Raw genomic sequence first — 72,089 nt, 5'->3', positions numbered from 1 at the left:
TTCTTATCTATGTAATAAGAAGACTGGATTTGATGATGTCCTTAATTCCTTTTAGTTATATCTGTCTGATTCTGGGATTATAATGTCCTAATGGCATTAAGATGGGAATGAGTTTAAGAGCTCCATAGGCCCTGAAGAGTGGATCTAATTTCTGGCAGAAATGTCTTCAATGGAATAACTAGTGACAAAATAATTGATCAAATCCCTTTCATTTTACCCACAGACATGTATGAATGGTAGGTTGGACAATGGAGAATCAAATTGAAATGGCAAGTGCCAATTCAAATAAATACATAAAGTAGTTTGTGTTTTTTTAAATTTATTTTTGGACAGCAGTCACTTCATTTATCAAAGTAGGCCTTGCAGAAATTTTAATGTCCATGAATGCAGATATTCATTGCAATAGGGATACAAACCAAATATCACCATAATATGCTTGTTGTTCATGCTGTTCCTATTCCAAATTTACTATAAAATAAATATTTGGAGAATGCTAATTTTTAGGTCCTTTAAAATATTATTTTATTCAAATTATATAAAAGGACAGGTTTTAGCTATCATCTTTTTAAAGTTTGGAGTTCCAAATTCTCTTCCTCCTTTTCTCTCATCTCTTCCCTGAAATAAGCAATTGCACATAAATTATAAATGTGTAGTAATGCAAAATATATTTCCATATCAGCCATGTTGAAAAATAAAACACACCTCCCCCCCAAAAATAAAGCCAAACAAAAACAAGAAAAAAGAATACAAAAGTATAATTTGCTTTGCATTCAGACATCTTGAGGTAGATAGCATTTTTTTATCATAAGTCCTTCAGAATTATTTAGAATCTTTGCCTTGCTGATAATAGTTTATCACTCACAGTTGATAATTGTACAATATTACCATTACTGTGTACAAATGTTCTATCTCTGCTCATTTAACTTTGAATCAGTTAATGTCTTCCAAGGTTTTCTTTGAAGGTATTGTGTTTCGTATTTCTTATTGCATGATGATATTCCTTCCCACTTATATAGCACAATTTTTTTAATCATTGACAAACTGATGGACAACTTCTCAGCTTCTAGTCCTTTGCCATCACAAAAAAAGAGCTTTAATAAATATTTTTGTATATATAGATCCTTTCCCTTTTTCCTTCATCTTTGGAATACAGACATAATAGTAATATTGTTGCATATGTACAGCATGTGAAACCTTCCACTGGTGGAATGGGCAGAGGAGCACAATTTGTTCCCACAGCCATGAATTCAGCTGAAGCAAAGGTCATCCCTTGCATCTAAAGTCATCAGCATTTGTGTTGTTTTTCTATGCTGAATCCCAATGACTTTGGATGAGAGAGTGAGGCAGCTGATTTCATTTGTGCACACAACAAAAGACATAACTCATTACCATTCCTTAAAGTCCTTTGGCAACAGGCAAGTGATGAAGCAGTAGATATGGATATACTTGGAGCTGTAGTCACAACCCTGCACACAGTTGGTCCAGGGTCATTTCTCAACTGAAAGTAGCAATGGGATTTGGCAGTCCCCTGGATGACTTAGTAGCCCCTTTAAGGATCACATTGCTCACCTTATGATGAGGAGAAGGGGGATAGAACAGATGCCCTAAAAATTGTCTGCTTACTCCATCCTGGCCTGATTACCTGTGAAGTCAGGGAATCCTACAATCTAGTTGAAACACAAAAAATTCTACAAAAGCTTTTTCAAAGAAGATTCCACTAACCATCATTGCATGGAATGCATGTACACTCATAGATAACACAAGATCCAATAGACCTGAAAGATGAAGAGCTCTTATATTAAGAGAATTCAGCAGTTATGGTATTCAAAAAGCAGCCCTATGTAACATAAGGCTGGCAAATGAAGGCCAACTTAATGAAGTCAGAACTGGATACATGATTTTCTGAAATGGTGGTGATAATAAAAGGGAATACCATGAAGCTGGGTAGATTTTGCAATCAAAACTAATCTACTCAACATTCTTGAATGCCTACCAAAAGGAGTGAATGGCAAGCTCATGATAATGAGATTACTACATCCAGGAAAATGACATGCCACCATCATCAGAGCCTATGCTTCCACTATGACAAATACTAATGAAGTTTTAAATTTTATGAAGATCTACGGATGCTTATCATCAATGTATGGAAAGAGGACAATCTTATAATTCTGGGTGATTTTAATGCTATAGTAGGCTCAGATTACCAGACATGACAGGGAATCCTTGGGAGGAATGGAGTTGGATACAGCAATGGCAATGGTTACCTTCTACTGAAGACTTGTACATCTCATGACCTTTTCACAAACACTGTCTTCCATTTATCTAAATGCAATAAAACATCCTGGATGCACCCTCTTTGTGAACATTGGCATCTATTAGACTATGTGATTGTAGGGAGAAGAGACCGATCCTCTCTAAGCTAAATATTCTTATTCAATCAAAGTGGTGATCATAAGTCAAAATGAATACTAGAAGAATCAATGTCAAGAGATTAGAGTGACAGCTTGTCACTAACTTGGAGGAAAACTGAGCCAACACACAGTTGACAATAGTGGAGCAGAAAAGGATTGGATAGCTATCAGAGATCTGGGTATAGCACTGCATTTGCTCATTTGGGCCAGAAAACTTTCAAACACCAAGGCTTGTTTGAAGACAATGATGAGGAAATACAGAAGCTGCAAAGTGAAAAACAAGAACTTTACAGGGTTTGCCAGAAGGATAGTTCATCCATTTCTAAGAAGGCAACATTTAGTTCCATTGAAAGTAAAGTCCAAGCAAACCTTAGAGAGATGCAGGACTCTTGGCTCAGTAAAAAGGCAGAGGGAATTCAATTTTTTTGCAGACAGTAACAAACCAAAATGCTTTTATTATGCCCTGAAGCCTAGTTATGGGATAAAAACATATGTGCTTATGCATTCACATTGATTAAAGATAGGGACTTGATCCTAGAGAGAGTGTTCTTAACATACCATCATCAATCAATGCAGAAGCTCAAGTTGAAGTCAATCAGTCCCTAGCTGAAGTTCCAGCTGAAGAAGAGATTTTGAATGTCATTAGACTCCTTTCAAGTGGCAAATAATCTGGTGCTGATTCTATTCCAGCTGAGATCTACAAGATGAGGGGTCCATTGCTCATCAAAAAACTGACTGAAACTACACAGATAACCAAGAGGTTATCCCCCAAGAATTCAAGCATGCCTCCTTGTTCATCTCTATGAAAGTAAAGAAAATTGATTGTCTTGTGATAATCGCAGTGGTACTTCTCTTTTGGTCATCGTTTGAAAGATTCTTGCCAGAGTCCTTTTCAGTAGGCTAATCCTTTCACCTGGAAGTTGGTCACCTTCCTGAGGGCCAGTGCGGCTTCAGAAAGGGTAGAGGAACAGTTGATATGGTGTTTGCTGCTCCACAACTCTAGTAAAAATGCCAGGAACAAAACAGAGGTCTGTATACATTTGTAGATCTGACCAAGGCCTTTGATCCTGTCAGTCAGGAGGGTTTAAGAAAAATTATGTCAAATTTTTTTTGCCCGGAGAAGTTCATCTGTATGGTATACCAGTTCCATGAAGTCATGTATGCCTGGGTTCTGAATAGTGGATGATGCTCTTGAGATTTCCCAGTCACAAATGGAGTAAAAAGAGCATGTGTCCTTGCTCTCATTCTGTTTAGCGTGACATTTTCAGCAATGTTATCAAACACCTTCAATGAGGACGAATATGTTCTTAAGATGAGCTAACACACCGATGGCAAATCCTTTAACTTGAAAAGGCTACAAGCCAAGACCAAAGTGGAGGGAGTGTTGGTTCATGATCATCTGTTTTCAAATGACTGTGCACTCAATGCAGCCACTGAAGTTGAGATGCATCAAGGTATAGAGTGATTCTCTGCTGCTTGTATTAATTTTGGTCTAACAAGTAACACCAAGAAAACACAGGTGATCCATCAGCACCACACCATCCCTATGTGGAACCATTGACTATAGCAAATGGAGAAGTTGTGAGTACTATGGGCAAGTTAATTTACCTTGGCAATATCCTTTACAAGGAGTTACACATTGACAATAAAGTTGACCACTCACTTTGCCAGAGCTAGCTCACTATTTTGGGAAGCTCTGAGAGAAAGTATGGGAGAGAAGAGGTATTAGACTTACTACTAAACTGAAGGTCTACAGAGCTGTTGTGTGGACCTCATAGCTACATGCCTGTGAAACCTGAACAGTCTACTAGCACCTTGTCAGGAAACTGTATTGATTTCATTTAAATTATCTTAGGAAGATTCTAAAGATCACCTGGCAAGAGAAAATACCAGTCACTGAGGTCCTTTCTCAAGTGAAACTGCCTTGCATTCTGACATTACTACACAGAATGAAATTACAATGGGCTAGATACTGTTAGAATGTTAGATGCATGGTTGTCCAAAAAACTATTTTATGGAGAACTCAAATAGGGCAAGCACTCACTAGGGGGTCCAAAGAAATGATACCAAGACACCATGAAGTTTTTATTGAAGAACTTTAGAACTGATTGTACAGCTTTGGACACACTGTCACAGGACCGCCCAGCATGGTATAACCTAATCAATGAAGGTATTGTTCTCTATGAGGAAGGCAGAATTTAAGCAGTTCAAAGGAGACATGACATTTGTAAGTTTAGATTACTCCTCCCAGGTGTTCGCATGGGCTATTTGTGCATGACCTGTGGTAGAGCATTTTGAGCTCATATTGATCTGATCAGGTAAAGTCGGCCACACTGAAATTTGTCTCAAACATAATGATATCATTTTGGTCTTCTTTGAAAAGGAAGGAAAAGAACCAACCAAGAGTTGTATAACGCTTTGTACAAAGTTTAAAATTGCTTTCCAGAATGGTTGGAACAATTCACAACTATTAATAATGCATTAGTGTCCACATTTTCCAACATCTACAGCATTTGTCATTTTTCTTTTCTGTCATATGATCCAATCTTATGGGTACCTCAAGAGTTATTTCAATTTGCATTTCTCTAACAAATAATAATTTAGAGTATTCTTTCATATGATTATGTATTTTTATTTTTCTTCTGAAAAGTGCCCTTTCAAATTGTTTGACCACTTTTAAATTAGATGATTCATTCTTATAAATTTGACTCCATGCTCCCTAAATATGCAAATTATGGTCTTTATCAGAGAAACTTGATAAAAATTCTTCCCTACCCATTCCCCAACAGTTTCCTGCTTTCCTTCTTGTCTACAATGGTTTATTTGTACAAAATCTTTTTAAATTCAAAATTGTGCATTTTTAATTTTGCAATGCTGTTTTTCACTTGGTCATTAATTCTTCCCTTCTACATAGATTGAACAAGTAAATTATTTTGTATTCCCATATTTATTAATTATATTATGTTTTATGCCTAAATCATGTACCCATTTTGAACTTATCTTGATATGCATTGTGAAATGTTTGTCTATACCATGTTTTTATCAAACCACTTTCCAGTTTTCAAGAAATTTCTGGCAAATATTGATATTTTTGTCCCCAAATCTTAGAACTCTGGGTTTTCTAAGCACTAACTTTTGCTACTGTGTATTATGTACCTAATCTAGTTCAATGATCCACTATTTATTTTTTCTTAGGAAGTACCAAATTATATTAATGATTACCACTTTGTAATACTGATTTGGATTTGAAATCCAATAGTGCTAGATTTCCCTGCTTCATATATTTTGTTCATCTTTTCTTGTGATATTATTGACCTTCTGTTGTTTCAGGTGTTCTTTCTACTAGATTTCTACCAGCTTTTCTAGTTCTATACAGTAATTTTTGGTAGTTTTATTGGTAGGAGACTGAATAAATTACTTTAAATATGACTGTCATTTCTATTATATTGTCTTGGTCTACCTATGAACAATTAATATTTTTCCAAATTTTGAGAAATATCTTTATTTGTGCTAATAGTTTATATTCTGAAAAATATTTATCCTTTCAACAGAATGTAAAATAATTGCTTAAATTTCATTTTGTATGAAAGAGAAAAATACTTGTCCTATAATTAATTTATATTGTAAAGTAAGTGCAATTTAAAATTTCTGTTTTGAAGAAATTCTACTTGATGTAAACACAAACCTAATTAGTTTTTGTTGTTGTTGATTTTGGTTTCCTTTTTTTCCAGAAGGGAGGAATGCTTAGGTTGGAATATAACAAATTGAATAATGTGAGAAGGGAAACTAGCTCCATCCTCATTAGACATCAGGATTCCCCAAAACTGATAGAATCAAATTAGACCACATGCCTGGGAAGATCTTTAATGAAGAAAGCACTGAAAATAGTACCCTGGAACTATATAGGTCTCAATATCCGTTTTTAAGTGTTATGTGTGGGAGATAGATGATAGACTTATTTTTTCTTGGCAAGGATGATCTTAGATTAGTGGCAGAGGAGTAGAAGATTGCCTTACTGAACAAGAAGATTGGACATATTTAGCATAAAGACATAGGTTTGGAGGGAGTTGTCATAAAGATGAAGAGTTAAAGGTTAAGATGGCTAACTAATCATATGTTTAGCGTTTCCAGAACAGTTCATCTTATCAATTAGGTCCATTAGGTTTTATGAAATGAGTGAATGAAATAGGATTTTGCTTAGTTAGTGGCTATTTCCTTTGGTAGGAGTCCATTCCCACTCCCATTCCACCCTCCTCCCTATCCTCTATAGTTATGTGATACAGTTTTTATAGTAGCAATGGCATTTTGCATTGTAGGTGTGCTATTGTGAAGTCCAAATTCTGTTCTATATCTCATTATGACTGAAGCAATTTTAAAGTAGCATAAGAAAAATAAAACAAATACATTTTGTTCCAATTCCAAAACAGTAAAGAAACGTCTTTGTTATTAACCTGAAAATCCTGTGAAGGATTGGATTGAAAAGAAATTTGAGTTTCACTAAATTGATTCTTCCTCCCCTCCCCAAACCTGGACATGCACAGTAAATTTGAAAATCTAAAAGTTGTCATAAAAGATGAAAGTTGGTAACAATTCTTTTTTTCTGGGATTAAATAATTGTTTTACAGTCTTTGACTAGGGAGAAAAAAATAGAATTGGTGAAAAATCTAGATAATTACTTTTCTCAAAAGAATGAAAGTATTTATTGAATAGAGTAGAACCGCTTTCCTTCTTTTTAAGATAGTTTTGGAACAGTATCAGTGACAAAGAATTCTTCCATGAAAGAAGTGAAAATATAGACGACACAAAATAAAAAACCAAAATATGTTCTCTAGACACAAATGCACACATATCACACTCAGAAAATCTTGAATATACTCACAATTGCACTGGAATTCATTAGTTTGTGCAATGAATTTCCAAAGCAAATGAACTCATAATTTGTCCTACCTAATAATAATTCACATTTACCTCTTGTTTTATACCTTGTCAATTATTTTCTTGCAATCCTAAAATGTAGATATTGTTAGCTTTAATATCAATATTTTCTAAGTGGAACTATGAAGGTTTAAGCATCTTACCTATCCATGATTGTATTGCTAGGGTCTTGGGCAGGATTCAAAAACAGATCTCTGGACACAGATCTCTTGGCCAATGCCAAGCTGTGTCATTAAATTTAAGGAAGTAATGTGTCTTCTTCATTAAAATACATATTATTACAATGAAGGTGAAATTGCAGTTGATTTAAATGTACACTCTTTTATGAAACTAATTTCCTTAATTTTTGTATTTGTATTTAAAGATATCTAAAATATTATTAAGACTGTGAAAGCTCTTTACCTTTACTTATCTTTCTCCCAAAATCTACTGCTTCCACCAGGTGTTAACATTCTTCCATTTCCAGTAATCCTGATGCATATCTGGCCACTGCACCCAGATGGCTCTGGAGGAGAAAGTGAGACTGGTGACTTAGCACAGCACCCCTTCATTGAAATCCAATTCACTTCCCTGATGTCATGGTCTTCTTCAAGAACAGAGGACATACAATAAGAACAATCACAACAACTCTTCCCTATTATCTTGTTAGACTTCAGAGTTAAGAGGATTTCAAAGAGGACCTTCTTTAATCTTTTATTTTAACAGGGAGGAAAGCAAGATCCAGAGAGTGTGATTCTCACATTTCACTACAACAAAAATAGTGATTTTCAGGTTTTAGATTTGAACATAATACCTCTGATTCTAGAATCAGTGTCTTTTTTCCCTTTTTGTCATGCATCTTGACTTAGTCTTGAAATTTTGGAGTCATCATTGCCTCTACCCTTGTGTTTATACTCAGTCAATCACCAGTCTATTGATTTGTTCTTATGACATCTATCATACCTTAGTTAAGATTCTCATTGCATTTTACTTGAAATATTTCTGTCATTTCCTAAATTATTTCTTTGACACCGAGGTTTCCCCACACTCCCCACACTATTGTTTTATAATACTAGCTGAGTAATATCCCTAAATTTATTCAATTAGTTGGTACTGTTAAGAGAGCACTAGACCTCAAAACATGAAGACCTGCATTCCAATACAGCTCAGGGAAATTCACTTACCATCTATTTACCTTAGTTTCCTCAATTGTAAAATGAGTATAATAGCAGCATCTACCTTCCAGGGTTGTTGTGAGAATCATTGAGAAAATAGCATAGTTCTTGGTATGTGCTATTTTGTTCAGTAGTTTCAGTTGTGTCTGACTCTTCATGAATCCATTTGGAGTTTTCATGGCAAATAAACTAAAATTGTTTGTCATGTCCTTGTCCAAATTATTTGACAGATGAGGAAAATGAGGAAAACAAGATTAAGTGAATTGCCCACATTCACATATTTATATGTCACAGTTCTTGCCCTTATGAAGGTCATGTTTTAGTAAGCATATTATTCAAACAAAATGGAGCTTTATCTTATACACATTTAACATGAAACATAGATCACTCACTGATAGGCATAGAAAAGAAAAAGAGAAGGAAGTAGAGAGGGACAGAGAGAAAGGAGAAAGAGAGCCAATAAACATTACAACGACCTTCTGAGATAGGTCCTATTAGTATTACCTATACTGAGGCTGATAAAAATTAAGAGATTTGTCCATAGGCACATATCTATCTTCTTGATTCCAAGTACTCTGAGTAAGCATGAGAGATAGGAGATAGGAATATCAGTCAAACTTCGTTTCTACCTTCCCCTCATGGTATAAATATTTCCCTCACTGTATCTGATACTACTCTCTCTTTATTACATCCATAGATAATCAAGTCTGTTTTGGCTAATAGAGCTAATGAGGATATGTTTTGATGCTTTTCCCTTTGTTTCTAGTTAATTACATGGCCTCTGCTGTGTATCCTTTGTTTGCCTTTACATAACAGATTTCTAATAAATTATTCTTGATTGATTCCTTGTGTCCTCTTTTGCCTCCTTTTAAGGCAGGAAGAAGAAATATTTATTTGGTGATAAGGTTGGTCATTAGGCAAACATGAAGTGACTGATGCACTACCCAGTGTTTATTCCTTTTGATCAACTTCACTCTTGCCAACTAGGTCTTTGTATATTACTTGCATTCTTCTATTTGAGAAAAAGTGTGGGTTTTTGCTTCTTTCTTCATCAACAGCTTGTCTGGGTTTTATGAAAAATAAATTTACATATAATGTTTCCACAGAAACCATTTCAGATCTATCTTCTTTTTATATAATCAGTCTTCCTGTCTAGAACCTACTTGCTTTCTAGCTACAGTTGTTTTATGGTGTGGTATTGTATTGGATTTTATGGGAAATTTAAAGCATTGCCCAAGATAATTTTGACTACATACAGTTTTCATTTTAAATTCTTTAAAAACCAACCTTTCTCATCTTATTGAAATCCTCTCTAGCACACTTGTAATATAATTAGTATACTAAAGAACAAGAAGACTGATGTTTCATGGGACTTTACGGGAGTACATCACTAACCAGAGTGAAACAACAATATAGTAGCTTGGTTGACCTTTAATAAAATATGAAATAACTGAACAACTTCCTTGAAGATATGGAAATTTTAGTTGAAAATTAAAGGAATGGTAATAGGTAATGGAGAGGGGAATATTCCTAGTACAGGGAATAGCATGAAAAAGACATCAATCAGAGTGTAGCACATGTTTTAATGGTGCCACCAGAGAATCGTCCTGTTTAATTGAAAATCTAAGTATATAGACAGGAAGAATATAAAATTATCCTGAAAGGAAAAAACAGTTTCAAGCTATAGAGGATCTTAAATGCTAGGCAGGGGATTTTTAGGGGATGAAATACAAAGTAGCCAGGAGTAACATAAAAGGATTGCAAAGGAGCTGTGATGGTGACCATCTGACAAAAATTAAACCATTTATTTAAATTTTATGAAATAGATTATCTAAGTTTTCTGACTTTCGTTATTAATGCCGAATTACCCTGGAGAAAAAATGAGTGGCAGAGATGAAATCAAAAGAGAATTTGATGATTTCTAAGATTGGATAGAATTTTGAACCTTGATATGCTAAGATTTGGGCCCTCAAGAATTATCTCTTCCTGGAGTGAAGTGTTTTATTGATTATGGAGTAGGGGGGTCTTGTGACTGAAATTGTAGACAAGGGATCTCCATGCTGGGCTATTGGGTGATGGAAAAGGGTTGCTCAAAGGAAGTCTATTTAGGAGGTTATTATAATAGGTCATATGAAATGTGATGAGGAGGGCTTAGATTGGAGTTGTCATGTGAAATTGGAAAGAATCCAATTTATAATCATTATAATTATTATTTTATAATATAAAATGCTTAATTATGATAATTATAATGAATTTTAAGTACATTTTTAAAGAAGAAGTTGAGAAATGAGATAGAAATTGTTGAGGTAAATTAGTAATCTTGAAAGTTGATTGTAGGGGCAGTCTAGGATGGTAATACGTCTATTTCTTTATAAGTATCATTGTTTTTTTTTTTTTTTTCTTTTTGGCTCCTAGTTTGGGGAATTTATTGTATCTAAGAATGAATGATGATCACCATATTCATTGGTATTTTTGCAAGGTTATTTATAGGAGCTACAAAACATGTAGCAGAGTTTATATTTTGCAAAGCTCAAAATCAGGGAGATGCTTACTTCTGACACTTATTCACATGACCAAAACACTTTCGTTGCCTCAATTAACTTGCTAAATCTTATCATCTCATAGAAGGAAGTTTACTATAGGGTTAATTTAAAGTGAACTGGAAAAATAAGAGAAAGGACTCAAAAAGTAGGGAAAGTATTCAAGAAGTAGGAAATTCATATACAATTGTGTCATACTTCCTTTTTCTTTACTAATATTAAGAATATGCTGGTTGGAAAATGAGCATAAAAGCATAATATACTAATTTCAAATTTAGATTCCTGGCTCAAAAGAGTCACGTGCATCATTTGGAACAGTTAGCATAGCCTTGATGAAGAACAAGACCCTCTAAAGGGAAAAGCAAAAGGGAATATACACAAGTTGTGTCCAACCAGCCATACCATTTTGGTCCTTAATCTCTCTCTGATCCCTGTGGACCTTGAATCCAAAAAGACCTGGAAATAGTAACATCTTAGACCACTGCTCAGACTTCCAGCTCAGACCCTGTTATTGTCATTGAAGGGGGGATTTTTTTTTATTTAAATTATTTTTCTCAATTTCACATAAAGAAAAAAAAATTTGACATCCGTTTTTACAAGTTTTAAGTTTCAAATTCTCTCCTTTTTTTTCCTTATGAAGACAAATAATTTGATGTAGATTATACATGGGCAGTAGATAAAATGTTGGACCTGGAGTCAAGAAAATTCATCTTCCTGAATCTAAACCAGGCTCAGGCCCTTACCATCTGTGTGACCCTAGGGAAGTCACTTTAACCTGGTTGTCCTCAGGTTTTTCATCTGTCAAATGAACTGGAGAAGAAAATGGCACATTACTCCAAGTGCCATTGCCAAGAAATCCCTGAATAGGGTCATGAAATCAGACATGACTGAAAAAATGACTGAATACATATTTGATTTTCATTCACAATTTACTATAGTAGAAAAGTCCCTATCCATAAGGAGCTTATATATTCTTTAATGTTATTTTCATTAATTTTATTCCCCCCCAATGAGAGAATCATATTCTCTAAAGGTCTGATTTGGTCAAAGACTTTCATATATTAAAAAAATGACAGATAAAACCAACAATTCCTATTTTAGTTTTCTAAATGGATGATATTCTATAACACAGTTTTCAAGTATAAAACAGATTTATAAATGAGTGATCTCTTTCACATTCTGGATACTGAAATAAATAATTTTTCTGAGATAAGTGGTGATCTAAGGTAATTAATAGATTCAGGTACTTTTGTTCCCTCCATTTCCATAATGATTCTTTAACTAATCCCTGTCTTATCAGTGAAGATTAATTTAGATTTTTTAAATTACCTTTAGAGATGTGGAAAAATGAAAGGCTATGTCCTTAGAGAAGTCATTATAAGGCATTACAGCTTTATCATTGGGAATAAGAATGGTAGCACTAAATGTCAATCAAATATGAAGTCACTGAAGTTAGGAATGCTTTCATTTTTTCCTTTCATATGCCCAGTACTTAGCACAATACCTCATACATTGCAGGCAGTTAATAAAATTGTATTGAATGGTATAATAGTTATAATAAGCCACCTTTAGAGTTTGCAAAACATTTTCCTCCAAACAACACTCTGAAATTGATAGTACAAGTGTCCTCATTCTATACATGATTAAAATAGTTCTGAAAGATGTGGTGATTTGCCCAGAATCCTAAATGTCAGAGACAGAATTCATGTTCAAGGGCTCTTTCCTTCCCAAAACAGTGTTATCTACACAAGGAATCAGTTCAATATTCAGCCAAAAATCAGCCTAGATGACCTATTGTGAAATTGATGTCTTTGTTGTCATTTAATAGCTTGAGTTTGGACCCTTGGGAAGTTGTTGCTTCATTGAGTCATTTTTTTTTTACTTTTGTGGAATCAGATAATGCATTTCACAATGTTTTATCATTTCCAGGAGAGACTTAGTTGTGGGGCTCATTTAATCCATTGGGTAATAGTCTCGGATATGACATTTAAATCATGATATTCAACCTAAAAGACTTTGGACTTCAACCTGAATTTCAATGATCTTTTTTTAACTTTTGCCACAAAACTTAAAACTATTTTCCCTTGGCCTATTGCCAAAGACTAATCTTGAATCAGTAGTGGATACTCTAATTAGAATGTTGACTTACTGGAAATGCTATAAGATTTCCTCATATTAGTAAATATTGATTCAAAATCAAGAACTTTCTTTAATTTTCCTCATTTACAAAGCCACAACTTAAAATTTTCTACTATACTGTATTGACCAAAAGTTAAGAATTCCATTTTCAAAATCCATTATAGACTTGCTAATAATTACAGTTTATCTTGGCTAACTTTGAAGCTTTTATTTCTTCAGGAGAGACATCAAATATTTAGCTCAATTACTAATCTTTTTAGAAAAAATATTATACTAAATTGAATGACATAAAAATTGTATAAAGCTAGTTCTCCAAAACACAATCATGGTAGAATCTCATCTATTCTGGCTCACTGAAATATTCTACAGTAAGAAAAGATCAAAGCATACTAGTGATTAGTTAGTCCCAGAGTAGAGGAAGAGAAAATCTCACCTGGAAAGAGAAGATAGTCCTGAATCAGGAACCAAGTGTAGAGGACAGAGCACTGACCTTGGAATCAGGAGGTCTCCAGGAGAATGGGAGTCGAATTTGTCATCAATTTCTGGTTCCTATAATTGGAAACATTTACAATAACAGTAGCAGGATTTCTTCATAGTACTGAAAGAGGTGAAAGAAGTGGGAACCTGATCCCAGGAGCAGAGGGTCTTTAGAGTTGAAGTATACTATTGTACCTGAAAAAACATAATTAGGGAATTTCCAGAGAGTTTGTTGATTACAAATTGTCCAAAGATGTGAATTTGAAATGTAGGCTCATCTTCATTTGTGAAACTAGTCTGCTCTTGGGGAGTGAGTTCTCCCAGGCAACCTCTCATGCTCCTATCCCTTGTCTTACTGCTTATCCTCTCGTGGTGACTGATGTGGCTGATAGTGCTAACTTTCCATTGACTATGGACTGATAAAATGGACATTATTTGAGTCAAATTAATAAGTTTCTGTGCTCAGAGGTCTAGTCTGAAATTATGCAAATTCTGCTTTATTTGTTAATTGATAAAACAACAAGCAGCATTATTAATTTTAAGTGAAACATATACAATAATCCTGCAATTACCTTGACCCACTTTGATCACAGAGAATTGTTAAAAAAGTGTAACCAATCCATTTCATTAGAGAACAAAGATTGAATTTAGTATCATAAATATCTGTCTCTAGAAGAGATGGACCTCTTAGGGGAGATGAAGAAGGCACAGCATACACCTTTTTTTTTGAAAAAAGTAGTAGTTTTAGGGAAGTTCTAAATTGAGAAAAGTCTGTTTTATTAAGAAACTGTGAGAGAAATGCTGAAAATTAAGTCATTAGTCATTTTTATCTTAAGAAAATAACTCAGCATTTAACATTAAGCATTCATTAATTGAATTACTTATTTTATGCAAAGAGGGATCTAAATTCAACCAAGATACACATTTTGTGTATTATAAATCAAGGGCATAAACCTTTATATAAAAATAAACATATGTTCAACCAACTTATAGCCCAAAGTGACCATTAGCTCATTATTATGGTGTCAGCTATTGACTCATTTCTGGCCTAGGGCAGCTAGGTGGTCAGTGGATAGAACACTGACTTTGGAGTCAGGAGGACTAGAGTTTGAATCTGACCTCAGATACTTGACACTTACTACCTATGTGAACTTGGGCAAGTCACTTAACCCTGATGGCCTCACATCCAGAACCATCTCTAGTCATCCTTATTCATAATCTGACCACTGTATCCAGATGGCTTAGACAGTGAGAGTGAGGTTGTGACTTAACTCAGCAACCTCTCATTCAAATTCAATTCATGTGCTTGTTATGAAATCACCTTCCTGATGGCATGATTTTCTTCAAGGATGAAGGAGAAAAACAACCTTTGTGGCATAAACTGTGTTGTTTTATATGTTAACAAAAATGTTTGAATTCTAATAGCATCTTACCTGAATCTCTGAAACATATTTTATTTTTGTTGTTTTTAACAAAACAAAAAGAACTGTTATTAAACTTCCTCTCATTGATATTTTCTTTAAAAAGTTATTGAGGGGTGGCTAGGTGATGTAGTGGATAGAGCACTGGCCCTGGAGTCAGGAGTACCTGAGTTCAAATCCGGCCTCAGACACTTAATAATTACCTAGCTGTGTGACCTTGGGCAAGCCACTTAACCCCATTGCCTAGTAGAAAAAAATAAAAAAAATAAAAAAGCTATTGAAATGCTTACTTTATACATTATATTTATTGATTCCTCTCACTCCCTAAGAAGTCTTTTATAAAAAAGTAAACTTTTTAAGCCAAATTTACAATAAATTGACCATCCAAAAACACATAAATATTCCACATCTGTAGCAAATCTGCCTCTGTAAATCTTTACAAATTATCTATTCTATTTCTCCCATTTCCACACATTATTAAAAAAAGAAAAGAAAAACAAATTCCTCATAACAAATATGCAGTTAATTAAAGCCAATTCTCTCATTGAAAATTTCTAATGGAACATACATGTATTTTTATATGTATGTCTAAGTTTCATTCTGTACCCTTTAGCTATCATGTCTCTCTGAGGAAAAGCAAAGTATGTTCCATTACTGATTCTCTAGACTTAAGAATAGTCATTTTATTAATTATAGATCTTAACATTTTCAAAGTGACTTGCCTTTACAATATTGTTATTGTATAAATTCTTCTCCTGGTTATTCTCATTAAATTCTTCATCAGTTTATAAAAGTTTTTGAATTTTTAAAAATTTTATATTATCTCATTCTTCTTATTCTACCTACTCAATTCGATTTAGTTCATCTATCCACATCTTTTTGAAATCATCTGTTTCTTATAGAATAATAACATTTTATCACATTTGTATATTCCAACTTATACAGCAATAGCTCACTTATTAGGCAATTTACTTTTTAGTTTTTTTTGGCCGATATAAGAAGAGTCACTATAAGTGTGGCTGTGTTTGTGTATGTATGGATTTACAAATGGGAGTTTTTCCTTATTTGATCTCTTTTGGTTTTATATAAGGCTAAAAATGGTAGTGCCACATCTAAATGTTTTCACTTTTTTGAATAATTCTTTTTATAACTCTAAATTATTTTCAAATATTTATTCACAATTTTACACCAGCAGTATATTAATGTGCCTGTTTTCCTACATTCTTTTCTAATATTTATAATTTTCCATTTTTTCCTCTTTACCACTCTAATGGTTATTAGCATCTCAGAAGAGCTTTAAATTACATTTCTCCTTTAATGACTTGGAATTTTTTTAGGAATAAGTCTTTAGATGATTTAAATTTCATTTCTTGTTCAAATTTCTGAATTACTAATGAATCGAGGAATGACCTTTCAGAATCAATTACTTGTATATATTGGAAGTGAGGCCTTTTATAGAGAAACTGCTACAAAACTTCTACCATCACCTTCCATTTCCTCCCCATACCCCACTACCCCACCCAGATTATTGTTTCCCTTTTAATGTTTATTTTGAAGGAAAAAATCTCTCTTTAATTATATATATATATATATATATATGTATATATATATATGTATATATATATATGTGTGTGTGTGTGTGTGTGTATGTGTGTGTGTATATGTGTGTTTGTGTGTCCGTGTATATGTATGTGTGTGTATAAATCTTAATATTATTCATTTTATTTTTGTGATCCCTTCAGTCTATTGTTTAGTCATGAATTTTTCTCTAATTCACACAAAAATGTTATGTAATTCCCCCCAGATGTTCTTTACTTTATTTACATTTTGGCTATAAATATATATATATATATATATATATATATGCACATATATGTGTATGTATGTATGTATGTATCATATATCTTTTTGGAATTTTTCTATATGGTATGAGGTTTTGGTTGAAATCTCATTTCTCACATACAACTGTTCAATTTTGTCAGCAGTTTTTGTAAAGTAATGAATCATTATTCCAGTAGGTGAGGTCTTTGTGTTGGTTACTTGATACATTTATTTACTCCTTTATTTCATGTAGCTAATGTGTTCCACTAATGGATCATTTTCATTTTTAAATTGTACCAAATAAAATACTGTAATGAAAGAGTTTAAAAGGTAATTTGTAGGAAGGCAGAGCCTAGATAGCCGAGTAAAGGCAGGGACTCACTTGAGCTCACCCCTAAACCACTCCAAATATTTTTAAAAAAGGACCGTAATCAAATTCTAAAGTGATAGAACCCACTAAAAACTGAATGAAACAATTCTTCAGTTCAAAGCAACTTGGAAGATCAGTGGGAAACATATACTGTTTCAGGGTGAGAGGATCACAGAGCAATGTGAGCCACAAGGAAGTGAATTAATCTTAGTCAACCAGGAAGAGACTACAGGGCAACAGTCTGTGCCAGCAGTGTCAGTTTCCAGACTTCTCAACCCAAAGAACTGGAATATCAGCAGGAAGACTCTGCCACATTGGGATGAGAATGTAGTCTAGTCCTTGAACATATATCAGTAGATTATACCCCACCCCAGCAGATCAGGGACAGTTCTTAAAAGTCATTGAATTAGGGGGTGGCTACGTGGCACAGTGGACAGAGCACCAGTCCTGGAGTCAGGAGTACCTGAGTTCAAATTAGCCTTAGACAATTAATAATTACCTAGTTGTGTGGCCTTGGGTGAGCCACTTAACCCATTGTCTTACCAAAATCAAAAACAACTAAAAAAAGTCACTGAATTAGCAGAGGTAACTGCTCTAGAGCTCTCAGTTTATGGGAAGGTAAGGGGAGTCAGAAAGTGATTACAGGGCTCCCATTGCTATCAATGAGCAGGACTCTGTTGCTTTGTCCATACTCATATTTAGGTCTCAATCTGGGACACTAATCCCAGGAACAGGAGCAGTAGCACAATAGAGTTTAGTGCTTAAGCATACATAGCAAGGGCCCTCCTCACAGTTCCAAAGCAGAAAGGAGAGCTTGTGGTCACTCATAGGTCTGAGCGCAGGTCATGAGAGTAGTCTTAACCTCTCCTTAGAACATAAGACCTTGGAAGAATTGAAAATTTGCTGATCAGTGGAAGTAACTCTGAAAACAACTATAAAAACCTTGAAAAGTTTAAGACAATGCATCCTCCAATGTGGAAGCAGAGTTTAACTTTAGCAAAGAATGAAAATCAAGTCTAGGGAAATGAGCAAACAATAGAAGAAAAAAATGTCACCATAGACAGTTACCATGGTCATATGGAAGTTCTAAATTCACATTCAGAATAAGATAATAAAGGCAAAAAATTCTAAATCCAAAGCATTGAAGAAAAATCTGAATTGGGCCCAGGCTATGGAAGCATTCAAAAATAATTCTGGAAATCAAGTAAGGGAGGTAGAAGAAAAAGTGTACTTCACTAAGTAAGGGAGGTAGGAAGAAAAATAAGAATGATATGGGAAAATCATGGAAACCAAATCGGCAGCTAGGTGGAGATAACAAAAAACTGAAGAAAATAACCTCTTAAAAATGAAATTGGGCCAAATGGAAAAAGGCCCAAAGTTCAATGAAGAGAAGACTGCCTTTAAAAAGCAGAATTGTTGCTTCCACGCTGGAGACACTAATCCAAGCCCTACAAGCCCTTAATGTAGATGCTCCCAGATCCTGTGTAATCCTGACTGTAGAGCAATGGTAGTTGAATTGCTTGTTTCTGGCAGCTTTTAGTATTTTCTCTTTGACTTGGGAGTTTTGGAGTTTGGCTATAATATTCCTGGAAGTTTTTCAGGAGATGATCAAAGAATCCCCCTAAATTTCTATTTTATCCTCTGTTTCTAGGATCTCAGGGCAATTTTGCTGGATTATTTCTTGAAAAATGAAGCCTAAGCTCTTTTCCTGGTCATGACATTCAGGTAGCCCAATAATTTTTAAATGATCTCTTCTGGATATGTTTTCAAGGTCAGTTGTTTTTCCAATGAGATATTTCACATTTTCTTCTAATTTTTGCTTTTTTTGATATAGTTTTATTTCTTGCTGAGTTTTCACAAAGTCATCAGCTTCCTTTAGTTCCATTCTGCATTTGAAGGAGTTATTTTCTTTAGAGAGGTTTTTTATCTCCTTTTTCTAGCTGACCAATTCTGCTTTTTAAGACATTCTTCTCATTTGCCTTTTGTGTTTTTTTTTTCCATTTGGCCTAAACTGATTTTTATTATGTTATTTTCTTCAGAATTTTTAGTATTTCTTATACCAAGTTGCTGGTTTGACTTTCATGATTTATCTGCATCACTCTCATTTTTTCCTCCAAATTTTTTCTCTACTGCTCTTAATTGCTTTTCAAAGTATTTTGTGAGCTCAACCATAGCCTGAGCCCATTTTCTATTTCTCTTGGAGGTGTTGGATACAGAAGCTTCAATTTTTTCATCATCTGAGTATGAATTTTGATCCTCCATGGGACCAAAGTAAATTTTTGGTCAGATTCTTATTTTTCTATTGTTTAATCATTTCTTCCACCCATGACTGATTTATCACACTTCCAAGGCTTTGGGGGTTTTTTGAGACAATCCACAGGGCCTTTAATTCTTCCAATTCTTAACCAAGGCTCTGATTGCTTTCTTGACTGTGCTCAGGCCCTCCCCTCTGCCCTGGAACTGTGAGGATGGTCCCTGTTCAGGTATGGTGGCATCATGAGGACCCAAACTTCAGTCTGGATCTGAGTGTGGGCAAACAGCATAATCCTACACCATGGAGAGTAGAGAGAGCTCTTTAGCCTCCCCAATCCCCATTACAGTCTATGGGCAGACAGTTCAGGACTTGCTGGGTGATTCTGCTGATTTCTGCTACAGATTCTCACCTCAGGGAGAGCTCCACTCTGCACTCACTCTTCTGAGGCGGAGTTCTCTCACCACCACTTAAGGCTTCCCATGATGATACCTTGGTCAAGAGGTCTGGAAACTGGCCACTCTTCTGTGACCCAGGCTCCTGGCCCAGCTATGCTGCACTGTGGTTGCAGCTGTGCTGTGGCTTTTTCCAACTCTTGGTCCCAGTGGAACAGACCTTTCCTGCAGAACTTCTAAGTTATCTTGGACTGAGAAATTGTTTCATTCAATCTTTTTGTGGGTTCTAGCCCTCTAGATTTTGACTGGACTCATTAATTTGATGGCTTTTGAAGTTTGGGGAGGAACAAGGTTCAGGTAATTCCTGCTTTCATGCAGCCATCTTGGCTTTGCCCCACTGCTATCTATTTTATTCATTAAAAAAATAATGTTACAACTCATTATTGAAAGAAGAACTGCAATTTTTCAGGTGGCAAGGGACAGGAAATTGAGGGCAAAACTAGCAGTTAGGGAATGACTGAACAAATACTGGTATGTAATTAAACTGAAATGCTGTTCTATTATAAGAACTGATGAAGAGGATAGTCTCAATAAAAACAAAGCAATGGCAAATGTACTATGTACAAAGTAGAAGCAGTGTTGTGGGATGATTAACTGTGAAATATTTACCTTTTCTTGACAATTATATGACCCAAGACAACTCTGAAGTACTTATAATAAAGAATACTATCTATTCCAAAAACAAAGTTGATGGTGTCTTAAGACAGAGTGAAGTATACTTTTTTCACTTTCTTTTTGTTTGAGGTTTCTTTTTTCTTGGCAGGGAAGGTAATGATTACTTTTATAAGAATGTTATGGTAATGTTTCCATTACTAAGCATTTTTAACCTATATCAAATAACTTGCTTTCTCAATGAGGGGCTGTAGAGTTGAAGGACAGGAGAGAATTCAGAACTCAAAGTTTTAAAAGTGAATTTTGATTTTTAGGTAATTAAGGAAGAATAAGAAACTACAATGGATCATTTTTGAAACTAAAATCTCAAAAATAAAAATTACTTCCCAAAGTGACATGAGGAATTGGCTTCAATTAAAGATAATAATTTGTCAAATATAAGGTAATATATCAAGTAAAAAAAACTACATGATTAAAAATATAAAAATAAAAAATGTGTTTATTGATTGATCAATTATTAATTCCTCAAAATTAGGCTATGTAATATCACTATAGAAATTACTAGATCAAAGAACAAATTTTTGAAATACTAGAAACTTTCATCAAAAATTATTATTTTATCAATCAAAAGAAATATAACCTGGTATACCAACATTTATTTGTGAATTAATAAAAGAAGAAGAAATAAATCAATGCACTGGGGATTTTTAAACTCAAAAGCAGCAAATCCAAAGCACATAGTTAAATGACAAAGTAAAAATTTTGAAAATTAAAAAACAAAAATTTATAACATTAGATGAAAAAATACCTTTGGAATTTACAGATAAAATTAAAAATTCTTTTTTTAGGGTAAACTCATAAAGTACACAAGAAATTTGCTAATTTAATTTTAAGAAAAGGAAAAAAAGAAAAGGAATATTTTTTTATAAATTTAAAAATGGAAAGGAGAATTAAGCATACTTGAAAAAGTTGTAAAGAAAATTGCTAGAAAATATTTTGCCTAATTGCTTAAAATTTCTCAAATAATAAGAGTATATTATTGAAAATTTACATGGCATGAAAACCCAGAATAACAAAAGAAGAAATTCATTTAATGACTAAATTCAGATAAGGAAATTAAACAGGGGCAGCTAAGTGGTGCAATGTATAGAGCACCAGCCTGGGGCTCAGGAGTACCTGAGTTCAAATCCGGCCTCAGACACTTAATAATTGCCTAGCTGTGTGCCCTTGGACAAGCCACTTAACCCCATTGCCTTGCAAAAAAACTAAAAAAAAAAAATGAAACAACACAATAATGAACAACCAAAGAGAATTATAGAACCAGATGCATTTACAAGTGATTTCAAGAAAGCATTCAAAGAACAATATTATCAATTTTTAATTAATAAGAAAATATATCATCTATTTAACTTATTTCTCGGATAGAAATATAGTCTTGATAACTAAATGAAGGCAAAACAAAGCAGGGGAAGCCAAATATATATCATTAGCCCTAATGCACATCAATATAAAATTTTTGAATAAAAGTTTATCAAATAAATTTCAAAATATATTAAAATATTATATACTGTATGCGGAATACAGGATTATTTTATATAAGAAAGGTTATATGTAAAGTAAACCATTTTAATAATTAAATAAAATATTTATACTGTATGAGGAACAGTGGATTATTTTGATATAAAAATAGGTACACATAAAATAAACCACTTTAATAATTAAATAAAATATTAGACATTGTATGAGGAACACAAAATTATTTTGATATAAGAAAGTATATACATAAAGTAAACCATTTTACTAATTAACTATTTTAAGTGTGTATATCAAAAGATTCTGAAAATTTTGGCAACCCTAAAATCTATTTATGTTTTAAAAAACACAACTCTAAAAAACATAGGGATATAATGGTCTTCCTTTAGCATAGTAAATAATACTTTACTAAAACATAGAACAAACATTTAAATCATAGAGAAATATATAGGTTTTTATAATAAGATAAAATGTAAAGCAAGGCTGATCATTATTACCCCTGCTATTTATCAAAATAGCAGAAATTTTAATTTTAGCAATAAGAAAAAGAAGAGTGATGGAAGGAATAAACAAGATAAAAAGGTATAATTAAACTTGTTGCTTTTCACAGAAGACATGATAATTTACTGAGAAAACTCTAAAAGGCTAATAATCAATTAAAGAAAGAATGAATAATTTTTGGAAAGTTATATGATGCAAAAATACAAAGTAAAGCCTGGTGCAATTAATGAATGAAATAATTTATGTAAAATACCTTGCTATTCTAGATCACTATTCAATATAATTTGATGCAGTGAATATTTCTTTAGTTCCTTCTATTTGCAAAATGCTGGAGAGAGGAAAATTTGTAACAGTCCCTGAGCTCAAGGAAGTTACACTATAACAAGTATTCAGATAATCAAATGCAAATTTATATCAAATGGTATAAAAATCTTCAACAGGGAGAGAAGTCCAGCAAGATGGATTAGCATAAGAGGTTAAGAAATATTGGTCTGTGCAGCCCATGCTACCCTGTCCATGTTTTCCAAATGTTTGCTACTGGGGAACACTCAATATCTTGGAGGCCCTTCTTTTCCTTCCCTAAAGTCATGAGGACACCAGTAGACATAAATACTACTTATCCCTATTTCTTGCCACAAGATCAGAAAATCATTTTTTATGTCATGTGTTTGACAATTTTCTTTTCCTCTATTATTTTTTAGAAATTTTCATTAGCTGCATGTACCAGTCTTCTCATAGCTACTGTGCACTTTTACGTGTCCTTCATGTATTACTCACCTTTATTTCTTCTGTTGCAGGGGTATTGCCTCTCTTATTGTCATACTGCATTATTCATAACCTATTCATTTTGGTAAAATGAATTTTTTATTTCATGGAAAACTTGGGGTCAGTAAAGTAATTTTCCAATTTCCTAAAAGCAATTGATTCCACTTTTCCCCTCCCTTTTCATCTTGTTCCATCTAATTGTTCATTTTTACTCTTTGTCCCAGATCTCCATAGGGCATTTGTTCAAATACATGTTAAAATCTGGATGACATATAGTTTTTATCTATTTTATCTTTCCAGTGTGTAGTAGCAGGCCAATAGCCTTTGAGTAGAGTATTATAGAAAGGGAATTGATTTTGGAGACCCAAATTTAAATCATAATTCTAATATTTATTAGACCAACATCTATTTCTTCATCTGTAACTGAAGAAACCTGAATTTGTTATTTCTACAATGAAAGTGTTGGATTAGATTAGCTCTAATGTCATTACTGTAGTTAAATTTATCATCTAATATATAAGTAGGAATCAAATTGGTCTTCTTTTCATGTTGCTTTTTTTCATTTTAAAAGGACTTATGCGCATCATTGAAATCACAAAAAAAAATCAATTCATATATCCAATTTTGGTGTCTAAACCCATATTTCAGATTATCTTTATGTTAGGTTATTTTTATAGCCTTACAGGGACAGAAGCATGCTTACTTTCCTTCTTTTACACTTCAGCTACAATTTCACCTTCATTAGGAAGACTTTCCCAATCTTCCTTAATGAAAGTTTCTTCTATTTGTTGATCATCTCCAATTTATTGTATATTAGCTTGTTTCTACAAAGTTGTTGGAGTTCTTTGAGTTCAGGTACTTTTATGCGACTGACAGAGTGGCAGAAAAATATAGGATATTAATGTTACCATAACAGATGTGATCAGTGTTACATATAAAATAGAAGCTAAGGAAACAAAAAGGCTTAACATTTTCAAATTTTTTCAAATTTTTTTACTTTTAGGGAAGATTCTCTCATTCTGGACTAATCTGTGGTTATTAAGTTACTTCTCATAAAGCAGGAGTTCTTTACCCAGAATTCCTGAACACTGTGGTTTGTTGGTGGTGTTTGGACAACCATGTATAGCTTTTATATAAGAAGAAAAAGCCCTGAAATCAGAGAAAGTATGTGTTATAATATATATACCAAGTAATTCAAAGTGAAAAAAATTCACCCACTGGCAATAAGAAAATTTGGCTCAACAAAGAGAGAGTCCTAGATTTCACTCAGGAGAAGTTCAGCAAGTCTCTGGTGGAGAAGTTAGGGATAAGGAAATTTTAAAGATTTATTTATTTATTTTGAATTTTACAATTTCCCCCCCAATATCGCTTCCCTCCCCCCCCACAGAAGGTATTCTGTTAGTCTTTACATTGTTTCCAAAATAAACACTGATCTAAGTTGAATGTAATAAGAGGAAAATTATAGCTTTAAGAAAAAAATCAGCTGCAGTGAAGTATATTTTATTCCAACTTGTTGTCTTTATTGTATATATGTATCTCTCTGCTTCAAATTAGTCTCTTGTAAGCAGCATATTGTAGGATTCTGCTTTCTAATCCACTCTGCTATTCTCTTACATTTTAATGGAGAGTTTATCCCATTCACATTCAAAGTTATAATTACTCTTTATTGCCCTCCATGCTATCTTCCCTCTGTTTGTATTTTCCCTTTTATACACTTTATCCATATTCCCCAGTATTTAGTTTCTGAATACCACCACCTTAAGTGTGTTTGCTTCATATATCTAACTCCCCCTCCCCTTTCTTTCCCCTTTCCCTTTGCCCCTTCTTCCTTCACTTACTCCTGTTACTTCCCCTTTTCCTTCCTTCTTCCCTATTTCCCCCTTTTTAATACTGGAAAGGTAAGATAAGTTTCTTAACTGAGTATATGTATGCTAACTTTAAGACAAACCTTATGAGAGTAAGATTCAGCTGGTTCTCATCTCCTCTCCCTTCTTCCCCTCTATTGTGATAGGTCCTTTTAACCTCTTAATGTAATGAGATTTACCCCATTAAATCTCCTCCAATCTCCCATCTTTTTATTGTCCCCCTTTTTAAGGAAGTTTTGTTTTTAAATCATTCTGAGTCACAGAAAAGTCATGAGTATCCTTCTGGCTAAGAATAGTTTCTCTTTACAGTTCTCAAGAGGTATTAAGAATCTTTCTCCCAGGTAGGCATATAGCCAGTTTTGTCTTATTGGATAGCAGTTTTTTTGTTATCCTTTTTTTTTAACCTTTTCATTTGTCTCTTTAGTCTCCTGTTTGAAGCATAAAGTTTCTATTATTCTCTGGTCTTTTTATCAGAAAAAATTGGAAATCTCTTATTTCATTAAATGTCCATGTTTTCCCTGGAAGAAAAGGCTCAGTTTTGCCAGATAGTGAATTCTTGACTGCATTCCAAGCATCCTTGCTTTTTGGATTATTGCATTACAAGCACTTCTATCCCTTAATGTTGATGCAGTCAAATCCTGTGTAATCTCTACTGCGGCTCCTTGGTATCTAGATTATTTCTTTCTAGTTGCTTGCAGGATTTTCTATTTTATCCTTTAGTTCTGGAATTTGACCACAATATTTCTTTTTTGTTTTCATTTTGGGATCCCTTTTTGGAGGGGATCAATGTATTCTTTCAATAACTAATTTGTCCTCTGGTTCCATGATATCAGGGCAATTTTCCAACACTAAAACCTGTAATATTAAGTCCAGGTTCTTTTTCTATTCAATATTTTTAGGGAGCCCAATGATTCTTGAGTTATCTCTTCTAGTGCTAATCTCAAGGTCAGTGGTTATGCCAATGAGATATTTTACATTTTCTTCTATTTTTTGATTTTTTGCTTTTAACAGATTCTTATTGTCTCATTTTTTAGAGAATTTTCATTTACCTTTTGCAACTCTTTTTTTCTAATTGATTAATTCTATTTTTGAAAGAGGTTTCCATTTGACCAATTGACGTTTTGAGAGAATTATTTTCTTTTTTGCATTTGTCCAAATTGAATTTTCCAAAGATTTGTTTTCTTGTTGCAAGGTTAATTTTCTTTTCCAAATTTTCCAATTTATTTTTAAACTCCTTCATGATTTCTTCAAGGAAGTCTTTCTGGACTGGAGACTAATTCATATTCTCCTCAGTGGTTCTAGAACTCTCTGAGTTAGGATCTTATCTTCTAGGTAGTTTTCTATGGAGCCCCCTCTCCATTGGCCGTTCTTCATTTTCCTAAGATCTTGTGTTGGGTAAGGCACTGGTTCACAGAAGTTTGGTGTTGAGATCTCTAGAGGCTTGACTCCCTAGGGTTAATAACTCTAAGTGAGTTTGCCAGTAGTGAGTGCTAGAGAGTTTGCTCACTTGGCTCAGTAACTCCAAGTGGGCCAGTCAGTAACAGGGAGCTGATTGCTTTCCCTAGGTCTGGCTGGTGTTGTGGTGCTGCTGGATACTTTTCTCATTGAACAATGTGAGCTATTCCCTGGGGTGGGATAATTACTCTCCCTATTCAGCTGTGGGAGCTCTGCTCCCATGTCAGAGCCTGGGGGGGTGGGCAGAGGAGGCTGTTACTGCATTTGTTCTGGAATGAGGTTCAACTGAAATGAATGTATGGCATTTAAGGTCCTCCAGACTAGAGAAGCCCAGAAGATCTACATTGGCAACTCTTTGCTCTGGAATTTGCCCTCCAGTCCTGCCAGAGTGCCCCAGACTGTCAGTCCCACAACCAAAGCCTCGGCACCCAGGTTGGCACTTTGACCACAGCCCCCACAGTCAACACATCTGTACCTGCTTGCAGGCTAGTTTGGCTCATCCTCTGCCCTCTCTGGCTGTCTACTCTCTGCCTATGATCCCTGAAGACTGGCCCTGAGGTAGATGTTCTTCTAGCTTTTTTTTTCCTCGTTTTTGTCCATTTAATTTCTGTGAAGACCTAAGCACAGTGCCTGTCTTCTCTCTACTATCTTGGCTGAAATCCTCGGGATAAGGACTTGATAAAAATTGCCAGCTCCTTTCATGTTGATTTTGTACCAGAGTCATTTCCTTCAGCAATTCGAAATAGTATTGGCAACTCAACTTCTCTCTTGAGTCTAGAGGTCAGACACAGAGGAAATCTGAAGAAACTCAGAAGTTTGATGAAAACCCCTTTAAATCAAGGAGAAATAGAAGAGACTGAATCTCTCCTGTTCTCCCCACTGCTGACCCACACCAGTCACAGGAACAGACATTGATCCCTTCAAACTGTCTAAATTTTGTACCCTGAATATTAGTGAATATTGATTTTTTTCAATTATCAGGAAATCATTCTTGTTCTTTTAAAGTTTTTATGTTTATACTACATTCTTGCAGATTTTGTACTTTTTCCATCTGATCTTGGTAAGAGACTACAGTGTTTTGGCCCAGGGGAGGAATGTAACCCTAGTCCCAAATTCTACTGATATGAGAGCTCCTTTTTCATGTATGTGGTATGTGTGTGTGTGTTTGTGTGTGTGTGTGTGCGTGTGTGTGTGTGTGTGTGTGTGTGTTTGTGTGTGTGCGTGAATATGACTCTGCCATACTAATTATATGTATTTTACCTTACACAACTGGTTTATTTTATTTTATTTTACCTTACGCAACTGTTTTATTTTATTTTATTTTATTTTATTTTATTTTATTTTTGACTCAAATGGAGAGGTATCATAACAAACAGATCTGCTTTCAGGCAAATGTTTATAGATTGCATTTGTTTTCCAGTCTTCCCAAGGGGGGTTTGCTGGAGGGAAACTTTGACTTTATACTTTCTTATATTTTAAATCTTCATTTTCAACTCTGATTTGACCCTAAGGGTGCATCTTGCCTTGCTTTGCTACAGAAAACCATGAATGAACCCTTTCGGAGATTTTGTAAGAAGAGTGACTAAATTCAGATTCTTAGGCTGAGGAGAATTTAGAGAACTTCTCAATCAACTTTCTTTGGTAACTGAGGTCCAGAATTCAAGATCAAAAATGGAATCAGCCTGTGAGGTTGTTTGGGGATGCAGATCTTCTTTCTCCTAATCCTTGGTTCATTATTTATATCCTTTAATACAGATGGTCATTGATGACCACCAATCCCAAGGAGATCCAAGACAAAAGAAAAACACCTTACACCTCCAAAATATTTGAAGCAGCACTTTTTGTGACATTAATGAATAAGAAACAAACAAAAATGCTTTCATGCATTGGTTGGTGGGGTAAAATATACCTGGAAGTAACTAAAATATAAAAATCAAGGATGTCAATACAACTTTACAAAAAAGATTGACTATAAAAAAGGAATCCAAAAACAACCTCTATTAGCATTCTCAAACTTATAACCTTTAGCAGCATATTATTTCTAGTGATTTCTGATTGGGCACTTATTGAGAGTCAAGGGGGGAAAAGTAATCAAGATTACTTTTGGAATTGACTGGACTTTGCTTCAGAAATCCAGGGAAGGAAACTAGAGCTTTCAAGATTGAAAAAATGAAATCATCCTTTTGTACTCAAAACTCTTGATACCATATTATGCAACATGCTATGTACTACATATTTGAATATATACATCTATCTATCTACATTATATACTATATCATGCTAGTATCTTATCTCTGTCAATCATCTCCATATAGATTACTTGTATTTAGTTCTTTGTATGTCTTTCCCATTAGATGGATATACACATATGCATCTATAGGTCTATATAATAGTGGAGAGGAGCCACTATCATTAACCACCTTTAATGCATCTCCTATAATTTATTATACTCTAAGCTTATGTTTTATAATTATTCTCATATTTAATAAGCAATAAACAAAATATTATTATCTGTGATTTTGGCAATCATTAAAAGTTCATTTTAAAAACTGACCATATGAATTAACAATGTTGATATCATAGTATGTACCTTCTTTTCACTTCATCCTGTACCAGTTCATATGTCTTCTCAGTTTATGTTATGTATGTATGTATATATACATACATGTATATGTAAATACACATTTTATTTGCAGTTTAAGGTTAAAAAATTTTAAAGAACATAAAAAGGAAAATAATAACACACAACTGTTTGAACAAGATACACTAGTAAGAAATTAGCTAAAAATACTTTTCTTTTTCTTTTCAATAGTTCATGTTTTCTCTAGACTTTCTTTAGACTTTAGAATTCATTCTAGAAGGAACAGATACCAGAAGCTATCAGAAAGAAAGCACTGACTACAATATAGAAAGAATTCATCTGACTTAAAATTCCACTCTGTAATCATCATATTCATTTTGACTTTGATATCATTTTTCTTTGGTTTTCTGATCCTTGACAAGAATTCAACCCAGTTCATGGTCGTCATAAACTTCTAAATTCTTTTGCAGGTCTTAATATATTGAGTAAATGTGCAAACCGTAAATTCATTATTAATATCACCAGGAAGCACAATTTTACTATGGCAACAAATCCATATTATTTTCAAGAAGTCCATGCCTGTTCTTTAATTTTATATTATATTATATATATATATATATATATATATATATATATATATATATAAATTTGCATTTTGCTTTACCATTTCCCACTATTAGTTGTCCTTTGCTATCAAAGTACAAACCATGAGTTGCTCAATTATATTTATTATAATGAAGGGTAGTGTACAAGGTATTGTTCTCACATGTCTTTAATCATTCCATTCCATACCTTGATTTATAAATTTCCTATAAACTTACCATTAATAATACATTAAAACATCTTGGACATGTGATTGTATAATGATGGGAGCTCACCCCCAATTTCAATAGACTTAGGAACAAAATCCTTCTTGAATTAGTGGAGCTTATTTTACTAGTTGAATTTCAATTTCATGAGATCAGGTATTATTCTTCTTTTTGTATCTTTGAGATTCACACAATACCTTGCATATGTACAGATGAAGACAATCTATCAGTGACTTAGTAGATCATTTCTAGGGAATTGTCTCAGGCAAAGATTAAGTGACTTGTCTAGGGGTCTGACAGCTAATATATCAGGCACTGATTTTGAACTCAGACTTCTGGACTCTAAACCTAAGACCTTATCAACCAAAACATGTTATTTTTTACTTTATAGTTGATACTTTATAAATGATTTGGATTGATCATCAAGATGATTTGCTTCAAAATGGTGGAAAAATTAATCTCTAGGAAAATTGGTGATCAACCCTTCTAGACTTAAGTAGGCTATTCCTCAGGAAGTAGGCAGGGAAAAATAATATTAAAAACAAAATTTACTTCAACCATTAGAATGTGAATTCCTTTAGAGCAATGACATTTTTTTGACTCTTTTTGTATCTCCAGAGCTTAGGAAAATGTCTGGGCACATTTAATAAATCTTATTGACTGACCAACTTTAAAAAATATTTCATCATTTTTTTCAAATCAGGTTAATTGAAAATTCATTATAAATATACTTTTGACAGTGCTTTAAAATGTCTATGATTTTTCATCAATTTTGGTAAATCATCACCATTTTACAATCATTCCTTATATACTACTAAGGTCCAAATGAGTTCATTTTGCTTTGGGATCTGTATCCTATCTTTGTGCTAGTTTATTAGGAACAACTTTTAGAGTTTGTGCTGTATTGTCTTAGCCCATGAGAATCTGGTAGCCCATGAGGAGGTGGTAGGATCTCTAAGCCAGGGATTTTCTAATTCATTTTGCGTCACAGGAACCTTTGACAGTTTGACAGATCCAAAATTTTGAAAAACAAATCATGGATTGCAGGATAAAAACACTGCTAGGGCCATTATACTCTATCTAATTTTAATGTAAGAAAAAATATTTTTAAGACTTTCAGTGCCCACAATTGATATTAGGAAATAAAATAAATTCCACAATAACAGGATATTTCCTTCATTAGAAAATGCGCAGATTGTGGATAGAGCACTGTCCCTGGAGTCAGGAGTACTTGAGTTCAAATCCAGCCTCAGACACTAAATTACCTAGTTGTGTGGCCTTGGGTAAGTCACTTAATCCCATTGTCATGCAAAACAAAACAAAACAAGAAAATGTGCAGATTAATGAATATCCATCATAGTTTTTATAAAGCTTAAATTCAATAAACTTGCAAATGTTAAAAGTGAAAATTGATGAAATCTAAAGAACTAAATTTCATGATATAAAATAAAGCATTCATTCAACCAACTTTTAGTTTAACCCAGCAAAAATTTATTAAATACTTTATATGTTTATGGTCTTGGCCTAGGTCCTTGAATAAATTTTGAACTTATAATTAAAAGAAGGGAGGAGATACTATATGTGTACAAATAACTTTGAAAAATAAAATATAATATGTCAAAAATGCATGATCCCCTTTGGCCTCATTATTCCAGTGGCAAGTTTCCTCTTCCTTTCACTTACAGTTCTAGAGGTTACTCTGGGTAATTGGGATATTTCTTTCTAATGCAATTTCTTTGAACTAACATACTGGGTTTTCTCTTTTATTTTTGTTAGTCATAATGCCACAGTTACATTTTAGTCTCATAAAATTGATTAGATTTCACTAAGAAATATTTGCTTAGAAAATTAAGTAAAAAAAAGCAAAAACATTTCCTGCATCACTTCAGAGGCGCAATCTCCCCTATATCTCCTCAGTTTCTAGGGATAGTAGGCTCAGAAGATGAAGTTTCTCTACAATATTGGTTCCACTAAGTTCATCTCCTAATGTGGCATTGATTCAAGATAGGTTCTTGTCTCTGCTATTAATGAGCGAGCTGTGAAACCTGGATATGACTTCCTAGATCTCTAGACCTAGTTTGCTCTTCTAACTTTTTAAGTCACAATGTTAAGGTTCCCAACTTTTTCTTCATGTCGCCATCTTGGTTCCACCCCAGAAGTCTCCCCCAACTTCTTTTACTTGAAAATAATAGAAACACACTCCTAGACAGGCCAACCCCCCAAAAATACAAAAAACAAAAAAGGAGGCAAATGTTTATAGGGTCACATTTTAGTTTTAAGAGAGAAGACAATCATTTTGATTACTCAATACATACACATTCATCCTCTTCAGTATGAGTTAAAGTGATAATCTTAATAGCCTACATAGGGGAACTGGGATTAGACACTTTGACAACAGAGTTATCTAATGCAGATCATGTTCAAATAAACCACTAGTACTCTAAAATTCCAATACTATCCTTGCTCTGAGTCAGAGTGTAGAGTCCAGATATTTATTCTTTCTTCAAATTTGCAGTTCCCTTATGCACACTGTAGAGCTTTTTTTGCCAGTAACATCTTTAAAATCCCTAAATCTTAACCTTTTAGATTGTCTCTCTTCCCCTTAGGCATATAAGAAATGGATTTAGCTGTTACAGCCCTGCTCAGGTACTGGAGAACAACAGGCAATAGAGCATGGTACATTTTGCTATACGTAGAACTATTCTGCTTTCTTTATCTCATCAATGGTTTTTTGCCCCTCTAACTCATTAAAGCAGAGACAAGAATCTATCTTTTCCACCATTGTGTCTCAGTATTGTTAACTCCGTGAATTCAAGGAATTGGTCTTAAGAGACTTTGGAGCCAATTCATGCTTAAATTACAGTCAACCTCCTCTGTTAGAACTGTACTTCAGGCTTTATACTCATCTCTCCTCATCTCTGCCTTTATAATCCTTTTCTTCTTTCAAGACTCCAATTGGGTATCACTTCCTCTATTGAGACTTTTTAGAAACTTTCAACTCTTACTGATACTCTGATTTTTAATTTCCTTTTATATGACCTTTTCCTGAGCTTCTGATCTTCAAAGCTATACCGCTCTTGTCCCCTCCTGGTTCTTCCCTCAGAACCTGAAGTCTCTTTACTCTAGATCATTTTAACTCTAATCCTCCCTCCTCTGAACATAGAATATCCTCTGCAATTTGACCCAGAATTCTCCCAGTGGTGAATTACTCCTGGAGTCCCCATTTGGGGATGGGGCTCAGACCAGCCTTGCTTTGATTCCCTTCTAGGCACTGTTCAAAATCATCCTCTCATGCCAGGTACCTCATCTATTTCCCTTATCCTGTAGTTTTTAATTTTCTTATGTGTATTGTCTTCTCTTATAAAATATTGAGGACATATTTTTTGCTTGAATTTTTATCTTCAAATATAAGAATACCTGGGACTTTAGAGTCAGAGTTTAAAAATTGCTTATTTCTTTTGTTTCTTCTGACACATATTAACATTTTGATACTCTCTTCAATAGAATGTAACTTCTTGAGTTTGGTGGAAATTGCTTATTTTGTATTTTTTAATCTGTATAGATCATCATGTATTAGAGTTCCTTAAATGTTGTTTGATTTGATTGAATGCTTGGTTAACATGGTGCCTTGTACACAAGAGGTAGTTAATAACTATGTACACTTAAATAATGCCTTGTACATTTGGGGATACTGTTCAAGTATTTATAGTTGATGGTGGAAGCAGTGTGGTAAGGTGGGAAGAATATTGCATTTGGAGTTAATGGACAAAGATTTAAAGCTACTACTTTTTATTTTCTGAGTGTTCTTGAGGAATTATCTTGAATTCACCATCTCTTAGTTCTTTAATTTTAAAATGAAGTTAAATAGTTGACCTCAAACCCATCCTGGATCTAAAATTATGATTCTATGATTAATATAGCTAGAATTTATAACGCTCTTTAAGTCTTAAAATTAATTCTGCATATGCTATTTCATTTGGTCATTATAACACTGTGACGTTAGGTGTTCATTTCTGTTCTTTTGTATAAGAAAATTTTCTGAGAGAGGTTAAGTGGCTTTCTGAGAATTATACAGCTAGCAAGTATCAGAGGCAGAATTTGAATTCAAGTCTTCCTGATTCTATGTCTAATATTCTACTTGTTATGTTACATACATATATAATTGTGTTTCTTCAGATATTGACTGAATTCAAATCTTTAGGAATATATTATGATTTTGTGTCTTTATTGAGTTGTTAAATGCCTTGGTAATAGATTTAGAGTCTAATGTTCCCCTTAATTTCATTTTTTGAATTATAATTACAGCTCAGATTTCTATAGTCTTTAAGTGTTTGCAAAATAGTATTATATATATATATATACATGTATGCATGTGTATATGCATATTTAAATTAGATATGATTTAGTTCACATGATAACACTTTACTATTACTTGGTGCTATTTTCCTTAAGAAACTGAGCCTCAGAGATATTAGTTTTCTTAGTAACTCTGTTTGAATCTTCTGAGGCAGCATCTAAACTCATTTTTTCTTCATGCTAACTCTAAAACTTTGTCTTCTACATCTTAGTGCCTATAATGAAAAAAATATGGTTTTCATTGCTTTTTCTTTGTATGCATTTAAGACAAACACATTATTAGTGGACACAGTATCCAGGCAGACTTCACAATATGACCAATGCTGAGCTAAGAATATGTAGAAAAGAGATATTTCAAACTGGCATCATGACAGATCATATTAGGCATAGGTCCATGGAGTTTGAATGAAGTGTTTTCTTTTTGAATGACAAAGGAAAATGTCAACTCAAATGACTTAAAGTCAAGTTCATTAAAAACAGGATATTAGGACATTATGCATATGTGGCATTTTCTGCAACCATCTTTAAATACTAAGCAGAAATCCATCACATTGGCATTTTACAATGCCTTCCTTTTTCATAGAGAAAATAATGGATTAGGCTGAGATGGAATACATCCCTTCATCATATGTTTCAAAAGCAGATCCTAGGCAGATGGTTAGAGAACATTTCAGTATATTCTCTGTTATGAAATTTTTAATGAATCAATCTCACTAGTGAATATTAAACTCCTCTCCATGTCTTCCATTAAAGAGAATAGAACCTGAACTCTCTGATCACTCCACCTTGCATCTGCTACCTTGTCTGGTTTTAACTCCACCAAAAAAGATACCTTCTTCCCAGAATAAGCTCATCACCATGTGGGCTAACTCATGCTTGACTATAACATCTCCCTCAATCTCCTCTCCCCTCTGTGTGAAACCTTTCTTAATAGAGGGTAGAAACTCATTATAAAATCATTGATTCTTGCATTTGTTATCCTCTCAGATTTCACTTTCATGCAGAGGATGCTGCTGAATTAGATACCTACGGGTATCCCAAACAACTTCTCTCATTTCTTCTTTTCCTACCTCCATTTGTGTATGATATTGAGAGCACTGAGAGCAGGGACATCCTTTCTTTTAATTAATTGTATCCCCTGAGATAAGCAAATTTCCTAAGAGTCTATCAGTTCTTAATAAATGTTTATTGGAGTAGATTAGTGAGGTACATCATTATTATATTAACATAATTAAAATTACTATTAATTTACAAGTTAAGATATGGTTTTTTGAAATAATTATTTTATAAACCTTGATTAGATAAACATTCAGGAAAGACAACCATTTTTAGGCAACATGTTTAGTTTTACTGAGTAGATTTCTACAAATTGTTTTATTATATGAATCTCTCTGCAACATGAAAAGGCAATGGATAGAATCCAGGGTTGAAACATTTCCTGAAAATTTCTATCAATATAAATCACCTTCCTGAGTAAGTAAATATGCATATATATGCATATGTGTGTATGTGTGTGCATGTATATATGTATATATGCATATATTTGAGTTCAAACCTGACCATAGTCACTTACTAGCTTACTAGCTATGTTACCCTGGCAACTTAATCCCTATTTAGCTCAGTTTCATATCTTTAAAATGGGGACAAACTTCTCTAATGGCTTTTCTTCTTTTTTATGATTTTGATTTTTCTGATTTACTATGGCTAACAACTGTCAACTGCCGGCATGCTTTCTATCTTGCTATACTGCTTCCTTAAAAATAGATTCATCTATTTATCTCTATGTGAATATGAATATATATGTATAAATATTACCTATGTATTCTAGCTATTAAGCAAAAGAAGATCAAATAAATAGAATTACAGAGTACAGGAGTATTTTGTTGTGGAGCATGGGAAACTTACCCTATTATTACACTTGATATACTTATTCTTTAAAATGAATTTTTATTTTTTTCTGCTATCCATAAGCCCTTAGATTTTTTTATATCCCTAGATTTCCCCATAGCTCCCCTTGACATTTTCATTAAGTCCTATTCCATAATTTACATTTATTTTATGATTATATATTTTATGGTTATTTTATTTATTATATTACATTTATTAAGTACATTTTTAATATTTTTAATGAAAAAAGTCAAAAGAGAAAAAATAGTAAAATTTTTCAGATGATAATATAAAAATTTTCCCTTAAGTTCATGGATCAGGTAAAGAACTCCTAGATAATAAGTTCATTATTGCTAGACACATTCCAGTGGAAGCTTATTGTCAGTTTATTAAGAATGGCATTGACAAGAATAACAATAAAAACTGCAATAAATAACATTAATAAATTTTTGCAGTATTAAATTTTGCTAAATTATGAACATATATTATCTAATTTAAATCTCAAAACAGTCTCATGGTGTGAGTTCTTTATTTTACACATTAGGAAAACAATGCTCAGAGAGGCTATATGATTTGCATATTATCAGAGAATTAGTAAATGTCTGAGGATTTTCTGAATGATTCCTAGTTCAGCAGTATATCTACTATGATAGGCTCTCTATAAATATTAGTTAAATATGTAACTTCTGAAGAGACATAAGATCTCATCAATTTCGTCTTTAAGCAAGCTTCAGAGACTTTTTTTTCTTATGATAAAGATGCTTGTTGATTAATTTTTCTCATATATCAACCTTAGTATTTAATACATGTTTTGCAGTAGGTATTCCTATCTATATCTATCTATCTATAGAAATAAATATACTTATAAATAAATAGATATTAAATGAAAATATGATGTCTTATTCATGGGAAATTTACTAATTCATTCTTTTTTCAGCCATCTATCAAGTACTATGTCAAACGCATTCTGTTAGATTATGGGAAAGACACAGATATGATGAAGATAAAGTAGTTGGATTCATGGAGCTCCTAAGGTAGCAGAACTAATATGAAAAACACACATCTACACATATATAAAATTTTTTACTTATATTATTAAATATGTGTATATGCAATACTTAAACTGAAATATTTCCATATGTAAATGTTCAATTTATAGAGTACAAACACAGATGATAAGTCCTACACATCTTAGGGGATGAATTCACATGTTCCTGTCTCAAAGAAATGTTATCATTTGGTACCCAAACTTTCAGTTATGATTCAATACAAACCCAATTCAGAAGTCTTTGAAGTGTGATAGGATAAGTCAAAGTTTATTTCTTCTAACATGGCATTTAGCAACATTTTTCTTGCCCTATCATGGTGAAGTATCAGCATAGGACGTTAGTAGGTAAAGTACTATGCACAACTGAATATCCAAAAAGTACATCAAATATAAAATACCATCTATGTTCTGAAGAAAAAACCTATTACTTATTATAGGAGTGGGGATATTCAAATATAAGATGAGTGGGTCCCCCATGCCAAGATCAATAATGTTCATTACAAAATGTTCTACGTCAAGCTACCTTTTTTCATGCATCTAGTTTTTGACTGAATAGCAGAATCAATCATTCAGAGATTTATAACAATTTGAAACTCTGTTAAGTCAATCAACCATAAACTAGGTTGTTTAAATTGGGAAGGAGTAAAGAACTTCAAACTATTAGATCAAAATAGAAAATAAAATACATGTATTGGTTTGAACGGTATCAAATATACCACTTTGCCTAGATCTTTTAGAGAGAGTTCAACAGAAGCATCCCAGCAAGTGCTTTGCTAGTCAAACTTAGCCAACACTTTGAAAAGTTTGACATCTTATTTCTTTGCCAGGGAGCAATGAGGAAAGGAAAGGAATCATCCAAAGAGGAGTGTCAAAGTTCTCTGCCTCAATACAACTCTTTTGAGCATGTTCTTAGAAAGAATGAACTTATAACAAATAATGTATCTATTGAGACCTAAAAGCAAACAAACTAGAAAGTGGAGAATACAACTTTAGGAATCTAAATTTTAGCAGCCTCTGTACTCCTGAAACACAACATCAGTATTCTGTAATCACCTGGAAAAGAGAAATATATATCTATCAGGGGAATTTCATCAGAATGAGATAAAAAGAGAAAAGAACTTCTAATAATTAGGAACCATAGATATAAAACTTTTGACCACTTTCCCAAAGACTTTGTATTCATTTGTAAGAGAATGTGACCCAGACTATTTTGGAAATATGTTATTTTACCTCATTTCTTGCTAAAAGTTCTCAGTAAATTTCACTTTTTAAAAAAATTTATTCAAGCAAATTGGTGAATTGATTTCAGAGAGGTATGGGTAAATGATATTGAGAACCATCACAGGGAGGAATCATAAAGTGTAATAATAAACACCCTTAAATTTATGGGGTTGATTTTAGAAACCTGAAGACTGAAATAATCAGAACAAAATCTATCAGTTTAAGTGAGAATTAGAAGGAGGAAGGCATATTTGGTAAAGGAACCCTTTAGGGGATACAATGAAGTAAAGATGGATTTGATGGCACTTGATTTAGTCCTTAAAATAAAACATCCACAGTTAGATTTAATTTGACACAGAAGTCAGTCATTATAAACAGTGTAAATAAAGACATGAGGCAGTAAAACTCTCTATCTGCATGAGGTTTGACAAGCAATGAAGTTCAATTGAAATGTTTGATTGTGGAGGAGAAGAATGTGAAGAAAGAAAGCATGGTTTAATTAAAGAATGATATCATTTGAATATGTGGTTTTCAGTTTGAATCTCAGCTCTTCCATTTGCTGCCTTTGTGACTCACTGAAGGCACTCTTGGCCTTAATTTTCTCATCTTTTAAATGGAGGGGGTGGGGGTTGGACAAGATGATCTCTATTGTGATTTCCAACTATAAATTCATGATTCTATTAGATAAATTAGGGAGGCATAAGTTAACTAGAGACATTCTTTCACAGCCCAAGTACTTTATTCAATCAGCATTACAGTGTCATTAAAGATTTTTGGGGAAAGAATTTCATAAAAACAGAAATTTTAATTAAACATTTTTGTAAATGAGATATTGAGAAGAAGAAAGAATAAAGGCAGGGTAAAGAAGAGAATACTTAAGTTTTTAAGGAGGGTAGCAATATGCATTAAAACATAATATTAAGAATGGAGAGGAAGGGTTAAAGGTGAGATGTAATAAAGTGATAACATTAATAGGACTTGGTTACCTGATAAGTTGTGGGAAGCAAAAAAAAAATGAATGAAAGGAATTCCAAAGGTTTTAAAATTGGATAACTAGACTTTAATGTTATATTGAAATAGAATTATTAGAAGGAGGAATGCATATTTGGAGAGGGAAGGAGCAGTTCTATTTTATAATGTTGAATCACCTCTAGATATAAGAATCTTTGTTTAGAATGAGAACACCATGACATTTAATCTTTATCTTTAGAAGAGCTATGTACTAATATATCCCATATACTGAATTGTTATGAAGTTATAAAAGTAAAATACATAACAGTTTTTTGTCAAACTTTGGAGTGCACAAAGATCCAAATGTCAACTGATTTCATTTTGGTCTATGAATTTATGTACAAAAAATTTCCTGTGCTTGATTGTCAATCAAACCCAAATTAAAACTCTCTATAATCTCTTTGCATTTCATATATATTCTGATAGGGTAACTTCATGAAAAGTTAACCTTGAAGAGGGGCATTATAATGGGACAGTAAGAAGTCAATGAAAAATAAAAGTTTGTGGTTTGCATACTTTTTAAGGCTAAACCACATGCTCCAGTGTCGACAAGATTCAGAAACCTTGTCCTCCCTTGTTTCACTGTGGTCTGTTATATTCCTCTAGTGTTCACACACTTCTAGCAGCCTTCCATCATTATGTCAAGGCAGTATTTCATAATATTTTTCACATTTTCTGGCTCATATATCAAACCCTGGAATTTTATCCATAAGGCAGAGCTGTCATTCTGCAAAAAATTTAGCAATGTTCTCATTTTTATCTGACATCCAGAAATACCTAAAGTAATAAAAAATCATTTTTACCTCCTATTTGCTTTGGTTTTCATTCTGTCCCTGTCAGTCTATATACAGAAAAGCAAGGGAAGATTTATATAGTCCCATATAGAGTGTGCTAAAAATCACACAAAGAATCCTTCCCTGGTCTGTTCAGAGTACATTAGTTACTATTTAAAAATAAAATTCTTGAGTTTTTTAAAGCAAAATTTCTGCTCTCTAATGACCAAAACTTTACTTTCTGGACTGAAGTTCTCTTCTCCATTACCCAGTCAGTCACTTTGTTTTACACATTATGACTTTACATTTACAATGTAAGAGAAGTCTTCATTTCTTCCCCTGGGATACCATTCAGCTCAATTTGACTGCAGGCAGAGCTATATTTCAGCCCATTAAGGTTCTTATCTTGTGAAGATCATCAACAGATTTAACAAGATTTGCTGAAATTGGTTAATGAGATTCTCAGGTCTGAAATGAATCACTGCTGAATTCTAAAGTAATCTAGAAGAACACCATTTCATTTGAAGCACCTTTTCTGTAATAGATGAGGAACAAAAAAATGCTGGATTAATTAGAAGGTAATTTTAATTGAAAAGCTACCTAGGGTTCCAATCTGTTACAAATACAAAGGACAGTGGAGAAAAATCTTTAGTAGTAATGTTTGGGAAAGGAGGGGAGGTTAGGTCCATTGGTCAGGTTTAATGAATAGACTCTCATGGGAAATATACCAGAAATACATGCATGTAAAGAGACTCCCTTACATTAGTTGTAATAATGGGAAGATCATGTTCTATAAACAATCTAAGGGAACCACAATAAGATATAAAGATTAATACAGATTCTATTCAGTCAGGTGCACAATCAAAAAATGTTTCTTGTGTACCAACTATATGCTGGTCACTGTGCTATTTATTAGTTATACAAAAAAAGGAAAAATATGAGACATTCTCATTTAAATGGGGAAGACAACATGAAAATATAATCATGTGCATTTATATAGTGTCAATGAAAAGCAATCTCAGAGGGAAGACATTTTAAGTGGTAGAAAGGATGGGGTTCAAAAGACAAGCTGTAAAAGGCGAAATCCAGCATGATGTGTTGAGACATCCAGTCTCCTAGTCATGGAGGTCAGCCATTGAGTAGGCATAGAGCTGGGAGATAAATGATTATATGTGAGGAAGAGCAAGAAGCCCAGTGTTGCTAGATAGTTTATCTACATTTAGTGACTTTTATTTATCAAGAACTTAACTTTATTAGACCTAAAAAATGAATTAAAATGTAAACTTTTGATTTCATTGTGCTGTTTACTCACCTATTTAGAGTACTTTAGTTCCTGTTTCAAAAAAGAAAAAAAAAACATGGATTATTTTAAAGCAAAGTTTCTGTTTTCTATTGACTAAAACTTTATTTTCTGACCTGGGTTTCTCTTCTCCATAACCCATTTTCATATTAAAATGTAAGAAAAAAGATTTTATTTCTTGCTTATTTTCTGAGAGCAGTCCTGATTTAGAGGTACAATCTCAAGGTGCTTCCATTTGTCACTACCCAATGCAGTCAATATTGGTTCTTTCCCTGTGACTTGAACTGAAATGGGAATTCTTCTAGTATTCAATCCAAGCTTTCTCCAAATCCTAATCAATGGTACTATTATTAAATTGCAAGGATTAGCATCCAAAAGTGTTTCTTCAAACATATACAATATATGTCAAATATTACTACTTTTCAATTGGGTATTTTGAATATGCAATCCTATTTGATAAATTATACATGTAATACATATATATATATGATACACTCTAACATAAACATATTCATGTATAATTACCCACTACCTACCTTCAACATATTAATAATTATTTATTAATTGCCTACTATATGCCAGACACACTACTAGGCTCTACATACAGAAGTACAAATAACGGAATGATGATGACTCTTAAAGAACTTGTGTGTGTGTGTGTGTGTGTGTGTGTGTGTGTGTGTGTGTGTGTAGGAAATATAGTAGTCCATGAAATATGGGATACCTTAACCTACTCCCCACTCCCACTGACAAGTTATGTCTTTCCAAACTTCAGTTAGCTACATATCCCTATTCAAGATTTTAGGTATACTCCTGAGTGTATCAAGGGTTACTGTCTAATGAAGTAGACTTGAAACTTTGCTTATAAACTCTCTCTCAAGATTATCAGTTATGAATAACTTTGTTAACCTTGAGTACTGCTGTTCTACAAAAATCAGTACAAAGTATCTCCTCAAATGTCTGACAGACACTCAACATAATATAAATAGCATAAAAGTTGGGTCAAGTATATAAAGCACATGGGACAAATGAGTAATTAAACAGTTACTGGGATAGATAAAAACCCTTTCCCCCAGTTATGGGGTTCCAAATTATTTTTCCTTGGAAATGTTGCAATTTTTGATGCTCTGTTTTATAGAGCCTTGTCTGGTCCGCCCTTACCTCCCTAAGGTGAAAATCAGAATTGATTTGTCTGTAATCATACTGTGAACTTTAAAACATGAACTTAGTGGCTATGTCACTAATGGGCTTCAGATCCAGGTATTTCTGACTATCAGATCTGAAATTCTATCCATTACATCATAAGATTATTATAGTTTTCAAGATTTAGAATTAAGAAAGTCACTGGAAAGCGATCATCAACTAGAATAATTTCATTTTACAGATGAGAAAACTGTAGTCAGATAGACAGCTCTTGAAGAGCAACTAAGATTTAGTGTCAGAACTTTTTTTGGCTTTTGTTTATGATTTTGCAAGGCAATGGGATTAATTGACTTGTCCAAGGTCACACGGATAAGTAATTTTGAGTTCAAATTTGAACTCAGATCCTCCTGACTTCAGGGTCAGTGCTCTATCCACTGCCCCACCTAGCTGCAGTCATCCTTGGAATTTCTTAAACAAAATCCAGCACTCCGCACACCTTAGAGAAGTTGGAAAATATGAATTGAATTAATTGAAAAGGTATATCTTAAATATATATGGAATATATGTACAATCTTATTTTAGACAAAATTAAACTATATTACAATAATATCATTTGGAGTGTTATTTTAGTTACAGCCAGTTTGTAATGACTGCTTTTTTTGTTCAGTTATTTCTCTGTTGTGTCCGATTCTTCAGAACCCTATCTGAGGTTTTTCTTGGCAAGGATACTGACAAGTCATTTCTTTTTGCAGCTTACTCTACAGATGAGGAAATTGAGGCAAATATATTTAAATGAAGATCACACGACAAGATTTTAATTCAGGCAGATGAGTTTTTCAGATTCTAGGTCAGACATTCTATCCATTGTTCTAGTCTGCCCCATAACCAGTTTGTGTACACCTTTTTATTAGTTTCAAGAATTATGCTGATAGGTGGCACAGTGGATAAAGTACTGGCTCTGGAGTCAGGAGGACCTGAGTTCAAATACACCCTCAAACCTTTATTACTTACCTAATTGTGTGACCTTGGGTAAGCCACTTAATTTTCCATTGCTTTGCAGAAACAACAAAAAAAAATTATGCCAGTCATAACTTTCAGGTATCATAATTCTCTCTACATAGATCTCTATCCTGTCAACCTTTTCTTTTTCTTCTTCAGAGCAGGAGTTCAAAGAACTTTTGTGTCATTCAAGCACTACCGTTTTTTTTTTTTTCTTACTTTTGTTTAGCCAGGCTTCCCCTAATGTTTAATATAAGTTTGCATATTTAAGATTTGCAATACAATGGGGTTAAGGGGCTTGTCCAAAGCCACACAGGTAATTATTAAGTGTATGAGACCAGATTTGAACTCAGGTACTCATGACTCCGGGGCCAGTCTCTATCCACTGCACCACCTAGCTGCCCCCAAGATTCACATTTTAAAAGTAGATTCAACAATTTAACTATACTATTACCAATGAACTTAAATTTCAGCCATGTACTTTGTATTTGTAAACCAAGATAGACTCAACTGACACTGTTCCAGAAAGATATTTCTAAAGAAAATTTAAGGAAATAAATAATAACTAATAAATAATAATTAAGATATTCATAGTATATTATTTAAATTTTCTTTGTCAATTCATCCTAAATCTTACATTGAAATAAAAAAGTAGTAGTCTCACTTTAACTTTTGGACTGTGTGGCAACAAGGACGTTTTAGGGTACTTATTCCATAGTACTTAGTTACTTAAGTGAGCATCTTTTGTAGTTTTCAGTTTAATCAAATGTAAAGCTTTAATTTATCATTTTTAACAGTCCAGGAAAAATGGGGGAAAAATCAAAATTTTAAAATCCCATAAATATTGTCTGTCTCTATTTTTTTCATTTGAGACTTTTTTCCTGAGATTTTTCTCAATTATTATATCTTTAGAACTGCTAAAAGCAATAATTTAGGGAGCAAGTGAATATATTTATATATATATATATTATACCTATATAATATTAACTATATTAAAATTGGAATCAGTTAAGGCTTTATGACAGGAAGAAATTTTTACTAATTAGAGCAATTCAATAGTGTTTTTTCCCTCTGGCATGTGATGGACTTTTGGATTGAGTTTACATGGTCACTTGACTTGAATGTTATAATAGGCATTGCTTTCCAATAGAAATTGCATTAGATGAATGCTTTTCAGTTCTGGAAGTTTCTCCACTAATAATAAAAAAAAAGTTTTTACACCTTAAAAGGTCATTGAAAAAAATAGCATATTATAGTTCCCCCCCATTTTTGCAGCAATAAAATTTTCTTCTTTCTCATGATTTCAAAGTTTATGGAAATTTCATTGCTTTTCTCTAAATCATCCAGAAGGTCTCTTGAATTTCCCTAGGGCTCTGTCCCCTGTGCCAAAAGAAGATAAAGAGAAGAAAATGCCTCAAATGGTATGTCTTTTTTTTTCAGAAGAATCAAATTTCTCAAGATTACTCTCTTTCCAAAAAAAGGGAAATAACTTTCTTCATTATCCTTTTTAGCTTCTCCATTAGCTATGTATTTAATGATGGACTTACATGCAAGTACATTTACAGTTTATTAGTTTGTAGTAGGGGAAAGGGGGAAGGAAGTTTGTCAGCATATTTCAATCAATTGATTTCCCCCAAGTCCAGCTAATATAATCAGGGAAATTAAGGGATCAGTATCAGAAACAAGAAAAAATTAAGATCTTAAAAATGTAGAAATGTTTGACACTTTGTTACTCCTTTAGGAGCAATGAAGTTCTTCAAATCAAATTTATGAAAGTGCAGTTGGTGGGCTGAACATCAGTTCCAATCACTAGGGAGGTCTTAAAAAAAACAAAACAAAACAAAATGTTCTTTCAAGTCCTGGAAGTAAAACAGGAGAGCTCTTAGACCCTGTAAAGAGAGATGAAAACCATGTATGGAAGAAGAACCTAGGCTTTGAATATAAACCATTCCTTTACATTCAACACACTGTCCCTTCTTTCCTGCTCACTCTATTTTGGTGCAATGTCTCCCAATGGACAAGTATACACTAAGGTCAATGAAGAGGGATGGGGAAATTTTTCCTCTCCTTTTTCTGCCCCAGACTATCCTAAAGTAGAAATGAATAATTTTTTCTCAAGTGTTGAGTTCTGCTATATATAAATGTTCTTCAACTGATAATGGCTGGCACTTCTGTTAACAACACCACAAGTTAAGAATTGATTTTGCTCTAAATTGCTGTCCTAACTCTTTGCAACTCAAACAACAAAATTTCATAATTGGGGAGTTTTTTAAATTCAATCTTCATTTTAAAGCAAATTTTGTCCCTTATATAAATAGTTCTTTAAAAATGATATATGTATATATTTCTAAAAAAGTTGAAATGTAATTCAATATCATAATAGTTCTATCTCTTTTCTTTTCAGGGTGATTTGAAATGAGCCCTCTTCATGTACTTTACATTTCCATCAAACTGGATCATTTGTTGTTACCTGAAAACAACATTCCATTTCTTTTGTTTTACATATATTTATTGTAGGTGTCCCACAGGTTTTGTCCGAAGCCCTCATCTCTTCTTCCACTATATTACTTCACTTGGAGAGTTGATCAGCTCTCATGGATTTAACTGCAGCCTCTATGCGAATGATTCTGAAATCTACTTACCAAGCTGACCTTCACTCAAACTTCTCCTTTTGCCTGACAGACTTCTCTAACTGGATGTCTAATAGACATGTTAAGCTCAATATGTCCAAAATTGAACCCATTTTCTTTTCCCCAAACTCTCCTACTATCTCTTAACTTCTCCATTACTGTGGTACCACTATCCTTCCTGGATTTTTGCAGTAGTATGTTGGTGGATCTGCCTCTATCTATTCTTTAACCCATTCTCCATTCCAGATGCCAGAGTGATTTTCCTATGATGCAGGTCTGATCATGCTACCTACCAGTCCCACTCAATAAAATCTAGTTGCTCCTTATACCCCCAGGGTCAAATATGCAATACACTGGGATTTAAAATCTTTTATAAGCATAATCCCTCACACAGCTCCTTTCCCCTACCTCTATTATACTCTATTCCCAGAACATACATACAAACTCTAGATGGAAATCCAGTGACACTTGATGTCTTGATTGTTCCTAGCACAAAATACTCCATCTTTTTTACTTCTTGTACTTTCTCTGTCTGTCTTCCATTCCTGGAGTGTTTTCCTTCATCTCCACTTCCTGGATTCTCTGGTATCAATTTTTTATTGTGACTTGCTCAAGACCTTTTGCTTTCATGGTAGCTTTGCCATAGGTAATCAAGGAAGAGAAATCAATCTCCTATTGGAGATCCAATTTGAGTTTCCCAACCTGTCTAACTAGGCAAAAATAGTCATCATTAGTAGTAGCAACTATTTAAGTTCAGGGAATATACCAAGCACCTTGGAAATTACTTTTTATGGCGGACAAGTCATTCAAAAGAAATAGAAGAGATAAAAATGTATTTATGAAGGGTTATAAAAATTAGACTTATAACCCCCTTTTCCTAGCTGGGAATAAATATAAACTATGTATCTATAGTCTGTAGGGAATAAAAGATATGGTATCTAGCCTGGACTAAAGAAGATCTGAGTTCAAAACTGGCCCCAGGTATTTATTATTTATGTGATCCTGGACAAGTCAAATTTTTCACCTTTAAAATGAGCTGGCAAGGGAAATGAATAGACCACTTTGGTATCTTTGCCAAGAAATCACCCAAAGGGTTTCAAAGAGCTATAGATAACTGAAACAATTGAACAGCAAAGATATTGTGTAGTCTCTTTTTAAAAATCTCCAGAAAAAACATCTCATCATATTTATATGTATATATGTATATATATAAAATCCAATATAGAGTTTTGAAAGTCTTGCCAATTAAATTAAGTTTGAAATGACAAATATTCATTTATATTTCTCATGTTACATTAACATAACTCTTTTCTTCTCATCTCTGTACAAGGAAACAAAATAGTAGGGAAAAAAATCCATCACTACTAACACTCAAATAATTCTGCTATTCCATTCCAGGTTTTGACATAGAAGCAATAACAAGAATAAATTTTGCATTTGTACCTGTCCATTCCAATTATCAAATATCACCCAGTTTCTCATCGCAGTAACCTTCAATTCCTGTAAAAGTCTAAATTTTTGTCTTTCTGTTGTCAGTATTATAAAATACTTTGTATCCCAGAAGTATTGATCCTTTTTATTCTGTATTTTTAAAAAAACAAATCTACCATATGCTGATTTTCTGAAAAGTTTAGATTTGTGTTTGTGGTCAGAATTCTTTGTTAAAGATTGGAATTGCAAATTGGATATCCTGCTTTGTATTAGAAGACAAGAACTGCCAGTGTCTGAAAAGTTAATTAGACTAAACAGACAATTAATTACATCTTATTAAAGTGTAAAAGACCTGTGACAAATTGTACTAATTGCATGCTCTTATACATCTGAAGAGGTCAGGCAACTTAAAAAGGGTGTTGTTAATGGAAGACAAATGTAGTTTTATGTGCTTGATCGGAATATTATAAACTACATTATTTATGACTCCATTGAAACACTTAATAATTTTAAACTTTAAATTAAACTGCTCATTAAACAGGAGAGCTAGGACCAAGTTCTTAAAAATAGGCCATAAAAGCTTGCTGCCAGAGAAGAATTAATTTGAAGGTCTAGTATTTCCTGGGAATGTCATGATAGTCTTACTTTTAAGTGTCTGAACCCTGGAGATGTTAAACTTATCTTAATGTGCTCTTAGTAATAGAATCCTTTCATTAATGGCATTCATCCTGAAGCATTACATGTTTTGTTCCAAAGCTTTCGCAAAACTTTAAGTCTATGTTTTGAATTAAACATTATGATTGGTTGGAGAGCTTCACTTTCATGTAGCAGAAAAAAACATTAGCAATTTTTGTTGCTAGGGTATGTTCCAAAAACTGCAATCAGGTCATATGACACAAACGTACATCCTCTATTTGAGTATGGAGAATTGGGAATGCTTGAAGGAGGGAGATGATACTTCACAATGATGGAGCGAAAAAAGTGTGGTGAGGAAAGAGACATCTCATTTTAGTTTGGCAACTAACTTTCTATTTTAACATGTTATTCTTTCTAAGGAATAACATATTATTTCTATTTTAACATATTATTCTTTCTATGGAGTGTTAAACTCTGCTTTCCCACTGCTCCCATACTTTTAAAGAAGTGAAAATTCAGTGAATTCCCTCTAAATTCAGTATCTGGGACAAAGCCCCAGTGCTCTGTCCTAGTTATACCTTATTCCACAAAGGGGAGCAAAAACAAGGCAAGGGAAGGGAAAGAGGAGATTAAAGACACTGTTAAGTAGGAGCTGATGAAAAATAAAGAGATCTTTTAAAAAAAACAAGTAAGTTAGGCTATAGACATGACCAATTGGATAGGTTTTTTCATCATGTATATTTCCTGGAAAATTTCCTTTAAGGAAAGGAGAAAGGAAATAAAAAACAGTTCCTTTCTCTTTGCTAATTACACCCTCACTGTCTTCTCCTCCAAAAAAAATAGCAAAATGCACATGAGAGCTTTGTAAAAGCAGTTTCTATAATAGAAAATCTTAGTCTTAAAAAGTTATGTATCTCAATTGAGAGAGATTTTCAAAAGATGTTGTAGAAATCAGTGCTTGCATAGATTAATAGGAAAACTTTCATTATGTCGGGTGGGATGCTAACAATTTTCTATCAAAAGATACAGACAGTTGTATGGGATGAAAAGGCATGGATGGATTGCCCAGTGTATACAGGTCAATTCAGCTCTCTGGTAGGGAAAAATGTATGTCCCTATTTTTTAATTTGATATATATTATTTACACTTTAAAAAAATCTAGGTAATCAACAAAACAAAGAAAATCAAATCCAGATTTGTGATGACTACTGATTTCTGATATGTCAATGTTCATATAACTGTCTCTTACAAATAGGTTAGAAACAACTTCAGCATCATCATGATCTATGCACACATGAATGTGAAATCTGTTGATATAGAAAGAAAATGTAACATTAAGGATTCTCAGTTTGAGGACTAAGAATTTTAATCACATGAATCTCCAGAAATCTGAATCATTTTGTTGCAATTGATCAAAACTGTTTACTCTCAATGGAAGAACTATGAAGTAATCTTAAATTGGTAATACATAAGATAACATTAAAAATGGACATTTAAAGGGGTGATTAGGGAGGGGAAGATGATCAGTCTGACACAATAGCTAAAATATTTGGTCAAAATTCGTGATTCTACATAACCCATAAAAACTAATTTTATGAATATGTAGCAAGGGAGTATATAGTAGGGCAATATTAGAATCAGTAAAGGAGGAGTTCAAATTCTGCCTCTGGGGGCAGCTTAGGTGGGCTCAGTAGGTAAAACAATAGCCCTGGAATCAGGAGGACATGAGTTCGAATTTGACACTTAGTAGCTGGGTGAGCCTGGGCAAACCACTTAACTCTGTCTGGGAAAAATAAAAATTCTGTCCCTGACATGAATTAATTTTACAATCATGTTCAAGTCACTCACTTGACTTTTCAGTATCCCTGACAACTCTCTCTCTAACTTATGGAAGAGTTGTTGCTCTGGGTAATGGAGGACTGCTTGATATACTATAATCCTTACAGCATACATTCTATCCTTTAATCTGTTATCTCCAGACAGGAATGGAATCTTCAACTTGCATTAATTAATGAGCTTTCCATATTAGGAAGAATCAATGAAACTGAGAAATGGAATTTCAATTCCGGAAACAAAACTAAACAAGCACCTCAAATACTTCCCCCTCAAAAATAGTAATACAATTGTAAGTGAATTATTGTCTCAGGTGAAAGAACAGTTCTTTTTTCAAACCGATTAGACAGATTAAATTCATGCCTTGACAGAATTTGTCAGATGGCATTATAATGATTGGATTCAGCTTTAACCAACCTTTTTGAAAATCTTCCAGCCAGCAAGTAGCCTGGGGATAGCTCATCTTATAAATGCACCAATGCCAACTGGCATCTAGAAAAGATATTCATGCACTCAGTGCATCTTTTACCTCAGATCTTAAGAAATTTATGGGAGCCAAGGAAACTCTGAGCTATATAAAAGAATCATTTTGATTATGGTAGTCTATAGTTCTTACACTATATTATAATTAGTTTGCATCAGAAAATAGGCAAATAAGCTGGTAAGAGGTCTTTAGGACATCTGTGAGTCATACAAAATCCTGTTGCAATCTTGGAAACCATAGAATCCCAGAAAGACATGTAAATCATTCTTATTTGAGAAGAAATTGATGTAGGCAGAAGTATATTTTATTATGAAACTCATGTTTTAATGATTTGAATATATCTGCTTTTCAGAATTCTGCATAACTCATTGTACTGATAAAAATGGGCAATGAAGAACATTAGGCAGAATTTCATTCCTTTAAAGTCCTAAAATGTTTTTAAAGTCTTAGGTCCCTTGGAAGTTCCTACCACTTCCTTAGACAGTAGAAGCAATCAGAGACGATTATGCTCATCTCATGTGTATTGAGGGAGAAGGGTAGAGACTTCTAAATGAGAAAATGAAAGGTAAAATAAGACTAAGCAATTAGTGTCTTTCTTTTACTGTTTTAAGCCCAAAGACTTGCATCCATTTCATTGTCTTCCCTTTCATTGTTAGGGAAAAGGAAAAACATATATTCCATAGGGTTAAGTTGAATTTCTTGCTATGCCTTGATTAGGATGTTGTGTAACTTTTCTAGTGGGAGTGGGACAGTTCAGGAGGAAAGAAGAAAGAAAACTGTCTTGGACAGCTTCTATCCACAACTACTTCAATTTCAGAATTTGCTCTAGCATGCAAATACACAGTGACATGATTTCAACATGCTATTACTCTTAGGAAGCTACTTGAGTCCTATAGATAATGAGAGATACATAGTCACAAAATATCAGTGGTAGATTTCAAACTCGGGTCTTCCTAACCACAAATTCAGAACCCTGTGAACTATATCACCTTGCCAACTAAACAACTGACCAAGGGGCAACCAGTATACTGTTCTCTTGATCACCTCTGTTATTATCCCATCCTCCTACATTAGAACACACATAGGATGGAAAATTTAGAGCTGAATGGAAATTCAGAGGCTATTGAGTTCAACTCTCTTATTTTACAGATGATAAAGCCAATTGAGATCAAATGACTTATCTAGGATCACGTCGTATCTGAGGAAAGAGGTAAATTCTGTTTTTTTGACTGACAGCCCATCCATTATCCAAATGTATTAGAATGTAGTGGAATGTATTACAAAGGTGAATAAACTTAAAGAAAATGTTTTCTTATCAAGATTCTTTTGTGATTCTGGTAATATCCCATATTTAATTGTCCATAATTTTATAATTTGGGGAAAATGATATTCTTTCCACAACATCAAATAATCCTGCACTCCAAATGGTCAATTATTCACATTGCTACTATGTTCTGGTTTTATCCATCATTACAAAGCCATCACTTGCAACTTAGTACAAATAGAGTTGCAGTGCAAATATAAGGGCTCAGGAAATAAATCTGACATAATTATCATCTAGATAATTATTTTATTTACTTTCTTAGAGTCTTAATAAAAAACTTTAAAGAGAAATTCTTTAGAAACCTTTGGTTTGGGTTTGTGAAAACATCATCATTGAACTATAAAATGTATATGAAAGTAATAAGATGGATTGCTGTTTTTAAAACATATCATGAAATATGAAACAAGACTAACAATTCTGGTAGCTAGAAATCAGAAAAACTAATCTTTTTTGTTTATTTAATTTATATTATTACAATTATTTTGTTATGAGTAAACATAAATCCCACTCCCCCTACCCCAAGAAGATGAGAAACCTCAAGAATAGTGAGAGAGAGAAAAACATATACTTCAGTATATGTTCAGATTCCAATGACTCTGTCTCTAGGGTGAGCTGCTTTTTTTTTTCCTCATGAGTCCACTAGAGAAATTGCTTCAATATTTTTCTCACAGTTGCCATTACTAGCTGTATTTCCCTCCACTCTATTCCTTTCACTATCCTTTATTCTATTCTCTCTCTCCTTTCATCCTTTCCCTGTCCAAAAGTGTGTTGTATCTGAGTACCCTCTCCCACAATCTTCTCTCTCTTCTATCATCTATTCACCCCTTCCCTCCCCCCATTCCCCCTCATCCCATCCCTTTCTTCTCATTTTTCTCTAGGATAAGATAGATTTCTATACCCTATTAAGTACATATGTTATTTCCACTCTGAGCCATTTCTGATAAGACTAAAGGCTCACTCATTCCCCTTTGCCTTCCCCTTTTCCACTCCATTGAAAAAGCTTTTTCTTGACTCTTATGTGAAATATCTTAGCTCCTTATTCCTCTCCTTTCTCTTCCTCCCAGGATGTCACTTTATCACCCATTGACTCCATCGTTTTACTATATTATACCATCATATACCATCACAGTCTCCTTTGTGTGCCCTGACTATATATGCTCCTTCTAACAGCTTTTATAAATGAGAAAGTTCATATAAGTTATCAGTATCTTCTTCCCATTCAGGAATACAAACAGTTCAATATCATTAAATTCCTCATAGTTAGTCTTGTCCACCCCCACTATGGTTCACCACAGTCCTGTACTTGAAGATCAAACTTTCTTTTCAGCTCTGGTTGTTTCAAGAGGAAAGTTTGAAAGTCCACTGTGTCATTGAAAGTCCATCTTTTGCCCTGAAAGAGGATGCTCAGTTTTGCTGGGTAGTTGATGCTCAGTTGTAAACCATGATTTTTGCCTTCCAGAATATCATATTCCAATCCCTACAAACCTTTAATGTAGATGCTGCCAAATCCTGTGTAATCCTGACTATGGAGGCATGATAGGTGAATTGTTTGTTTCTGGCAGCTCTTAGTATTTATTCTTTGACATGGGAGTTTGGAATTTGACTATAATATTCCTGGAAGTTTTTCATTTGGAATCTCTTTCAGGAGAGGACCAACAAATTCCCTCAATTTCTATTTTACCCTCTGCTTCTAGAATCTCAGGACAATTTTGCTTTATTATTTCTTGAAAAAATAAGTCTAAACTCTTTTCCTGGTCATGATTTTCAAGTAGCCCAATAATTTTTAGATTAATTCTTCTGGATCTGTTTTTGAGGTTGGTTGTTTTTCCAATGAAATATTTCACATCTTCTAATTTTGTTTTTTTTTTGGGAAGATTTTTATTTCTTCCTGATTTCTCACAAAGTCATCAGCTTCCTTTATTTCCATTCTACATTTGAAGGAGTTATTTTCTTCAGAGACCTTTTTTATCACCTTTTCCAGCTGGCCAATTCTGCTTTTTAAGGCATTCTCTTCATTTGCCTTTTGTGTTGCTTTTTCCATTTGGCCTAAACTCTTTTTGTAAATATTATTTTCTTCAGCATTTTTTTTTGTATTTCTTTCACCAAGCTGTTGATTTAGTTTTCTTGATTATTCTGCATCGCTCTCATTTCTCCTCCTAATTTTTCCTCCACTTCCCTTAATTACTTTTCAAAGTCTTTTTTGAGCTCATCCATAGTCTGAGCCAATTTTCTATTTCTCTTGGAGGGTTTGGATATGGAAGCTTTGATTTTCTTGTCATCTGAGTATGTGTTTTGATGTTCCATGGGACCAAAGAAATTTTCTATGGTCAGATTCTTCTTGTTCTGTTATTCACTCATTTCCTCAGCCCAAGACTAATTTATAGCACTTGCAAGGTTTTGGGGGAACCCCACTGGGATCTTTATTCCTCCAAGGTCTTCTGTTCTCTTGCCTGTGCTTTGAAAGTAGATGACCACAAGAGTTCCTTAATGCCCTGGAGTTGTGAGGAGGGTCCCTGCAACCTAGATCTTAGTGTGGGCAAACAGCAGAGTCCAGCCCCAGGGAGAGCAGAGACATTTCTGCAGTCTCCTTGACCGACTTACCATCTATAGACTGGGCTATGGAGGTGCAGACTGTTTTCTCCTGATTCCCACTGTAGGTTCTTGAGCAGGTGGCTCTGAGGCTGGTGCTCCTCTCTCCACACTCATTCTGGTGCAACAGAGTTCTGTCACTGCCCCTTCAAGCTGTTCTGGATGATCCCTGGACTGGGCTGGGCTGCCATGTGGCCATGGCTTTTCTCCAACCTCTGGTCCTAGTGAAACACACCTTTCCCCCAGAACTTCTAATTATCTTGGATTGCGAAAATGTATCACTCAGTCTTTCTGTGGGTTCTGGCCATCTAAATTTTGGCTAGAGTTATAATTTGATGGCTTTTGGATTTGGGGGCAGAAGGAGTTTCTGAGAAATGCTGCCTTCAAGCCACTATCTTGGCTCCATCCCCAATCTAAGTATTTTAATCACAACTGCAGTGCCCCATAAGTAAAATATTCCTTAGTCCATAACTTCCCAAAATATCATTTGTTTTAGCAAGAATAATTTTAATAGAAACTTAGTATATGATAAAGCATTTTCCACAAGCCATCTAATATTTATTTATAATCTATTCCTATTCTTTGACTCAATAGTTTCCTTGATGTAAACCATACCCTTCAGGAGAATCTATAGAAGACATTGTCTTCCTCCATAGCATGAAGCCAGGATAGCTCTCCAGGGAACAGTTACATTTCTCTTTTCCAAAAGTAACATGAACAGTATTCACAGATCATCAGATATTTTTCTAAAGCATTGACTCCTGCTATTATAAATTTCATATGTATTTCTGAAATTTTTTCCTGGGTAGGCTATATATGATTATATTACTAAGACAATAATAGCCTTGCTTAAGAGGCAAAATCTAGTAGGGTACAGGGGTACAGGGTGAATATTATGCCTCTGCCCCAATGGATTTTTGGTTCTTCAGCAAGTTGAGAACAATCAGAAATATGCTTTAAATTTCAAATCATTTGTCCAAACCATAACAAAATAATCAGAATAAATATTGATGTTTATATAGGATTTTAAAAATTGAAGAATACTTCACACATCTCATTAAAGCAAAGCCTTTGAGTTGATATACTACTCCTAATCCTACTGTAGAGTCAAGGAAACTGAAGCTCTAATAAAATATTCATCCTGCCTATGTTTACGCAACTAGCCTGGGTCAAAGGTGGAATATGGACTTGTCATCTTACTTCAAGTCTAATACTCTATATACTCTACTTTATCATTCGAATAGCCTTGAAGTTAAAAATGAGACCAATATAACAATTAGAATAGGCACATTTTGCATCTACTTACAATGGATGACAGAAATAATAAGAGATTATATAAAATGTGTTATTAGTATGTATTGCTATTCCATTCAGAAATGGAATGGGAGTGTTTAGGTAAGTTTTTTTGGTTGAAATTCTCTTAACCAATTGAGGATAGAATTAGGAAAGTAAATGAAAAGTACAATGTTGATACCTTAAAAAAACTTGTTTCAGATTACTAGGATATGGTTTTCTGCATAAGAATGAAGTGAACAAATAAGAAAGATACTAGTCATTTTGTGTTGGCCTATCCTTATAGGCATGTATATTCATTATGAAGTATAAAAGAAAGTTTTAAATTGCTGCTACTCTTAGTCAGTTTCATGCACACATCCCTTACTTTTTTATTATATTGACAGGTGAACCAGTTTCTTTTTATCAGTTAAAATGCATAAAATCATTGCTAAATGATGAAATGTTATTAAGGCAATTCTGTTCCTTTAAATGCCATATTTCCACTTTTGATGAATCCATTGACTTTAGAAATTATGTAATCCACTGCCATCATTTTACAGGGAGGTACACTGAGATCCAAGGTCACAAGAGTAGTGAATGGAAGAGCAAGGAGACCTTGACTCTCAGACCAACACTCTATCACCTTCTGGGGCCTTGATGACTAATGATCCTAATCTACTCATACAAACTCTGTTATGCTTCAAAACATTCCACTCTTGAAAAACAATTTCACTAATTTGATTCATTTTCTCTACAAACATGAAAATATCTCAAAGAGGCCTTTGGAGATATATCTTGAAAATGTTCTGTCCATTTTCAACTGGGCCTGTCAAAATTGAGACTCTGTAGGTGTTGCCAGAATGAATTTAATTCAATATAACTTAGAACTGATATAATTTGTCCAAACATTTTGGGACTCTGAATCTCTGAGCACAATTTGATGGTATATTTTTCTAGATTAAAGAGAGATGAAAATCATCATTTTGATTAGTTCTAAAGGACAAAACTAATATCCTAATTCCCTTTTTTAAAAAGAAATTTATTGACAAATTTCTCTGGAGCCTGATAGTGTCAGAAGATAATTATATTTTTTGAAATGAGTATTGCAGAGCAAAAAGAAAAAAACAATATGAACAATCAAAAAGAAATAGAATATACTTTCTCTTGTAATTCAAGAAATGAAAAATATGCCTATTGATATTTATTACCTTTTAAGATTGAAAAAATCACTGAAGGAGACAATACTCCAGTTATGAATTATTCTCAGTTTTGGAAAGATCAGAGTTATGATTTTGGATATGTGGTGGTGTTGTAAAAATTCTTTTTCATCCTGGTCATTTCCTACATTGATATATATCTGTGTGGTTTGAGTCAGAATTCCCTTAATATTTGTGATAATAAAAACTAACCTTTGGAAAGCACTTTGATGTTTGTATTTAATTTAGATGTCCTAACTGTTTCACAAAATATTCAGAGATAGTGGCATTTTATAGATGAAGAAATTGAGGAACAGAAAGGTAAAATATTATTGCCTGATATTACAAAGTTAGTGAAGTGGGAGGAAGAATTTGAACTGAAGTTTCAAGTTTAGCCTCTAATGCATAGATAGGTAGGAGCCACAGAGCGGGAACTTGAGTCAGGAAGACCCAAGTTCATATCTTACCACAGATACCCAAGGAAAGTCAGGACATAAATCAGTTATCATTTCTTCATCTTTAAAATGGGAATAATAATAGCATTTACTGACCAAGGATGTTGAGATTATGATTATTGCATAATAATTGAAACAATTATATTTTTGTCTGATGTTGTTTTTGTAGTACAGTACGATCTACCTATTGTCTTAAGAATAATAATACAAAGGAACTATATGATCACATTCATGCTTTTCAGTTCCCTAAAGGAAAATACTATCCTTTCTTGACTCTCCTTTCAGTGGTGAATAACAAATAAAAAGTATAATCCATTCCTAATTTCATGTCCCTTGTACAAGAGTAAAACTCCCATTCTGAGATAAATCTAGGTAACAATTGGAATAGTTACTTTGATGCTGTTTTTGACCTTAGGGTAAAATATTTTCAGCTTCACACATAAATTGGAGGATTATAGAGGATCACACAATATATGTATGTGTATATATATATATACACATACATATATGTGTGTGTGTGTGTGTGTGTGTGTGTGTGTGACTTTTCAAGTGAAAACCATTTGAGGTATGTTATTCCATTTTATATTTAGGTTTAAATGTTAGGCAATAGATGGGGCGGAGCCAAGATGGTGTCAGGAGAAAAGTCTCTCCTAGGTGCTCTCTCCATAATATTTCAAAAATCTTAAAATTATGACTCTAACTAAATTTTCAAGAGACAAAACCCACAGAAAGATCCAGTGAGGTAATTCTCCAGACCAAGGTAATCTGGAAAATAGTGGAAAGGCTCCATTCCACAGGGTTAGAGGAGTGGCTGCCAGAATAAAGAAGCTTCAGTCTCCCAGAGGCAGCCCCAGGGTGATTGGGTGTTGTGGCTCACAGCAGCAGGGGAAGTTTCCTGACATACACCCTGGGGGAGCATTGGGCACCAGTTGGAGGATCAGAGGAAGGGACCTCTTCCAGAAAGAGTGCACGAAACCCAGGCCCCCAGGGCAGTTGCAGCAGTCAGCAGGTCAGTTCAGCAGTGGCAGCCACATGGCACCCCAGATCTAGGAAAGGGAATCATGGAAAAGGTAAGCAAGAGCCCCCAGGCAACTGGATCTTGAGTGCTCAGCAAGCAGAAGGTAAGGGAGTAGAGAGAGGCTTCAGAGGTCTGGAAGTCCTCTGGAACAGGACTCTGGGCCTCTGACCACATTCAGATCGTCATCCCCGTCTAGGCCCCCCATAGAACAGGGCTCCCCACCACCTCAGCCCCATAACAGAGGGGTGCACTTGTGGTCATTCACAGAACAGGAAGGAAGTCAAAGCTTCACAAACTGAGATCCTTTTAGAGTTTGTCCAAATAATAATCAAAAGCACAAGAAGCACCCAAAAACCAGGCACAGCTGGAAAAATGAGTAAACAGAGAAAAAAGAGGAACACCATTGAGAAATACACTGTCTATGATCCCAAGAAGGATCAACATACTCAATCTGAAGATGAGGAAATACAAGCTCCTGCATCTAAAGACTCCAAGAAAAAATGGAAATTGGATACAGGCTATGACACAGCTCAAAAAAATTTTGAAAATCAAGTAGGGGAAATAGACAAAAAAAATTGGGAAAAGAAATGAGAGAGATGCAGGAAAAAAACATGAAAAAGAAGTCAACATCTTAGTCAAGGAGATCAAAAAAATACTGAAGCAGCATAAGTCAAATGGATAAAACAGTTCAAAAAGTTATTGAGGGGAAGAATGCTTTAAAAAACAGAATTATCCAGATGGAAAAAAGAGATAAGAAAGCTCTCTGAGGAAAACAAATCCTTCAGATGTAGAATAGAGCTAAAGGAAGCTGAAGACTTTACAAGAAGTCAAGAAACAATACTTCAATACAAAAGAATGAAAAATTAGAAGAAAATGTGAAACATCCCATTGAAAAAAACAACTGATCTGGAAAACAAATTCAGGTAAGGTAATTTAAAAATTATTGTGATCAGGAAAAGACCCTTGACCTCATTTTTAAAGAATTCCTACAGAAAATTGCCCAGATATCCTAGAAGCAGAGGGGGAAATAGAAATTGAGAGAATCCATCAAATCTCCCCTGGAAAGAGATAAAAAAAAAAAAAAACAAGCCCCAGGAATATTATAGCCAAGTTCCTGAACTCCCAAGTCAAAGAGAAAATATTACAAGCAGCCAGAAGAACACAATTCAAATGTTATGGAAGCGCAGTCAGGATCACACAGAACTTAGCAGCAACTACATTAAGGTCTCATAGAGCTTGGAATATAATATTCCAGGAGGAAAACGAACTTGGAATTCAACTGAGAATCGACTACCCAGCAAAATTGAACATCCTCTTCCAGGGGAAAAGATGGACTTTCAATGAACCAGGGGAATTACAATTGTTCCTACTGAAACAACCAGAGCTGAACAGAAAGTTTGACCTTCAAATACAGGACTCAGGTGAAGCATAGAGAGTGGAGGAGATGGGTAAAACATGAGGGACTTAATGATGATGAACTGCATGTATTCCTGCATAGAAAAATGATACTGATAATATTCATATAAAACTTCTCATTTAATAGGGCAGGTAGAAGGAGCTTTTATAGATGAAGCATAGGAGAGAGCTGAATTTGGAGATATAATATATTGTAAAAAATGGAGTGAATGGCTAAAAGGGAAATGTAATGGGAGTAAGAGAAAGGAGAGATAGAATAGGCTAATATGTTTCATATAATAAGATTTTTTTAATTGCATTGAACTATTGCAGTGATATAGAAGGGGGGGAGGCAAAGGGTAATGAGGACCCCTTCACTCTCATCAGAGGTGGCTCAGAGAGGAAACAGCATATATACTCAATGGGTTATAGACATGTAGAGTGAAAAGGAGAGAAGGGGGATGTGAGAAGGGGAGATATGAGTGGTGGTGGAGAGGGTGGATCTTGGGGGAGAGTGGACAGATATAATACATTTTCTTTTTTATTTCTTGCAAGGGGATGGGATTGGGTGGCCTGTCTGGGACCATGGGGTCAGGTGGTTGGTGGGCCTTAGGGGTGGTATGTGGGCTTGGGGCATCTTGACCCCAGGGCCTGTGATCAGCCTGCTGTGCTACTCTGCTAACATACAACACATTAGAAGAGGGACAGAGTGAAAGGAGAGAGAAAACATAGTGTATGGTAGTGGGGAGTATGAATGGAGGGACTGTGATCAGCAATAGCAGTGGTGGAAAAATATGAAAGTAGCTTATGTGATGGACTTATCATAAAGAATGTGATTCACCTGAGACAGAGTTGGAACACAGACTGAAGTACATATTTTTCTTTCCTTTCCTTTATTTCTCATTTACTTTATTTCTCTTTATTTTTGGGGGGGCAGGGGTATTATATTTACTCTTAAACAAGAATATTTTAGTAATGTATAAAAAATCACTTGTACAAAAATAAAAATAAACAAATAAATATATAAAAGGGTAAAATACTAATTTCTTTGTATTTTACAGACTTGTAAAACAAGTTTCTTAGAGGTTAAATGACTATGCAAGGCAATAAAACTAATAAATGATAGGATCTTAGGCACTATTAGTGGAGTTGTGAACCGATTCAACCTATCTAGAGAGCAGTTTGGAATTATGTCCAAAGAGCTATAAAACTGTGCATACTCTTTCATCCAGTATTACCTCTACTGGATCTGTATCTCAAAGAGATCACAAAAAATGGAAAAGGACTTACATATCCCTCATATTTTTTTCTTCCTCTTTTCCGTCCTTTACTACCCCCCCTCTTCCTAACATAAGGCACTCCAATATCAGCTTTACATTTGCTTCCAGGATACACATAGATCCAAGTTCAATGTGTTGAAAGAAAAAAAGACACAAAAGGAAGAAATAAAATGTTAATAATAGCAAAATTTCATGTTATAATTTTTAAAAATTGAAGATACTAATCTTTGTTCTTCATTCAAACTCCATAGCTCCTTCTCTGAAGGTACTCTCCATCACAGATCCCTAAAATTATCCCTGATTATTGCACTAATGGAGTGAGCAAATCCATTCTGCCCATCTCAATCAGCAAAAATTTATGCAAGTCTTTCCAGGCTTTTGTGAAATCCCATCCCTCTTGATTTCTTATAGAACAATAATCTTCCATCACATGCATATACCACAGTTTGTTCAACCGTTGCCCAATTGATGGACATCTCCTCAGTTTCCCGTTCTTGTCATGACAGAGTTTCTATGAATATTTTTGTCCTTGTGGGAGTTTTACCACTTTTCATGATCTCTTCAGGATATAGACCCAGTAGTGGTATTGTTGGATTAAAGGGTATGCATAATTTTTATTGCCTTTTGGGCATAATACCAAATTATTCTCCAGAAAGGTTGGATCAGTTTACAGTTCCACCAACAATGCATTAGTGTCCCACATTTCCCACATCCCCTCCAACATTGAGCATTATCCTTTCTGGTCATATTGGCCAATCTGATAGGTGTGAGGTAGTGCCTCAGGGATGCTTTAATTTATATTTCTCATATCCGTAATAATTTGGAGCAATTTTTCATATGAATATAGATAGCTTTGATTTCCTTGTTGAAGAATTGCCTTTATATCCTTTGACCATTTGTCAATTGGGGAATTACTTTTTTTTTTATAAATTTGACTCCGTTATCCATATATTTTGGAAATTAGTCCTTTGTCAGAAATACTTGTAAAAATTGTAAAAATATTATCTTAGTTACAGTGATTTCCTCTGTTCAAAAGTTTTTTAATTTGATATAATCAAAAATATTCAGTTTGTTTGTTACAATGTTATCTATCTTTTCTTTGGTCATAAACTGTTTCCCTTTCCATAGATTTTACAGGTTCTTTTTCTCCTAATTTGCTTATAATATAATCTTTTATGCCTTAATCCTGCACCCATTTTTGACCTTGTCTTGTTATAGGTTATGAGATGTTGGCCTAATGCTAGTTTCTGCCATATTATCTTCATTTTCCCAGCAGTTTTTATTGAAACATCAGTTCTTTCCCAGAAGTTAGAGTCTTTGTGTTTATCAAACAGTAGATACTATAATCATTTCCTACTTTCTCTTTTGGATCTAATCTATTCCACTGATCCATCACTGTGTTTCTCAGCCAGTACCAGAAAGTTTTTATAATTGATACTTTATAATATAATTTTAGTTCTGGTTTGGCTAAGCCACCTTCTTGCAGTCTTTTCATTTTTTTCCCCCTCGATATTCTTGACTTTTGGTTCCTCCACAAGAATTGTTATTATTTTTTTCTAGCTCACTAAACTAAGTTTTTGGAAATTTGATTGGCATGGAACTAAATAAGGACTTTAATTTAGATAGAATTGTCATTTTGCTATATTAGTCTTGTCTATCCATGAGCAGTTGACATTTGTCTCATTATTTAGATATGATATTATTTGTGTGAAAAGTGTTTTATAGTTGTTTTCATAGAGTTTCTGATTTTTGCCTTGGCAGGTAGACTCCCAAGTATTTTATGTTATCTGAAGTTATTTTAAATTGGATTTCTCTTTCTAACTCTTTCTTCTATATTTTATTAGTTATATATATATATATATATATATATATATATATATATATATATATATATATACTGAATAATTATATGGATTCATTTTATATACCAGGACTTTGTTAAAGTTGTTAACTGTTTCCAATAGTTTTTTAGATTTTTTTTTAGGGTGCTCTAGGTATACCATCATGTCATCTGCAAAGAGTGAGAGTTTTGTTTCTTCCTTCCCAATTTGAATTCCTTCAATTTCTTTTTCTTCTGAAGTCACAGTAGTGGTGATAGTAGTGGTGCTAGTGGGCATCCTTCTTTCATCCCTGATCTTACTGGGAATGTTTTTAGCTTATCTCCATTGCATATAATGTTTGATGATGGTTTCAGATAGATACTGCTTATCATTTTAAGGAAGAATCCATTTGTTCCAAAGATCTCTAGTGTTTTTAGTAGGAATGGGTAGTATATTTTCACCATCTATTGAGATAATCATATGATTTCTGCTAGGTTTGTTATTGATATGTGTCAATTATACTGACAATTTTCCTAATACTGTACCAATCCTGTATTCCTGGAATAAATCCTACTTGCTCATAGTGTATTATCTTAGTGATAACTTCCTGTAATTGCTTTGTCAATATCTTCTTTAAAATATTTGCATCCATTTTAATTAGGGAAATTGGTCTATAATATACTTTCTCTGTTTTGTCTATTCCTGGTTTAGGTATCAGCATCACATTGGTGTCATAGAAGGAATTAGTCATAGTTTCATCTTCACCTATTTTTTCTAACAGTTTATATAGAATTGGAACCAAGTGAATGTTTGACAGAATTCTTTGTGAATGTTTGATAGAATTCTCTTGTGAATCCATCTGGACCTGGAGATTTTTTCTTAGGGAGTTCACTGATGCATTTCTTTTTCTGAGATGGGATTATTTAGTTATTTAATTTCCTCTTCTTTTAACTTGGGCAATTGATTATTTTGTAAATATTCATCCATTTCACTTAGATTATCAAATTTATTGGCATATAGTTGGGTCAAATTCTTCTGAATTATTACATTAATTTCTTCCTCATTGGTGGTCAATTCACCTTTTTTTCATTTTTTGATATTTAAAATTTGTTTTTCTTCTTTCTTTTTTAAATCAGATTAACCAGAGATTTATATATTTTATTGGTATATTCATAAAACCAATTCTAGTTTTTATTAGTTCGATATTTTTATTGCTCACAATTTTATTAATTTCTCCTTTAATTTTTCAGAATTTCTAATTTGCTATTTAATTAGGGATTTTTAATTTGTTTTTTCTCTAACTTTTTTAGTTTCATGTTCAGTTCATTCAATTCCTCTTTATTTTATTCATATAAGCATTTATTGATATAATATATCCCCTAATAACTGCCTTGGCTGTATCCCACAAATTTTGGTATATCATCTCATTATTATCATTGTCTTGGATGAAATCGTTAATTAACTTTCTATGATTTGTTTGATCCACTCATTCTTTAAAATTATTAGTTTCCAATTAGTTTTAAGTCTATCTCAACATGGTCCTTTATTGCACATGATTGTTATTGTGCCTTGATCATAAAAGGATGCATTCAATATTTCTGCCTTTCTGCATTTGATTATGAAGTATTTTATGCTCTAGTACAAGGTCAATTTTTGCATGGATTCCATGTGCTGCAGAAAAAAAGATATTTATTACTTTCCATTCCTGTTCAATATTCTCTTTAGGTCTCTCATGTCTAAATTTTCTAACATTCTAGTTATCTCCTTAACTTCCTTCTTGTTTCTTTTATGGTTAGATTTATCTAATTCTGAGAGGGAAGGTTGAAGTATCCTACCAGAATTTTGCTGTTTATATCTTTCTGTGATTCATTCACCTTCTCCTCTAAGAATCTGGATGCTATGCCACTTCATGCATACATTTTTGTATTGAAATCTCTTCATGATCTATGATACCTTTAAGGAGGATATAGTTTCCTTCCTTATCTCTTTTAATAAGATCTATTTTTGCAGCTGCTCTGTCTGAGATAAGTATTGCTTCCCTTGCTTTTTTCACTTCAACTGAAGCATAATATTCTTTCTATGTTTTGACTCTTTCTGGTTTGGGCATCAGCACCATATTGGTGTCATAGGAGAAACTAGTAACAGTTTTTTCTTCACCTAATTTTTTTAGATTTTTGCAAGGCAAACAGGATAAAGTGGCTTGCCCAAGGGCACACAGGTAATTATTAAGTGTCTGAGACCGGATTTGAACCCAGGTACTCCTGACTCCAGGGTTGGTGCTTTATCCACTAAGCCACCTAGCTGCCCCATCTTCACCTATTTTTTTCCTATTCTTTAAAAGCATACACAACAAGGAAAAGCTGCTAATATGGTTGGAAAGACTAATTGTGCGATTAAGAAGTAGGGGAAATTATTCTGTGTCATTTTCATTATGAGCTTACATTTAGCTTCAGGTCTATCTGATTAGTTATCAACTAATTTTCCATCCTAATTTCAAATACCATGATGCTAATCTCTTCATAATGAAACTGGTCAGAGCTTCACTCTTGCTTTTCATTTTTTTCAGCTGTATTTTTTTCATTCTAGGTATCCTAGTAAGCTAACACTGAGTATTTTAATTAGTCAAAATGTTGCTTAGTTGACCTGATAAACCAAGTTAATTTCTTTATGTGATCCATAAAATCCTATTACAACCCATTTTTAGCCATTATTTGCTCTAAACAGTACCCAAGAAAAGAAAAATCAGAGCCTTTCCATAGTTCAGCCATGTGCAAAACTATATCAATACTGGTCACACATGAGCCCAAATCCCTGATTTTCACATGACAATATCTTTCTAATGAATTGTTACCACATGAACCCTTTTCTAAGGACAAGCTATTACAAAGTCTGGGGTAGTATTAAATACTCATACAGTTCTTCTTTGGGTGAAAGGATATTTATGGATATATCATCCTGGGAAAATGCTTAGTGATAACAGTGCAAATAAGAAAAACACATTCCCAGTCTATTATGATATTACTAATGTTAATCTTAACTTTTTAATCAAGCGTAATCCTGGGAAAATTACTGCAATTTACGTGAGAACTCTAAAGTTTTCTAACAGCTTAGTGTCATCATGTTAATAGGAGGAAATAGTTTAATTGTAGAAAAGTTTTATTTATTTTGAATTTTACTATTTACCCCCTAATCTTGCTTCCCTCCCCCCACCTCCCACAGAAGGCAGTTTGTTAGTCTTTGCATCATTTCCATGGTATGCAGTGATCAAAATTGAATGTGATGAAAGAGAAATCATCTCCTTAAAGAAGAAACATATAGTATGTGATACAGCAGAATTACATAATAAGATAACATTTTTTAAAAAAAATTAAAGGTAATATTATTTAGTCTTTGTTCAAACTCCACAATTCTTTCTCTGGAGACAGATGGCATTCTCCATCACAGATATCCCCAAATTGTGCCTAATTGTTGCCCTGTTGGTATAAACAAGCCCATTAAGGTTGAACATCACTCCCATGTTACTGTTAGGGTGTACAATGTTCTGGTTCTGCTCATCTTGCTCGGTATCAGTTCATGCAAATTCTTCCAGGCTTCCCTGAATTCCCATCCCTCCTGGTTTCTAATAGAACACTAGTGTTCCATCACATACAAAATTCCAAAACATTACTTTAATTAGTTGAAAAACATATGAGAATTCACTTGGAGAAATAAAAAGTCACGTCTCCAGAGATTTAATGAAAAAAATGCAAAATGGTGACTTAACCCTACCAGATCTAAAATTATATTATAAAGCTTTTGTTGTCAAAACTGTCTAAGTATTGGCTAAGAACTATAGTGGTGGGGGGGTGCAGGTGGCACAGTGGATAGAGCACCAACCCTGGAGTCAGGAGTACCTGAGTTCAAATCCTGCCTCAGACATTTAATAATTACCTAGCTGTGTGGCCTTGGGCAAGCCACTTAACCCCATTGGCTAACAAAAAAACCTAAACAAACAAACAACAAAAAAAAGAAATAGAGTGGTGGATCAGTGGAATAGACTAGGTGCAATAGCCAGAAATGATTATAGTAATCTGCTCTTTAATAAACCCAATGAGTCCAGCTATTGGGATAAAAACTCCCTCTTTGATTGAAAGCTGTTGGGAAAATTGGAAGTTAGTAAGGAAGAAAATTGGATTGGACCAACACCTCACACCCTATGCCAAGATAAGATCAAAATGGATACAGCATCTAGACATAAAAAGCAATATCATAAGCAAACTAGGAGAACAAGGAACAGTTTACTTGTCAGATCTATGGAAAGGGAAACAATTTATGACCAAGGAAGAGATGGAGAACACCATTAAAATATACTATATAATTTTGATTTTTAATTATAATTATATATATAATTATAATTAATTTATATATATACTATATAATTTTGATTACATTAAGTTGAAAAGCTTTTGCACACTGTAATCAAGAACAAAAGAAATGTAGTTAATTGGGAAACAATTTTTATGAGTAGTGTTTCTGACAAAGGACTCATTTCTAAAATATACAGAGAACTGGGTCAATTAAAAAAAAGACAAACCATTCTCCAATTGGCAAATGGTCAAAGGATAGGCAAAGGCAATTTACAGCTAAGGAAATCAAAGCAATGTATAGTCATATGAAAAATTGCTCTAAATCACTAATTATTAGGGAAATGCAAATTAAAACATCTCTGAGGTACCACCTCACACCTCTCAGACTGGCCAATATGACCAAAAAGGACAATGATCAATGTTGGAAGGGATGTGGGAAATCTGGGACACTAATGCACTGTTGGTGGAGCTTGAACTCATTCAAACTTTCTGGAGAGCAATTGGGAATTATGCCCAAAGGGCAACAAAAATGTGCATACCCTTTGATCCAGCAATACCACTACATCACCTGTACAAAAATATTCATTACAGCTCTGTTTGTAGTGGCAAAAAAATGGAAATAGTTTTAAAATGCCACTTTCAAAAGGTTTTTTAAAGAAATTATCTGAATTCTTTTCTTTACAATTTTCAAACCTCAATGGGAATGAATTCTCTTAATATTGATGTTTGACTTCACTATTTTCAAATTCCTATGATTTTATCCTTCCTCTTAAAAATGTATAGAAAATTACATTTAGATTGAAATCAACATGATTCTATACTTTGTTAGAATATATCTCATTAAATATTGAAATCATGTTTTCAAAATGATAAAGAAACTTGCTAAATGTTTATGGAATGAGCTCAACTTCCTTTGTCTGGGGAGATAGATCTGAGGGACACATAGAACATTTAGTGATGTCTCTTTTTATGCTGGATATCCAGGAAAGTAACTTTGGATGAAATACAAAAGAAACATCAAGATCACCTTGAGAAGAGAAAGATTAAGGGAGAACAATTAAGGACACAGGATGGACAGAAAGTGAGAAACAGAAGTAACCAATCCCTGTAGGTAGAAATAGAGTAAAAGTGGCAGCTGCATTTTCTAAATGCTAACCTGCATTGATCGCTCCATAATGGGCTTCATTGTTCTAAATTTCACTTATAAATGACTTCATATATAACAGGTACTTACATTCCAGTACTGAAGAACTACCCAAGCCATTTTGTCTGTCATTTACCCTGGAAGAGTTCTTCCTGAAGTCAGAAAGTTTACAATTTCCTGGAAAGTTACAGAATTAAAGAAGTCTGTTTTTGTCTGTTTTAAAAAATAATATAATGCATTCAAATGGATAAAAGGGGAACATAATAATCAGCAATTAAGGACAATATCATGTAGAAATATGAATCAAACAATATAATCCAAGTATCAGAGGGTCATAAATTTACAACTGGAAGGACTTCAGTGGCCATAAAGTAACATTCCCACATTATAATGAATAAACTGAGGTCCAAAGAAGTGACTCAAATGAATTAGTCTTCAACTATCCATGAAGATCTTTAATTTTATGAGAACAGTGTTGGTGGCTGATATGTATTTTACTATTTTTGCTATTTGTTTAAAGGTTGGTTGGTTGGTTGGTTTTGTCACATTATCAAAGATGGATTGGAGATAGCTCAACTGGTTCAGAAACTGTCAATTTTTTAGTGTGAATTTTAACACTTTAGAAATTAACAAATTCTATAAAGCAAAACTTGATTTATAGTTTTGTTGATTTTTCTTCAAAAATAGTGGAGAAAATGTTAATATTGCCCATGAAACTTTGAGTAATTTTTTTTTCAGAACTACTTGTCAAAATATTTAGCAGCATATAACTGCGTGACACCCATATTCTATCTGGCTATTCTGACATAGAAAACTAGCCAGGTATTTCCAGAATGTAAAGTTACAGATGATTTCTGATCATGGAATTCCCCACTTAGAGAACCAGACTGACTGATAGAAAGACAGATAGATAGCCAGATAATAAATATGTATCTATGTATTTATGTATGTATGTTTCTTTCTACAGATAGATACATATATATTCACACAGTGTGTGTGTATATATATATATATATATATATACACATACATATACACATATAGTGTTATTCAGTAAAATAATTCTGCTGAATGACACTTGCACGTGACAGTATTGGGAGAAAGATCAGCAAGATCTTCTGTAGTAGGTCATTTTGTATTCTTTGTATTTAAATCCTTGATACATGGTATAAAGTCTTAAGATGTTTAGTATTTTTTGTTAATTAATTGATTAATGATTCTGTTAAAAAAATGCCTTTTCCCACTACAGAACAGAAAATACAATCAAATATAAATTACAGCTTAGAAATGAATTGAATTATAATATTTTATGAAGAAAGTGAATATCAATAGGAAGACTGAGTGATCCATGTTTGCCAGGTATTATTAGGTGGGAGCAGGTTATTCAATTAATATTTTGCATATGGGAAAATGCAGATTAAATAGTGATGGAAATATTTAAAGGATAAATTTGAAATTCATATATCATGGAGAGGATGATTGAAATAGAAATACAAGATGATTTCTTTGAAAATGCAGTTGACAAAGGAAAATGTTAGAAAGTCAAGGACAAAATCTTGTCAGAGGGAAGGAAAATTATTCATGAAAATCTAGATTATGGAAAAGATAGAACAATGGTTGACTGTTTTAAAAATTCAATTGAATTATGTATGATATTTTGTAGAAGTTTCAACTAAGCCTCATCTTATATTCATAAAATGAAATGCTCTTTAGAGGCAGTCTACTTGGAAGTTCACTTTTCAATTTAATTATGTAACAATTAGGAAGCAATTCCCAGGGATACTTTGGAGAAAAATAATATTTAAGAAAAAATAAAAAAGTAAATGGGAAACTACTTGGTGGTTTATTTCAGTATTTTCTTCTTCGGTTTATAAAATAAAATCAGTGTCCATCTATTTAATGTGGGTGGCAAACTGAACACTTGGAGGCAGTATGGTTAGGCAAAAAGTATAGAGGCCTAGAGATTCTAAATCATATTCCAGAACACTTATTAGCCAGATATCCTTAGACAAGATACTGTTGCCTCTGAGGACAAGATATGCTGACAATCTTAGTTTATACTTTGACAGAAGAGAGAAGAGAAATTAAATGAATTGTTTACACATATGGATACCCGAATGCGAAAAGGAAAGTAAGAGGAAAGAGAATAATTTGAAGAGAAAGATGAGAGATTTCCTCCACAACCAATCTTAGTTGATTCTAGGGAGCAATCAATAATATGGAGAATGCGTAACTTTGTATCAAAAGAGGAAAGAAAATAAAGAGACAGAAGTTCTTCCTTGGTAAAAAAGACTGTTCCAAAATATGAAATACTGTCTCCCACATATGCTACCTACAAGTGACTAAGTTATTTGGAACTGTATTAAGAATTTTAGAAATGCCAGAAAGACTGCCCAGATGCTACAACTTCAGATAATAGCAATTTGGAACTTAAAACAAATAAAACAAAAGCAAATTTAGAAAAAAATCAGAGGAGATAATATTATAAAATAAATTCTAATCATATAGAATTTCTGGATTGGCAATTAAAATAGGCAAAATAATAACTTTATAAATATTAAATCGATTATAAGTTTATTTTGGAAAACAGGCTTGAGACTATAACCCTAATACTGTGAAGTTAGACTAGAGTTACAAATTCAATTCAATTCAACACACATGTGTTAAACAATTACTATAAATGAAGAACAGGTTTAAGTACTTGGTATAATACAAAGACAAAAAGAATCACTTGGTACCATGAAAGAGTGTATATTCTAAGTTCATTTGAAGAGATGTCTCAAGTATATAATAAGTCAAGACAAAGCATTTAGAGTGTGTATGTGAGTGTGTGTGTGTGTGTTTGTGTGCATATAGGAAGCTAGATCTAGTGTAGAAAATGATACCTGAAATGTGCTTTCTGAAGAAGCTATTAAATATACAAGATGGGGGTCTAGCCCATACCAGATCTCTAATTGTATTATAAAGTGGTAATTATTAAAATAATCTAGCAATGGCTAAGAAATATAGTGGTAGATTTTTGGAATAGATAAGGTAAATGTCCATAGATAATAAATCCAAAGATTCAAACTTTTGGAACAAAAACTCATTATTAGACAAAAATTTCGGGGAAAACTTGGAAAAATATTTCAGAAAATAGGTATAGACCAATCTCATGCCCTATATACCATGTACAAAGAAAACATCAAAATCACATGTTAAGGGTGTTATCATAAGTAAATTAGTAGAGCATAGAATGGATCTATAGACAAGCAGAAAATGCAGAGAGCATTATAAAATGCAACATAGACCATTCTGATTATCTTAACTTTATAAAAAATGCACAAAGAATGCAATGAATATTAAAAGAAAAAACTGGTAAAACATTTCACAATAATATGTTTGATAAAGACCTTTTCAC

Source organism: Macrotis lagotis, chromosome 3 (genome assembly GCF_037893015.1).
Source record: "Macrotis lagotis isolate mMagLag1 chromosome 3, bilby.v1.9.chrom.fasta, whole genome shotgun sequence".
Taxonomy (NCBI): Eukaryota; Metazoa; Chordata; class Mammalia; order Peramelemorphia; family Peramelidae; genus Macrotis; species Macrotis lagotis.
The sequence above is the reverse complement of the archived record's forward strand: the minus strand, read 5'-3'. Positions refer to the sequence as shown.